Raw genomic sequence first — 72,089 nt, 5'->3', positions numbered from 1 at the left:
GGGTTAAACCGGTAAGAATTCGTTCCAGAAGGTTCTCATTCCGTCCATGGTATTTGTCGGCAAACGACGCCAAACGGGCGATTTCTCGCCAAATGTGCGTTTCTTGCCCTTTTTATAGCAACCCTAAAACTGCTTTGCTGGGAAGCCATCTTACCGCGCCTGTATATTTCATAACAATATTTGAAAATAATTTTAAAGAATTTATTATTTTTACGGTCACATAAGATAAAAAAAAATCCTTATTTCACTACTTTATCTCGTGGCAAGGTACTCCCGCCATTTATATTCTTTTATGTAGAATGTTCTCAGTATATCAATTCATGTTTTTAAGGAAACCTACATGAAAGTAGCAGCGTAAATGTGAAAAAATGCTCACCAGGTGCCGAGTGGTAAAAGCCGCTGAACACTGATAGTTAGGTCCAAGGTTCGAGTGTCGCGAAGGGGCTGACTGCATGGCTGCATGCTGCTGTACTTTTCGTGGCTGCTCCCATGTGTATAGTGGATACGAGCCACTTTCCCCTAAAACGACCTCCCCGGGGCATCCCTCCCTTTCCGTGTAGTGCCTGATGGCGGATCACGTAATAAGTTAAAAATTGTGATAAAACATTTTAAAAAAGAATATGACAGTGCTCAATTATATATATCAAGCTAATATATAGATAGTTTGAAATTTCTGTTTATGTGAACAACACATCTGGTTTTCTTCGGCGGACTCACATAGGATTCAATACGTTACCGATTTTATTATTAAATGAGTGATTTTTATAATAAGCTTTAAGTATTTTGAAATAAAATCACTTATGCAAATTATAATGCCACTATACAAAACCATTTCTGAATAAATAAATATATATTCCTTCTTTTAAATATCCAAATTTTTACAAAGTGAAATACAATGATTAATTACTGACAAATTATTATGTCAAAACTTATAAATATTTATTCATGACATATTTTTGACAGTAATGACTTTTTACAGTAGCTTCACAATATAAACTGAAGTTATGCAGATAGAAATATTTTTCAGTAACATAAAAATACTAGAAATATGTCATATTAGAAAATATATTTCACAAACTTTCGATTAAAAATACAAGAAATTCTAAGAGATTTGTTATTAATGCATATTTTCTATTTAAAATATTTATTAAGAAAGTTGCATTAATGCATACTTTCAGATTTAACATATTTAAAATAAGTATGTGATGATTATTTTCAAGAAATTAATTTTTCGTACTTGAGATTCTCCTATGAAATTCTGTTCAGAAAAGAACTCATTATTAAACAATTTCTTATAAGCAAAGGAATTAAATATTTTTCTGTGCAGTTTTCTGCTCGTAAAGTTGTGTCAAAGATTTTCCAAATAAACGAGCACTTAATTTCTAGATGAAAGCAATTTGTATTATTATGATAAAAATATTTATTACTTTTAGTAATTTAAATAAACAAGTATCATTTTAAGATAGCGAAACTGTAATTTATTTTCTTTTTAGGTGAATTTTTAAGTTTCGTTGAAATAAATCACTTGTGAAAAAATAACAGTTGAACAACCGAAGTTATCCAATTGGTATTCTAATATAGAAAATTATTTTAAACTTTTTTCTAAAAGTTGTACTATTATTTTCTAACGCACGTATAATTTTAAATGTTAATTTGAATTTGTTTTATTTCAGAATAATGAATCATAAACAACAAAAATTAAAGATTATGAAAACGGAAAAATATTATTTTCTTCATGCCATTTCTGTTTTTATATTATCATTTCCGTACGAAGATATGAAATAGTTTTTCACAAATACTAATTAACTTGAGAGTATTAAACCCTACAATAATAGGAAAAAGATTTATTCCTCAACCGTATCGAAGTAAATCTTTTTCTATTACTACTACTACTTTTAATAGAAAATATCATGACTAAACATCCGTAGTATACTAACTTCGCAGTTAATGAAATCGCGTTTTTGGGGGGTGGGTATTAAATAAAGCATTATGAAACAAAATTATTTAAATACAAAATAATCGGAGAGTATGAAAAATGCAACAGGGCTCAAAACATAAGGAGTACTTGGATTATTGCAAAGCACACGAGGGCTATTTGCCTAAGGGAAGGGACATTTTAACGAAAATACCTCGTATTTGTGCTTCACTTGGAGAAAAATCAAGAAAACTCCCATACAGCTATTTCGACAGCTATTGATTTAAGTCGAACCATCAGGCTTTATAGGTCTTACAGCTCGACCACTTGTGGTTGGACATAAATTAAAGCCAGATCAGATTTTAACACATGATGTTCCATATGTTGCTTCCACTTCGTACAAATAATGCCATAACATCGTTACGATCCAAAGCTACAGGAAATATGAGCAGCAAAAATATACTCAAAGGTTGCAAAGGTTTTTTATTCAAAACTGGGTTTTAAGCACAGGGCAAACGATAGAATTTGTTATGCGACAGGTGCAAGAGGAAGAACATATTCATTAGCAAGTTGGATCACCTCTGACTGCAATACATGATGTGCACTCTCTCCTCATATTAGGTATAAAGTCATCCATGCATCATTTCTCATTTCTGAACATCCTTTATGACTTGCAACAAGCACATAGAGGTCTGTTGATAACTTTCAGTACTTTCGATTGGATTTAGGTGCGAAGACCACTGGGTCAATTCATGTAGCGAATATCTTCAACAGCACAGCTACTATATAACGAATGAATTTCAGCATTAAACTCAAAATCTATGATACTCAAACTCTGCTGTGCCTTAGAAAACGATACACGTGAGGAAAGAGAATATCGGTACTCTAACGATAACTGATGACTCAAATTCCTTGGGAAATGGAAAGGTCAGCATGGCTATCAAAATTATGCCTCTCCAAACAAGAACTTTGCCATTTCCAAAACGAGGCTTTTGACATTAGAAGAAAAATTGCGTTTTATCTAACCTCGGCAGATGTATAGAATACTGGTCGGATCGCTGAATAATCCAACTAGCTGTGCATCCCTTTGCTCTTCGAGCGATCAAATTAATCTCCTTGTTGAGGCAAAAGTGAATATCGGGAGTCCAGTAAAGCGTTAAGTCTCTCTTGTAGTTTCATCTATCTTGCATCTCTTCACCTTGCAGTTGTTCTTCCCACCAGTCAATCTCTTCTTCCGCAAACGGCAAAGTACGCTTCTCCGTTGCATGGTTGCTCGTTGAACATCCCAGATAAATCTTCGTACAGTTGTTCCTGTCTTTCAAAATGGCGTACAAATTCGTACAACACTCAGCTCTGTCCTGAGCTTCTCGGCCACGTTAGCGATACTTTATCTTCTTCCAGTTTCTCAGTGATTCTCTCCGAGGTAACGTCACTTAGCGAGAGACTCTTCATAAACTCTTTTAGGCGACTGTTAAAATCCGAACCCTTCCAGATGTTTTTTTTTAAATTATCATTGTTTTCCTTAGATTTTTTGTATGAATGGAACGACTATTAAGTTTTTTCGCATTTATTTTACAAGATGCGTTATAATCCACAATTCAGGCAACCAATCACTATAACAAGCATTTCATCCTCATAAGTACAAGAACCTCACATGTACCACAAATCCTTTCTCACAATTTCTTCAAGCAGAAGAAATAGAATTAAAGCACTAAAATTTGAAAAAAAAAAAAAAAAAAAAAAAAAAAAACTCACAGAAAGTTGCATTTGGAAGGCAGCAATTTTTGTCCCCCATGGTAAAGCAAGAGTGACCTCGGCTGCTTTCAATTGCCAACATTATCCCCAACGTATTTTTTTGGAATCTGTTAAGGATCTTGCCAGAGGCCGTTGGAAAGAGTTTCTTCACTGGTCGTCTTTCTTGTATACCTTAGATCCTAAAGATCCAGCCGAAAATGTTCGCATCTCAATAAACAATTTGTATCAGTTTTCCCTTCACCGAAACACCTATGAAAAACTGAGAATTTACTAATATGTTGACGAATAGTAAATAGATATGACGGAACATCGCACCCTGTACGAGGAAAAATCTATTCCAGTCAGAGAGAATCAGCCCTTACCTCATCATTCGGTCTTTTTTATAGCCTCTCTTTGTTCATGTAATTCTCTTGTTTGGCGTGCGTGCTTATCCACTACTGTCGTACGGGTGGGTGGTCACAGCAGGCAGAAATTTAAGAATATTCACAAAAGTACAGAGATTCTTAACTTGACAGAATAACTAAGGTACAGCAAGTTGAAAAACAAATGGCATCTTCAAGTACGTGTTCGTTGGAAATAAAATCTCTGAAAATAAACTATATATATATAATATCGATAAACGTCAACCAACAAAAAGCTTCTTTGTAAAGACGGGCCTTAGAAATAATATGTTTAAAATGTAAACACTCTTGTATTTTCATTTCTTGTTGCACATTACAATTACGTTTACCATTACCAACAAACGTGCATGCAAACACGTAACAGAAGAGGTTACTATTATTTTGTGACAAAGATACGCCTTATCATAAACTGATTGTAGGCGATTAATAAAATTCCTTCGAAGGAAACTGAGGTCGTATATTAGAAAGCAAAAAGTGCAATACTGAGTATTTTATTCTTTATTGTAAATATAATTTAGTTATTGATAACCAAAATATTTTCATTTGTTGATGATCATTACCAGTGTCATTACTTAAGGCATTTGTTAGTTAGTTAAAGCTATTCCATTTCATTAGTTAAGGTATTAGAAATTAATCTTTAGAACATTTTACAATTAAATTTTGTGATTTTTTACTTATTGTAAAGATCAGGACAGAAAATTTAGTCTATATTGCTCACCGAGTTTTAAAACAAAATCACATCGTATTGTTTATGCTATTTTTGAATTATTGTTTATTTTGAATTAATAAGAATATGACTTTCTTCTGTCAGTCTATAACTATTACATCTGTCTCAGATGAGTGGAAAAATGAAGTTCTTTTAGTTCCGCTCATAGCTATAATTAAAAGTTTAAGTATGAAAAATATCTTTATTGTTCTTTTGAATCGCACGTTTTTTGAGTATAGCAAATTTTTGAGTATCCAAATAGGCTTAGTACAGCTTTATTTACATTTTCTATTAAGAAATTAAATTCTTAATAAGTGAACTCTGTAAATTAAAGACAAATTATCCTGAGAATGAGGTAAAAGCATTAGTATGTGCTATAATATAAAATTAATATATATATGTATATAACATTATAATTAGTTGAAAATATAGTTGTACGTATAATTTTATACATAGTTGAAAACTGTGCTAATAAGTGAGTCCTAATTATAGCAGTCTTAAAAATTCGAATATCTAAGATCAGAATTTAATAACTGCTATTTGGTCTAAACGACCTTTTACAACGTAGTTCAAACTATAGATTATAGATGGCAGCACCACTTAAATCCAAATCGCGCGGCAACTATCGATAGTAACAGCTAAATTCTGCAGAATAAATCATTATTATTTTTTTTCTTCCTCTTTAAAAGCCAGCTCTTTGAGCTCGAAATAGCACCACTTAAATCCAAATCGCGCGGCAACTATCGATAGTAACAGCTAAATTCTGCAGAATAAATCATTATTATTTTTTTTCTTCCTCTTTAAAAGCCAGCTCTTTGAGCTCGAAATCAAAACTTATACTTAGATAATGCAGTCTTCTGCTGCAAGAGTAAGAAATTAACGAATATATGGAATTTATTTTCGTTAATAATATGATCGGCTTTTAAAGCATAAAAAAATGATTGGCCTTTAAAGCAGTCTTATCTATATGTAATTAAAGTATTGAAGCATATGTAGTGAGTTTTATCATTTATGAAACAGCTCAGGCCAATATGCGGCTACATTTTTGTCAGTCTATGCACTAATATACGGCTCTTGACGAAAAACGTTGTCGATAACGCAAACAATAAATTCAGAGATATTTTTCATTCCGTATTTCTGCAATCAAGGAGAGTAAATTTTTGTTTACATGTAGAAAGATTTATGTGTTTAGTGTTTATTGAAAATGTGTTGGCTTCTTTAAAAAAATAAATAAATAAATAAAAGAAAAGAAAAGGAAGGAAAACTTTTATGTTTCATCGAAGCAATTCAATTGTGTCAGGAAGAACTTTGGAATCGCTAAGATGATTTCGTACGTTAATTGAGGCTTGCAGTACAGTGGCGAAAACTAACTGCCGAATCACGTTTTTCTTCTTGAAATATAAGGAGCATCAATAATTGGTCAAATTAATTGAAATTTCAGATGATTCAATTTTGATTCAATTAAATGATCTGAGAGGTCAATTTATTTTTTCAAAACTTTACTAATTGTATTAATCAAAGAATCACTTTTAAAATTAAGATACTCCTAGTAATAAAGACCACAGATTCTTCTTCTGTTGGAGACTATTTTTGTCCCTGTTTTAGAACCACTGTTCTTTTTCATTACATTCATGACCTCTATTAAGTAGCTTCACATGAGAAATTTCTTTTACATGTCAAACTTTTAACTTTTAGTCTCTTATTTTTTGATTCAAATAATTCTCTTGAAGGAATATATTGACTCTCCGTAAAGGCCTATAGTCTTCAAAACGTTACGTATGGAATAGCATTTGCTCCGTTCTTAGCCTAGAAGACATTTCATCAAACAGCTTTTGATGAAATAAAAGATTTTCTTTTAGGTAATTTTGACCGACTTCTACATGGACTGTATCCTGTCGAGTGATTCAGACTTGATTCAAGCCAAGATCCTTCGGATGGAGTTGAGACACTTCCTTGAACACCGTAGGATGGCACTACCGATATGGCACAACAGTAACACCCAGCTGAATGAAAGGGAATTCGGAAATTTCCCTTTCCACCAATCAGACGAAGAAAATTTTATGAAAGCTTTAGTTAGTTGTACAATGGAACACACATAGCGAGTATTTATCCTTCATAGTGCTCACTGAATCTTGCAGCACATACACTAAACGAACAGTGTTGTCAGATATAGCTCGCATTTACAACCCCCTGAAGTTGGATGAACCAGTTATTACCAGAATTGATTAACAGAAATTGATTAACAAGAACCACTTTCTGGACAGATATCTCTTGAATAGCACAACTTTGTGTCCAAGTTTCCCGTAATTCAAAGATCTACGTATTCTGAGATGTACGATAAGCAACGACAAGGAAAAATTTGCATTCACGGATTTGCTGATGGATCAAAGATTGCCTATGAATCAACGGTTTATTTTCAAGTTACTTAAAAATAAAAGCCTGTATCCGGCCACTTTGTGTACGAGTGGTCATGAAGTTTTTCTGTGACGTGACTCCACTAACGTTTTCGCGTGTACTAATAAGTCTCCTCATATATATAAGATATTTATAAGCAAAGCCGTTTCAAGCATCCGGGATTTCGTCTAAAACTTCAAATGCTGTCATCAGAGTCGTAGCTGGGGTTTTCAGCGCTCAGGGACAATTGAAGATTTCGCGCCCCCTACTGCTTGCCAAGGATGGAAAACATTTAATTCTAAAATGGCGTACCATCAGTTTGGCGCCCCCTGGATTCTTCGCATGGAGGTAGGAAAGGGAGGAGGGGCCATTCCACGCTAGAAGTGAAGCACTGCTTTGAAGCTTGGGGTGTTCTTTGTTTACATTCAGAAGCTCGCTTGACAAGATTCTGATAGTATTTCGACACACGACAGTTCCATAGAAATCGAAAAAGGGACACTCTCGCATGAAAGAAACATTCATAGTGTAATGGATAATAGCAATTTGTGTAGTTTACTGACATTTACGCAAAAATCACATCTTGGTTATTTTTCGATAACTCACAATAGCGATTTTGATTATGAATTTGTTTTATAAAATTCTAAGCTGTTGCACTACAAAAATATAGATTTTAAGAAAATTGCTAAAAGAGATCTGCCAAAATTTATTTTCTAGAAGATTTGAAAAGTTTGAAACTTGATGGCTAAATGTAAATATAAAATTATGTATGTTAAAATATTTGTAATTAGGCACATAGGTCAGATTAAGTTTTTATTAAATATAGTAACGCATGCAAGGGCTATCTGCCTAAAGAGAGAGATGCCATCGTGGAGGAATTTTGAAGAAAAACTGACCTTTGAGTGGGTATTGAAAATAATACTTATAATTTTCATTCAAATTATATTCATATATATTTTTTATGTAAAACTTTCGGGTGTATGCTAAATTAGTGTAAATTACTTTACACGAAAAATATAGTGAATGCTCAGAAATTAAAGATTTGCACATGCCGGAAATGATAAATAGGAAATATGTATGGGTATTTATGCATGTGCTTGCAAAAAGCATGTATATGCCTTTGACAAAATACTTAAATATTCATTAAATTATTTATAAATGTATTTGGAATGAAGAATTTATTCACTTATAAACAACTGTGAAAGTACTGTGAAGAAATCTAATGATTAAATGTATCTAATTTATAATGATTATAAATGTTATCTAAATATATAATAACCTTAATATTGAATTGTAAACATAAATTGAAATCCTGTTGACAAATACGTTATAAAACTATTTAAGTAAGAATTGTTCGTATTGGAAAGCAATCTGTTAAAAGGTATTGTAAAGCAAATGCTATGAGATGCGCACTTAAGAACGTAATAAAGAGTTTTGGAATATGTATTGTTGAAATGAAGGGTAAAAAAAAAATCTGATAAGTATATTAAAAGAATTATTCCCTTTACATTTTATAATAACTCAGTTACAAGTTTTAAATAATACTTAAAAAAAAAAAAAAAAAAAAAAAAAACTTATTTTATTCCTTTTCAGAAATGTTCAGAGAAAGTCAAATACTATTTACTACCTATTTAATTATTAGGAATTAGCGAAATATTTATTTAAAGTATTTCGCTAATTCCTAATAATTCTCTAATTTAAAATGAACCGAATAGAGCATTAATTATAAATTGACTTACATTTTTCGATTTAAAAGAAGCCAAAAAATCATGTCATATTTAAGAAAGTATTTTAGGAAGAAGCTCTATAAATAGAAAAGAAATAATGCATAATTTTAATATTAATAATACAATAAACTTTGATCTTAATTTTTGTAACCGAATAAAATCGAATTACCTTAATTTTTTTTTCTAATGTAATTAACGAAAACTTGTGAAAATATTTCATTCAAATTAAACCATTCTGAGAAAACTGTCCTGTGAAAAGTATAGCATTTAATTCCGTTCAGAATGAAATGTTGTTTAAAAATATGTTGTTTTCACATACTTAGGACTCTGAAGTGTTGTAGAAAAAGAAAATATATACATTTATATGTATATTTACGACGTAATTACAAAATATTTACATCCGAACGCGTCAAATCCCATAGAACTCAATGGTAAATGACCCAATGTTTTGGTCACCACGTAGGGATCGCCGGTGCTTCAGAGCAGGGTACGGAGAAACTTGTTTAGGGCGACTCCATCTTACTTCCTACCTCCATGATTCTTCGCCCGGGGACAGATGCCCCCCTCTAGCTACGCCCCTGGCTGTCATGTGTCCTCAAAGAGTAATCCAGCAAACTTAATCTCACATGGACTAGTCTAAGGATACATCATCGAATTCGATGTGGTGGCATGGTCTACAGATTTCACAACAGGAGACATATGAGCCCATGTTAGACATAACAAGTTCTACTGACGATCTTCATCTCAAGGAACTGCCTCCTCCTGTGAACACTGTAATGACTTCGATTGCAGATAATCAGGACTTAGAAGAGAAAGGCTAGCTCATAGAGCTTTTCCCCCTGAAGCAGAAAGTAAGAAGTGATGACGTAGCCATGATGACACTGAGCGCGCCAATATAATTCACAGCTTGGAAATTAGCGTTTTTGAACCAGCGTTTAAAATGAGCTGTGTGTGAAAGATATCTATAATTTGGAAGAGGCAATGTTACTGCTTTATGCATTTTAGACTGAACCATTAAAAAATTTAATAATGCTTACTCAATTTTAAAATAATAGATAAAATGTGCTACTCTTTTTAACATAAAGTTCAGTGGTTTTTTTTTAATTTTTATTTGCAGGTTTTTTTATTTAATGCACGTTTATTTCTAATCATTTCTTTATTTGCATGCTAACTGAGAGAATTTTTATACTGCTTCTAAGATAACTATAATAGCAGCTATTAAAATTTACTCAAAAAACAACTTTACATTGACATAGGTTTAAACATACATGACATATATGGCAACATTTCTGCTAACCTACGTTTGATTTTTTTGCCTAATTGTAAATTTTACATTGTTATAATTCTCTTCCGATTTAATATAATAGATATTTTTTAAATAATTTTGTAATTTATACTTATATCTATATTACAATTAAATAAATGCATATAAGATTGTTACCTTAATTTTGACAAAATAGCTTTATTCAGAGTACCTAAAACAGTTATTTAATTTTTCAAAAGTGTGAGTAAAGGAAGCAGGTCTTTTTATGCCAATTACTTTGATGTTTTATACTATTATATTTTATCTAGAATGCTAATCTAGCACAAAATCTAATCAATAATTAGTTACAAAGGATGCAATAAGAATAACTTTAACAAGTACTTAATTAGTTTGTTAAATACTTGTTATTCTTGTTGGTACTATTTTGGTACTATTCATAATACCGAAGATATTATCGATTAACTCATAGAAGTCAGATGCTTTCTGATTTCCTGTGGGGTAGAGTATACCTTCTGCGGTACTTTTTGAAAATAATGTTTTCTCTGGAGCGAATTTTTGTCTCTCGTTTCCCTTGACCATTAAATAATTTGTTTTTAGTTTGTGACACAATTTGATTTCTTCTCAATCTCTATTTAAAAACCTCTTTAATAATATCAAAATTTAAAACAGTTACATCTTCTAAAACAAATCCTCTATCTAAAACGCGGTTTCTCAGTAATTTGAGGCAGAGCGCGAAATGAGACCTCTGATTGAAACAAACTGCACATTTTGAAAAGAACCAACTTAGTCCAGTTTAGAGTCATAGCAGAGTTTTCAATCTATATGCACTTCATCTAAACTGAGAACGCATATTTTTTCTACAGAATACAAATATTCACCTCTTTCCTTCTTTAGAGTAAGAACATTACTTTGAATTCTTGGACTACACTAAAATTTAGAAAACACTAAAAAATAAAATAAACACCATTTCTTTAATTTGATAATACTAGGTAAAGATATTCCAAATTTTTCTTAACTTTTTTTTCTTTCCAATAATCATAGCTTTAAGATGACAGAGCTCTTATGACGATGCTACGTGAAATATTTTCACTAGTCCACCTGATTTTTTTCTTCTTTCTCAGTAATGCATTAATCTGTATCTTTATAAAAATAGGCTTTAGACATTTTTCCAAAATCACCGATTTGTGCTCCCCCCCCCCAAATTTCGCTATTTGAGATTTTAATTTCTGATACCAATTTCTGTCTAGATGTCGTCCACCTTCTTTGTCGCTGAACAAACATTCTAAAATTTTTCTTTTCTCTATTTTTCAATACTTTAATACAATTTAATACAATTTTCTAGGGATATTATTTGGTTCTTCAAATTATCAATAGATTCTTGTTCATCCTTAAACATTCAGGATGATCTACATTTTCATTTGTGAGTTTTATTTCAAAATCATTAAAATTTGATTTATTATTGTTATCATCAATTTCGATTTATTATTGTCATCATAATTTACTTTCGGCACAGCATTCCATTTCAACAGTTTCTTTTTGTGGCTATCCAAACAAGCGATTTTTCATATCATCTTCGTAAAACTGCATAGAAAATGTTCGCTGCAGATTTTTTCGCTCTTCACATTAATAGAATCTTCTCTTTGACATTTGTGTATCCATACTTTCTTCAAAAGCAAACTCTCATTTGGATTCTTTGGTCCCATGAAATAAAATATCTCATCCTGTCATACTTCTGTAAGTGCTACGGCACGTTACTGCAGCGCAAAAAGCCATATTACGTAAACGATACTTTACAATATAGAACTTAAAATAAAAACTGACTAAAATTACATATATATAAATTATTTTAAATATATACATTATTAGAAAACAGATATATATATTATTAAAATTAGTTTGGGATATGTAACCTCTAGAAAATCGTCTCGCAGCTCAATGAAAATACTGTTTTAAATGCGGGAAATCAGGACAGGTGGCATCACAGTGACGTCAGATTATTGCCTGTTACGTCCCCCATAAGGCTCGCGTCGGCGAGTAGTCGAACAAAGAAATGAGCTAGCCCTTCTATTTATCCCTGGCAGATAATGATGTTTATACAATGTTATGAACCTAACTAATAATAAACTGAAATCAATAAGAGTTTGAAATTTTGTTTCCACTTTCATACGTAATACAAAAATATACCTAACCAGTAGAGAGAAGAACTAAACAATGTTCCAGATGTTCTAATTAACAGAGTTCAGATAAACGTTTTCTTTTCGGAATAAGTTTTCTTTGAAACAGGAATATCTGTCGCGTCAAAAATCAGATTAAGATTTCGTCATAATATTTCAGATGAAAACGCAGCCGGGAGAATGTTTGAATAAGTAAAACCTGTGTTACAAACAGAATTTGTCAGCTGGCGCTAAACTAGTGAAATTTTTCAGGGAATATTATCATAAAAAGTACTTACATATAGAACTTAAAATTCCTTTTAGCAGTATTCATCAAAATTGAAGTAAGCAGGAAAAGTAAAATATATCCTCTAAAATATATTTGCACAAATTGCACTGTTGGATTATTACGTTATTTATTCATTCCTCAGGAATGGCAATCAATCTTTGGCACAACATCTAAAATTATCTCTTACAACCCTTGGGAACTATTGATTAGGAACCGATGCATCGTATACTTGATACATCCCCTAAAAGGCATTGCTTCCATCCTGAATTCCATTTATTAAAAAATCACTTACAAAAATAAATTATATATATATAGCTACTAGAATAGCTTAATGAAAAATAGAAAATTAATGAATTAATGCAATTGTAGAAGTTCAAATAGATTAATGCCCTCCCCTCCCAAAAGAAACCCTGAAAAGCAACAAATCAAATGATATGAAAACATAAGCAGTTTTTTAAAATATACCGAAAAAGCAGAATTCGTAGATTACTGAAAAATATAGAGAATAAATAAATGGATAAATATAAATGAATACAAATACACACACTGCCATAAGCATGAATGCTTAGTATATAATTAGTTTAATTTTAACTGATATAAATTATAGTAAATTAAATAAACGAGGAAAATTTCTTTTAGGTGCATAATGCTGCTATTACACATCCATTTGTTTCGGAAGAACACCTGTTTGCAACCATGTTTCTGCTTTGTCACAACAGATAATCTCCACAGATCGCTTTGGGGTTAACACAGGGAAAACTAGTAGTTCTCCATTACAAACAAGCTAATAGTATTCGAAGCTCATAGTTGATTGGTTGAAAACGAACAACTTGTAATTTTTTCGAAAGAAAGTAAAAAACCACGCGTCTTTCTTTCAGTAGTAAACCAGGCAAAAAAATTGTTGTTCGTGTGCAACAAATGCGTGTGTGGCTTAAAGGCAATCTAAAAAAAAGTGTTAAACTTCTGCCTGGAAAAAATATATTTATAATATTTTTTTACAAGAGCAATTTTATACTAGAAAAAATGCACGAAGTCAATCCTTAAAAAGTGAGTTTCATTAATATTTTTCCTATCTGCTATCTTTTAAGTTCATAAGCTGATGATCGAAACTCGTACAGTGACTGAGAAGGAATAGCTAGGAGTTTTTGTTCCACAAAATACTTTTTTCTTTTAATTTTTTGCTAAGAAAAATAGTGAATTACCTTATAATGCTGCTTTTAATTTCAGCAGAATGTGGTAAATGGCGAAAGCCAATGCTATTTTTTGGCTTGCGAGTGGTTGATTGAAAAGTACATCCATATATCCCAGAGATTTGATTGATTAGATTCAATTAAGCAAAACATGGCGTCTCTTAGACGGGAAGAGGACATTTTAGTTTTGTCACGGCTGCTTCTCTTACAAAATAAAGGTTCCTTAAAGTTAGATCATTTTCAAGGCAGAATGCTTATCGGAGCACTGAGTACTGGAATTATACACAAAGACTTAACTTTTCAGCTTCTAGACTGGCAATGCTTGTCGCTGAGAAAATAACCACCTTTAATCACTTAACAATGTATATCAAAATCTCCTTTAGTCGAACCGAGAAATTATAGCAATTTTAGTTTTCCGAATTATAAGAATAAGTGCTTTGAAATACGTTAATCTCTTAGCTTCCGAAGAAGAAAGAAGGAAGGGCCTACGTGCTATCCTTGAAACGCTGAACATCACTGTGCGCCAAAGCATGTTTTTTAATACATTTTTAATATGTAAAACTAATTCCTATAAATTCTGTTTCTTATTGAAATTTCGGGGTTCTTACATATTGTTGCGGGCGTAGAGGATAGTAAGAGATTGAATGCACAAGTCCGATAATAGATCAGTAAAAATGTATTTTTATGAAACGAAATATTTCATAACTCTGGAACTTTCCACAGAAATAGTTGTACAAGTGTTACAGTATCAAATAGTATAATTCAGTAGTTACACTTCAAATTACTAAGCAAGTTAAGGGGACTCATACACCTTAAAACCCATAAGATGTTTGAATAGGTGACTGTTGCAAGAATTGAGATAACTTATTTATTTTTAAAGCAATTACTGCCAACTTTTTACAGCTGACTACATAATATAGCTGCTTTCTGAAATAGTCATCAGAAAGTTTGTGTTGCCACAAATATTTTTATAATTTAATCCGCTTTGAGACAGCATTTTTCGTCATGTTTCCGCCTTGCGCGCACAGTTTAAAACATTCTGTTTCATAATTTAATTCCATATTTAATATATAGCTTTTATAACTTTTGGAAACTACTGTGAACCTAAAATTCTAAAAAATTCATGTTAAATTTTTATTTTAGTTGGAGTTTATAAAATGTATTTTATTAAAAAAATTTGTAATATTTTCGTCCATAAAATTTTTCAATATTAAAATATTCATCTGATTGTTGGTTCGGTTAGAAAATAGTGCCCATATAAAGAATTCCATCAAATTTCATATATGTACCATTAGCCATTTTTAAAATATCATGCGCGCAAGGTGGAAACATGGCGAAATATTTTGTCACAAAGAGGATTAAATTACAAAAATATTTGTGGCAACACAAACTTTCTGGTTACTAGTTTTCAAAGCAGCAATATTATGTAGTCAGATGTGAAATGTTGGTAGTAATTGCTTTTAAAATAAATAAAATATCGCAATTCTTGCAACAGTCACATATTCGAAGATCATGAGTGGTTTAAGGTGTATGAGTCCCATTAAACACAGAGCAATGCAAATCGCATCTGAAGACAAAGCTAACTCGGATTTATCTCGGTTCATGCGGAATTACAGCTCGCAGCAACAATAACTAAGCTGCTCTCTTTCCTGGCTTTTAAAGTTTTCAATCGACGGCCGAGATATTTCTAGTACTTTCTGCTTCTTGGAATTACTGGAAAGCAATACGGTGGGATTACATTACAGGTTACATAGCGGTCAATAACATTTATTCAATTTCGATAAGTATTACGGTGATACAGGAACCAGGCCAAAATGTCGCCAAGCTTGTCAAAATCGCCAACTTTGGAGAACAAATAGATCACCAAAACCGTTGTCACCTTGTCGATATCTCACCAAATCACCATTTACTCAATGTTAAACGCATTTCGCTGTGCATTCTTACTTTTCTAGAATAACTTTCTCTTAAAATTTGTTTCCCATTACATTACATTACATTACAAAGAAAAAATACGACAGTTTTACTTATAATTCTACTAAAATCATCTACCTAAATACAAAATTCGTAACACTATATTATTAGCTCAAAGGGCGTTAGCTCGTAAGCGCTATTAATTTTGTTTTGGCATTTTGTGTTGTTTCACTATAAATGTCGGTTCACTTTTTGAATTGTTATCACCAAATATTAGAGCTTGCAATATATTTAAAGAAATGAAATAATGATGAATCTGCAAAAATGTATGTATGTTTCTCGCACTGTAATAAAATAACGGTACCTAGAGCCATACAATTTTGAATAACGTACGTTTCCACTCGAATATGGGCACCTGGAAGCCCAAATTTAAAATTTGGAATTTGTTTTATTACCTATTTCATATTTTGTAAAACTTTTACGAATTTTTTTATTAACAAACTCAACGATTTGAAAGCGAGCAATGACAACACTGTACGGGGAAAAAAAAAAAAGCAATTTTTATCTCTAGCGTGCAAGACTGCATATCGGAAATTCTAAAGATACGCTCATTTAAAAATTATTTTGCGATATTGCTGTTGAATTTAATTTTATGGTTTAAATGCGAAGAACATGAAATTTAAGAAATAAAGGTAACACACAGAACGTTAAACAAACGCCCCTTTGGGCATAATGTAAAATGTGAACGCTTTCAGATCTTTTTTAAATGTTATTTTTTATAATATAAATATAAAATCCTAATACTTACAATTAAAACAAATGAGCAAATTAAGTTAATGCAAATTAGTAATAATAATCCTCCTTGCATTATTTCCGTTCAATAATGAAGTCAAACACTTCCGGGTTTAAGTAACAATACGTATTGTTATATGCTATTGCAGCAATTACATTCAAAATTTTAAATCGCTTGCATTGCAGGGAACATTTTAAAATTTTTCTATCTTCGTTTCAAGCAATGCCAAGAAGTTTAAAAGTGTAGGTTTGCTCCTTTTAATGTCTGAAATCGTTGATTTTCCAACGCTACGTTTCCGTCTTAATTTTTTTCTTGAACTCTGACAGCGATTCGGATAGTCAAAGTTCGGATAATGAGATACATTCCGCAAGAGAAGAAGAGGAAGAATGACCTTGCTTGTTTGCATTAGCTGTACATAAGTCACGTGATCTCTGAGGTCATCTGCATTGTTTGTTTTTAAAAGGTATACATAAGTCACGCGATCAATGAGGTCATCGGAATGTATCTCATTGGAGTTGTACTGTATTTTTTAATGAGTGTTATTAAAAATATCACGATCAGTCAATATAATTTTCAAACAATATCTATCCTTGTTTGAAACCAAAATCTCTGCATTCTTATTTTTTTTCGTACTTTTATGAACAGCTGTGGAAAAATCTTTTATTTTAACGAGATCTCCCACCGATGAACAGCAAATTAATTTGTTCAAGTGAAATTTCCAATGGATTTTCTTACATGTAACGATCAAGGCGCAAGATCTGACGGAACGTTTGCATTTGGCTTTTGATATACATCGAGCACTAATGGCCTGTGTTTTAATTCATAATCGCGATCACCCATCATTACTTTGTGATTTGAACCACTGACGTGTTTCAGCATGTCCCAAATGTTCCAATCAGATATTCTTAATCTGTAACGAAATATTGAACTCACGCTATTTTGTTGAATGCTTGCCGTGAGTACTTTAGTTGCTATTGTTTCTGCCATTAAAGCTTTTTGCAGAGTCGTTGTAACACTTCGAAATTTCCTTGTATTCGAAAAGAAAGCATTATTTTACACGTGCCTAGTAATTTATTTGCGAATGATGCAATTTAATTCTGAGTTAGGAAATTAAGAAAATTAGGAAACCCATTATATATCCACACATTTCAGAAATCTTTTAATTCTTTCTGGGAATTTTAATATATTTGGAGCTTAATTACTCTAATTACACAGTTTATTTTAACAGTTAATTTTGATAGTACACAATTCTTTTAAAATACTAAGTTATACAGCAGAGTTAAATAGCATACTTAACTTTCTGACTAATTATTTAGAACTTGTTTAATTACAATAAAAGGATTACACAATTTAGTACTTCCCTACTAGATTTTCAATCAGTAAAACAATAATCAGGCAAAAGAAAATTAGGTGTGTTACAAACATTGAAAGAAATGATAATACGATAAAAAGAAATTATCTGAAATCTGTCAAAGTTCATTTTATATCGCACGTGTGTTTTAAAATAGCATCATCATTACCAACTTTTCCTTTATAAGCTCAACAAACTTGAAATGAATTTGCAAAATTTAGTCTCTCTGCAGTTTTGAAAACTCCATTTAGGCAAACTGAAGACAATCACCATTAAGTATCACAAGATTGTGCTTCATGCCCTCCCCTTGACAATCAACATTGGTAGAGAGCTCTACAGGATTCTTGAATCTACGTCACGGTTACTAAGCAACAGAATAATACTCAGTTCATAGAAAAATAGAGAGAGAAGTGTTGAAATCCTAGTTTACAGCTGTAGTTGATGGGTGATTATGAAAGTAACAGAAAATTATTTGATTTAGCGTCAGCTCACTAATTTAAGAAGTCCTTTGTCGGTTATTTCAAAGTGCTGTGCAGCTCATTTATTTGTTCTAGCACTGAAGAATTGAAGATAGAGTAGAACAGAAGGAAAATAGTGTCTCAGTTTCAATGCCTTTTAATGATTATCCTAGCCTGTAAAACTTTTAAAATGGATGGTTTCAGGAGTAATAAGAAATGTAGAGAAATATTTTCTAAAAATAGGCACTATGAAATCAAAGCAATTTAAAGGAGTTGATTGGTTGGTTTATTGAGATTAAGGCAAAGCACATATTAGGACTACCTGCCTAAGGGGAGGGTTGCCTTCGTGGACGACTTTATAAGGGAAAACTGGCAGCTGGTTCGTATACACAGGGGAAAACTACAAACTCGGATCAAACTATCAGTGTTCAGTGGTTTTACCGCTCGGCCGCTGATGGGCACAATGTTAAAGGGGACTGATTTGTTATCGGAAGAAACTATCAAAACTACTCTGAAAAGAAGGTGTTTCACAGAGTCATTGTAAAGTAATTGTAAAATAGTTACACCTGATGGAGGCATACCCAATGCGAAGTAAGCATGATCAAAATTAGAATAGCAGTTGAAAATCGCAAGCGTTGAGCTCTACCTTTATAACTAATAGATGCTTGAAGCAAATGCAGTAGTTATTGCCAGTCCTAGAGAAAGGATGTTAGTATGGATCTAGAAATTCATTCATAGTTTCCATTTGAAAACGATTAAAAATTTTGGTTAGTTTTTTTGTACTTATTAATCGGTCAGTTTTGTAGAATATCTGAAGAAATAGAAGAATTTCTGCTAAGAAATAGTAAACCGTTGTTAGTGGTATTTCATATATTATCTCACGCTTCAGTTTCCTAAGAAATGTAATGTTCTCTGCCGACCAAATTCGGCCCACCAGCGGCAGAGTGGTATAGTCACTGAACACTGGTAGTTCGGTCCGAGGTTTGAATTCCGCAAACGGGCTGGCTGCATTAGCGTTTTCATGGGTTTTCCCATGTGTAACGTGAATATGAGTCATTTTCTTACAAAGTCCTCCACGAAAGCATCCCTCTCCTTAAGTAGATAGTCCTCGATGCTTTACTGTATGCTGTAATCACATAAAGCAAATCACAGACAAAATCAGATACTGACAATTGTCAAAACAGTATTACTGATACCTCGTAGCTTTACTGTTCTATAAATAGCATTCATATATGCTGTATCTTTCAGAGCATATATACTGAGCATAATTCAAAAAAATTATCATACACTAAGGATAGCGTTTAAATGAAACCCAAATTATTTTCCGATAGATTTCAAAACGGCTAGGAAAGAAAATGATAAAGTACTTCTTGAAATGCTCGTACAAAGTTAAGTATCACTTAAAGTATTTGTGCAGTTCTCAGAGCTTCTGCTTGGTGGTAATTACATTCCGTTGAAATTGGCTGATAACGATAGTTAAGCATCGATAATATTCTGCTTGAAAATATAGAAAAATACGGGTTTGAGGAAGAAGCTTGGTTTGGTTTACTTGATTGTGTATCCCAAGGCTATCCTCTTAAGGGCTGAGATGCCTTCATGGAGGACTTTCTAAGGAAAACTGTCTTTTATACACGTTACACATGGCGAAAACTGCAAAAACGCCTCTGGAGCCGGTTTGCCTGGATTCGAATCTCGAACCGGACTACCAATTGTTTAACGACTTTATCGCTGCGTTGCTGGTGGGCGTTTGAAAAAGAGAATTCAATTTTCCGACCTTTAAACTGAACAAATATTATTTAGGATGACGGTGAAGAGTAGAATTAAATATAATATCAAAATCTTCAGGGAGAAGGGAGTTCCTTACATATAATGCCCTAAAATCTTAAGAATTTGACTGAAATTTCGAATAAAAACTATTCCAAATTCATTAAGATAAAGTTAATTGAATTAACAATGAGTTCCTTGGATATAACTCGAAATTGCCTAAAATTATGCTAGGAAAATTTCGGAAGAAAAAAATCAGCATCTCCGTTTATTTTAGTTTGTGCAACAATGCATTTTTGTGATATCTATAAATTTATTAGTCCAAAGGGATTTGAATCCCGAAGGACTATTAGTTTCGTTTTGGCATTTAGCGTCGGACTCATAAATGTCGGTTCACTTTTCAAACTGTTGCCACAAAATGTTAGAGTCCTGCATTATATTTGAAGAAATTAAATAATGAAAAACCTGCATAAATGTATGTATATTTCTCGTATTGTGATAAAACAACGGTACATAGAGTCATCGAATTTTGAATAACGTAATCCTCCAACGAATATGAGCATGTGGAAGACCAAATTTGAAATTTGAAATTTGTTTTATGATCGATTTCCTATTTTTTAAAACTTTGACGAATTTTTGATTAACAAACTCAAGGATTTCAAAGCGAGCAATGGCAACGTTGTGCAGAAAAAACATTTTTATCTCCAGCGCGTGAGTCTCTGTATCGGAAATTCTAAAGATATGCTCGTTTTAAAACTATTTTGCGATATTGCTGTTGCACTGGATCTTATGGTTTAAGTGCGAGGAACATGATATTTAATAAGGAAAGGTAGCACACAAAATGTTAAAAAAAACGCCCCTTTGGACGTAATTTAAAATCTGAAACATTTCAGATTTTTTTTTTATTTCTGTTTTTATAAAATGTTAACTACCAGTCTTTATTCAACGAATAATTATATTTATTAAAATATTTGGTACTTTTCCTTTATGCATCTGTCATGCTTTTGGCGCCTCTAAAGGAGAAGCCAAGCACACAACGAAACCCAATTATTGCGCCATCTGGAGCCTGGGAAACCATCAGAACAATTTCGTTGAATAATAAAAGTTTCTGGTTTTGAGCCGGAAACTTTAGGTTAAGTATAGCTTCCACTAGTCACCATATCAATGGAATGTTGGAAGTAATGTTTAAAAATAAATAATTCGTCACGATTGCATTTAAAAGAAATTTTAAAATCATTAATCAAATGTAAAACTCCTTATTCTCAAAATTTCAACTAAACCTTTATCACATTAGAAACAAATATTTAACAAACTCGGTGTCTTCTGCATACTTTTAACGATGAAATAAATGACTTAGACAAAAAGCATTTGCAATAAATATGTTTGTCATCAAATATATATATTTTTAATCCTTTTGGTATTTTAGAGCTTACAGGAAAATGTATCATAACTTTCACTCATAAAATATCGCAAGAAAAAATCAGTGCCTAGAAATACATCTCAAACATTTATTTTATACTTAATATTTATTTTCCAAAACCCTTGAGATACTTACTAGAAAAATGTATTTTAACACTCGATTAATATAAATGCTTTTAGAAAATATATATACTGGAGAAAGCATTTTAAAAAATCCTACAATCTTCTACTTAAATATCTTCTTTACTTTCACTCAATTTTGCTTATTGAACGCAGTGTAGAAAATACTTCTGGCCATGCTGATTCTACGGTAATGTAATCTGTCTATCTGCTGAGTGGGAGAATTTTTTTTCCTTTAGGAGTAACTACAGATGTAATCTAAGATTCAAACTCATTTTGCCTAAAGCTTTGAAATTCTAATCCTGTAGTTTCGTTGTAGGGAGATATTTGATCAGCTTCAATGCATGCATATCCTTTTCTGAAAATAAAAGAAAAAAATGTTACACTATATCTGTTTGAAAACATACATTTATTCCATCGATAAAATGGATGTTTCCTTTTTATTTACATTTATTTTAGTATTTGTTAAATAAAATATTACCATATTTGTTGCAAAATAAGACGATATTTTTTAAATACTTTTCTGAAAACGAAACATTTATTTTGTACACGCGGATTTATCATTTAAAACTGTGTTTAGGTAATTTATTGTTCTTCCCTTCACATTTATGTTGAGAAAAGTTATATTTCAATTTACCACAAACGTGGATATTTAAACTAGTTGACGTGTTTCTTGGTGTTTGAAAATTTATCACATAAAATTGGCTAATCTTTAGAATATGGTAACAGGTAGTTTGGCGACATTTTGGTAAGGCGATAAAGGTTACTAACTAGGACTACTTTTTAAGCGGAAATAGCTCGATGTGTACATAAATAAAGTCAAGAGTGTGCGCAATCGCATTTTTGTGCAGTTCTGGGATGCTTTTTAAGTGAAAATAGGTCGACGTGTACATGGATACCGTGTATGTGCAATTCCTAAAAACGCGGCAAGCAGTTTGCGATTGTGCACTTTCTCCCAATTTCGCACCTAATCTTCGTCGTGATTAAGCATTTCCATAAAAGTTCTAGTATAAGCGTAATTCGGCTAGCAGATTGTTGGAAATAATGTTGAGTAAAAAAAAAATAAAATGCCTTTACTACATAAAAACAAAATGGCGTCCAAAACAAAACTAGGAGGTTGCTGTAGCAGGGTTCGTCGCCAAAAATCGCCAAGTTACCATATTGTAAAGATTCCCCGGTGACATTTATTTGCGTGCGTTAATTGCACTTTGGAATAGGATTTAACCAGAATTTCTATTTACTAATGATATTTTGTATAATTTTCCTCTCCGAAACGAGATTTAAAGTCCGAAACGAGGCTGTTTATTCGATAGCTGATCAGAGATTGATTTCTTTCATGACATTATAATTAAATGATAAAATTTGAGCCCTTTCGTAGTTTGCGTTTCAAGCATACATTCTATGAATTTAACATTCATGAAATATTGATAAATGTAAATCTAATCTGTTTTCATTAAACTTTATAAAATACAATAACTGATGTAAACGCATTAAGAAACGAATTTTATAAATAAATTTGCAGCTCTTGATTGAAGTTCTAAATACTCTCTACAGACATTTTAGTGCAATCTTGAAATTCTCAGTATTAATAAAATCGTACGAGAAACTAGTTTTATTGAAAATACGAAACACACATATCCCACAAGTAAATACAGGTTCGGGGCTGTTAAAAGTCTTGTCAGCACAAAACTGCCCTTAACAATTTGATAATTTTGCTAAAATATTGTTTACAAATACATGAACTGACTTAACAGCATATCCAAACACGTTACCCCTTATTTACAAACAAGACTCTACTTTACGCACTTTACGTATATCCTCCATTTTGCTCGTTGAGGTACGTAAAACGTTGCACTTGGGATGTCCCTGTCAGGTTGAGTTAATTTAAAGCTTTCTAGGAAATGTTCGAAAGTGCTTCAAATATTTCTTAATGCGATCGGAGCCTTAGCGACCTGAAATGTTGTGTTACAGTTGAAATGTATTCAGGTAATTTGGAGGTCTGAGATAGAGACAAAATCGAGATTAAAAGATATAAATAAATAATAATAAAAGAAAAATCTGAAAGATTTCAAATTTTATATTCCCCCTCCCCCGAAGGTCCGTTTTTTAATGTTTTGTGCGTTACCTTTACTTATTAAATATCACGTTCTTCGCACTTAAAACATAAAATTCAATTCAATAGCAATATCTCAAAATATTTAAAAAGAGCATATCCTTAGAATTTCCGATACACAGTCTCGCGCCCTGGACATAATCTTTTTCCCCTGTACAGTGTTGCCATTGCTCGCTTTGGAAAGGCTGAATTTTTTAATCAAAATTTCTTTAATGTTTGACAAAATATGAAATAGATAGTAAATTGAATTCCAAATTTGGGCTTCCAGGTGCACATATTCGAATGGATGACTACGTTATTCAAAATTGGGTGTCTCTAGGTACCGTTGGTTGGTAAAAGTATAGTTTAGGGTACCCCTTGGCGAAACTTGGCGATTTTTGGCGGTACATGGATACCGATTTTGCGCAATTCTTTGACTCGTTATTTTGGCTTGCGAAGCGGCGATTTTACGCCAAAAATCGCCGCTATACAAAGACAAAATAACAAGACAAACAATTGCACAAACTCGGTATCCATGTACACATCGACCTATTTTCACATAAAAAATATCCCCGAGTTGCACAAAAATGGCATCGCGCACTCTTTTAACTTTATCCATGTACACGTTGACCTATTTTCACTTAAAAAAAATATCCCCGAATTGCACAAAAATGGCATTGCGCGCTCTTTTAACTTTATCTATGTACACGTCGACCTATTTTAAATTAAAAAAATCCTAAATAGCACAAACTTGAATTGCGCACTCCCTTTACTTTGTCCATGTACACATCGATATATTTTCACTTAAAAAGTCAAAGGAGCACCAAAGTCTACAGTATAGGCAAACAAAAAATACATAATCTCAATAAAATACATTTTAAACCAAACAATAAAATAATATAAAAAAGGAAAAACATGTTATACCTTTAAGCACTACCGAAAGCAAATATTCACTTACACCATGATTTTTGAGTACGCTTCGTACACCCATAGCCGAGTAAAAATCAAAATATCAATCATACTCAAATGACGTTTTTCAAACCAGGTACTCTTTCTGATGGAACGCTTCACATAGTGACCATCTGAACATTTCTTCCTACAAACCCATTCAAATCCATCTAAACGGTTTTAACACACACCACAAAAACGCTTACAAAACATCCCAGGATTCAAAATTTCCCAGAATTATGCACCCGATTACGTCACAATAGGGTTTCCATAACATTCAACTACTCAGGCTACCATAAATGAAACAACAACTTGGCGATAAATCAAACAACAACTTCGCCATAATACAAGGGGTACCTTAAAGTCTACTCTACCTAATTTTATGAAACTGGAAATTATCAGGCACATATTCATTATCAAAATATGTAAAAGTCGCGCCAGAACTTTAATGTGTTATATCATTAACCCATCTTCCACCAAACTGTCGCATTTTTTCTGTATAAATATTTTATCTTATGCTGGGTAATTTCAGATGGATTGCAAGAACAATTACCGTATAAACGCTTGCTTTTATGAATGGTTCAAATCCGATAAATGAAAGAAATTCGGCATTCTGTCCGATTATTACAATTGAAATCACGAACCTTTTAGCACAAAATATTCATGGTTAATTTTATGCGCTCTATTATTGTCAATAAGAAATATATTTTCTCTGACTACGCTAACAAAAAGAAAGGAACTTAAATTTCATCTGATACAAGTTAGCTGTGATATCCATAAGCAAGTTTTGTATGGACCGACTTTCTTCTTAAAAACATTGCAGAAAATTATGCATTTAGAAATTAGTTAACTTAGCATTTAGCAATTGAACAATTTTTAAAAGCTAACTTTTATGCTAGGAAATCATGGTTATAATAATGATCTAAAATTTTCTTTTATTGATACGTTAAAATTCAAAATTGTTTAATGCACTGCAAGTTACTTTTATACCCCCTAATAATGGTGATTTTCTGTGTGAGCTAGAGTAATTTTAATTACATCTTGTGTTTATTTAAATATAAAACCCTCCTTGCATTTTAGGATTAATTTTTTTAAGAAATAAAACTGTTGGCGAATATTTGATGACAGCAGCAATAATTCTGAATGGAATGAAAGGTAAGAAGTTCTTACGTATTTAATGGATTCACCTTGGCTTAATTTGGCGAATTTCTACAGACGAAAAGATAAAAGTTACTTATCAGGTGCAAGCTGGTGGTTTTCTCAGCTTACTTTTAGAAAGATTCCCAAACCATCCATATTTTACGTTAAGTCTGTAAACATTATCAACATATGAAAAGAAAACATACTTTAGTAATTTAAAATACGAACCTGAATTATTAAATCAGGATTACATGACGAATTAAAAAATAAAACACTTACTTTCATCTTGAAATCTTTCTGTGATTTTTATTATGCTGTTCTTCTTCCGAAGTACACAGCGATCTATTTTCTTATAGAATAACATTAGTGAATTGCTGTTACTCGGCTTCGTGCAAACCTCGGCTACATAGGCTATATAGGAAACGTATCTTCTCGTTGTTCTCTTTTGAAAGTTTCCAATAACGTTCTGTATTTTTGCATAAATTATACCGCAGTTTCTTTCATTGCTGAAAAATTATAGAACCTCATATTTTAACACAAAGCTATTTGTTTATAAAATCCGTTGGAACTTGGAATGCAACAAGAAAAAGCGGCTATTCTTTGGAATATGGTAACAGGTAGTTTGGCGACATTTTGGTAAGGCGATAAAAGTTACTAGCTAGGACTTTAGAAGTGTACATGGATAAAGTCAAGAGTGTGCACAATGCCATTTTTGTGCAATTCTGGGATTTTTTTTTAAGTGAAAATAAATCGACGTGTACATGGTTACCGTGTATGTGCAATTCTTAAAAACGCGGCAAGCAGTTTGCGATTCTGCACTTTCTCCCAATTTCGCACCTAATCTTCGTCATGATTAAGCACTTTTGTTCCATAAAAGTTCTAGCATAAGCGTAATTCGTATAGCAAATTGTTGGAATAAAATGTTGAGTAAAAAAAAAAAAAGCCTTTACTTCGTGAAAACAAAATGACGATCAAACAAAAACTAGCAGGTTGCTGTAGCAGGGTTGGTCGCCAAATTTTCGCAAAAAAATCGCCAAGTTACCATAATCCAAAAATTGACCGAAACAGCACATTCGTAAGTGGTGGCCTGGTTTGACTGAAGGATTGTTATCAGCGTCCTTGCTAGAAGAATGTTTATGCGCCAGATTTTGAGACATTCTGAAAATTTGGCGAATTCTACTTAGGTATTTTCGTTAATACGTAAGTACTTAATTAAATACATTATTTTACTGTGGGAAAGACAGGAAAATTAGGTTATTGATAGGACTTGTTTTCAGTCACAACAATGGCCAACAAAAATTACTCAGACCTAAACTGAAATGGCTTAGTTAAATATGGCTATTTGGAAGATTCGAAGTTTACATATGTGGTGAAATATGTGAAGATAAAAATTAATGTAAAGGTGTTTGGTGTATTTAATTATGGCAAAGCACACGAGGGCTATCTGCCTAAAGGGAGGGATGCCTTTCGTGGAGGACTTTCTAAGGGAAACTGGCTCGTATACACGTTACACATGGGGAAAACCACGAAAACGCCCATGCAGCCAGCCCGTTCGCGGGATTCGAACCTCAGACCGAACTACCAGTGTTCAGCGTCTTTACCGCTCGGCCGCTGGTGGGCTAATGTAAAGGAGAAGAAACATTCGAGGAAAATGAAGAATCTCTTCTTCAAAAATTTGAAATATTTCATAGCGGGTTTAAAATGAAGAAAAACACAACAAAACAAGCTTCAGTTTTGTTACGAAAACATTCTGATTTAAATATAAAAAATACTGGCACACAATAAATGATTAATATACACAACTGAAAGAAATCTAGCATCACAGAACGCTTTACAGCATCACAGAATGATGCAGTGTTATCAAAGAATAAAGACGTTTGGGAAAGATGGTACGATATAGACGTATATTATTTTATTGGGAATCTGTTGGCATAAAATGATATGTGAGGAGAAATATGGAAACTAGAAATGTTATATGTTCCTTAGTTCGTTATATTTTTTGCACATTAATACTGCATGTGTTTTACAATACGTTATATTTAGCTGTAATCATCTCTTGCATTATGCACAAGGAAGTTAAGGGAAGAACAGTTCCTGTGGGAAATGTTTCATTGCAGTTTTCCTAAGAACTTCAACAGCAAAATAATGCTACGAAAATGAATTTACATTCCGTTCTAACAGCTTCTAGTAAAGAATCAAAATTAAATTTTCGTATTCAGAAAAACTGGAAAATACAATGAAAATATGTCTATGTATACATGCTGCAAATGCAAGACACTTTTGCTTTAAGTATTTTTTGCTATGTTGATCATAATATTATTACGTCTCAAGATATTGTGATTTGAGGTTTGTTAGTGGAAAATAATTCTAAATTTAAAATATTACGCTACTTTTATAGAAAAAATTCATCAAGTATATTACAATTATTGATTCTATTGATCCTAATTAACTAACGAAATTCGGTAGATAGCCAGTTGAGACAGTATCAATGATTCTGTGTCAAAAGCATACCAACATCAAATTCATTCCTAGTTTATTAGCCACCAGTGCATAATTCACCAACAAATATTAGCCAACAGAAGTTTAGATACAAAATAATAAGATCCATTATATTCAAAATCGAATTCCATTTGCAGAAGTTTTCTCAAAAAACGTCTTTTCAAATTGTAACCTGTTGAGAGTTAGAAATATTATGATATATATAAGTTAGCTAAGTAGAAGTAAATTTCTGTAACAATTTCGTGATTTATTTATTAACGATTAGTTTTTCAAGAAGATCAAGTTAATTTAAATGGTTATTTAAATGATTAAATTAGGTTCAGCTATTTAGCGTTTCTTACATATTTTAAATCGAAATTAAGTGATTTAAATTTAGAATTCCTCTGAAAAAACATGCAGTAACTAACATGCAGAAATTAAAAATGTGAATGAAGACCTTAGGTCAGATTTCATAAATTTGAAAACTCTAAAGATATTGTGCAGTTTCGGTCTGTTTCTTTTCAAAAATGTAAAATATATAAAAGAAAAATTTTATAACACATTTAATATTTAAAAACAAGTGTTAGAAATGAAATTATAATTCTGCAAACTGATCTAACTTGAAAGCTAGAGAAATTTGGGAAGAGCTTTGAAAGTATATAAATCAAGAAACATTCCAATACCACTAAATATAGCAAATATATCTACTTCTGTTTAGGATCTTCATGCTTATGTGAATAGACCTTTTTCGGATTTTAAGTCCAAAAAACGATGATTAAGCAATATTCCCTATTTAATGTTTCCTGTACTGGAGATTCATTATCATTATTTTTGTCTGGATACAGATCAGATCAGATCATGTAAAGCCTGGCTGTAAACATGTTTGTTGAACATTCCCTTCCACCTTGTTACTTACTGATACACAAGTGTGAATGTGTTAACTGCCGAGATTTTGATAGGTGGATTACAACCTGAAATTCTAAGAAAAATCTTTAGCATAAATATTCACAAATTGACCATACTTGCTATTCACAATGGTTTTAAATTTTTGAATGACCATGCAAGAACCACAGTGACAAATATATAAAAGAATATTGTCTCTTTTCATATGGAAGAGGAGCAATCAAAAAAAAAAAAAATTAATTATTCTGATCTCAAAGATAAAGCTTCTTTAAAGTAGCGCTAAGTCGTTAATAAACCACATTGACTTACGTGGGGATATCATCAGATGCTCTCCTTTTTACTGTTCCTGAAAAAGCGAAATCGAAATCTTAGGATCCGATTTCATTTTTACATTAATACCAAATACCAAAAAGATCTATATTATTAAAATTCAAATACCTTTAATACCAATCGTTTAATACCAAATATATCTATATTATTAAAATCTGTGCACATCTGTGTGTTTGTTTGCTTGTGACATCATCTCCTCCGGAACGATGAGGAGTTGAGTTTCGAGAGTGGTAGGTACCCAAGGAATTAATAAAATTCGTGAGAAGGCATTTCGACCATTCTTATCTTCATACGACTTTAATCAGCCAAGATAATAATTACAAACTATGAAAACGCTAGTTTTCACTCTCGTTCTTCCTAGTGGCAACAGTCTGGTGCGCTTGAGATAAAAATCTGCTTTATTTCGAAAAGTGTTGCCACTACTCCCTTTCAAATCGTAGACAAAAATTTGTAAGTTTTACAAAATATGAAATAAAAATGGCATTGAGAATCGTTAAATATATTATCTTTATATATATAAGCGGCTGAAGTGTGTGTCGCTGATAGTTTATTTTTGCCATTCGGAAAAATGAGCGCGGAAATTAACGTTTCCACTGTTTTTAATTAATATCTCAACCGAATAAAGTCGTACGAAGATAAGAACGGTATCGATGGATTCGGAGAATTTTTTGGAATCCGAGGATACGCGTCTCGAATTTCAACTCGGCGCCGTTCCCTAGATATTCGAGAAAAAATAATTTGGCAGGTAGCCAAATCATTTTAATAGGAAAAACCCAAGAAAGAAAGTGAAAAATGTTGGGAAAACATAGGGAAAAATTAGTTTTTAATTAATATCTCGGCTAATTAAAGTCCCAAGAAGACGCGAATGGTCAAAATGGAGTGCCACGGACCTTCGGAATCCAACGGTGTGCTTCACTAAGCCCGGGGGCCAGCTGTTTCGAAGGAGATGATGTTACTTCACCCCATGTATATATGCGGCTTAAGTGTCTGTTTGTCGCCAATAGTTTATTGGTTGCTTACGTAACTGTACTAGCCAATGGGTTGAAGTTGTTACTCACAGGGTTGCCGTTTCAGTTGAGACGTAGACAATTTCATGTAAAACTTGCCTTTGCCATGACCATCAATAAGTCTCAGGGCCAAACGCTTAAGCGTGTCGGCATTTTTGTACCTGAGCCTGCATTTGGACACGGTCAAGTTTATGTTGGCTGCTCAAGAGTTCGTGAAAGAACGGACGTAAAATTAAAAATATTGGATGGTCCTCTGCAAGGCGAGCTTAAAAATGATGGAAAGATCTACACAAGAAATGTTGTGTACAAAGAGATCTTTGACGTGTTAATTAACACTTCATTATTTAAATCACCTTTTATTGATTGAGCTAGCGGTGGGCTCTTAAGAAATGTACCGCCAGTAGTTTCCTTCATTGTACTCTACTTTAAGCAATTAAGCAAGTAGAAGGGGGAAATCCGTGGGGCAGTAAACAAAGGGGCATCCTCTCCGCCTCCCCTGGGTAATTTAAATTAGCAGACACCTTTGCACAAATCATTTTAATTACAATTTATAATGTCTAGAACAGCGGTCATTTCGTATGACCGCCGGGTGTTCAAGTTATTATATAAGGTCATTTTGTGAAATTGCAGAAAGCACGCGACTGCATGTGACGTCATTGTAAGTCAAACATGAACCTTATAAGAGATAGACTAACCCAGTGGGCGGAGCGTGCGTCACCCACATGTCCGCAAGAAAGAGTCGGGACGATCTGGCTTACTTTAACACGGAAACCTATGGCGTTTGTTATCACATAACTGTTTTTAATTATTAAATGCGATACTTTGTATAAGTGATGACATTATAAAAGTCACAGTTGCAAATAAGATTTAACATATCTCATAAAAGCACTTTTTACTGCATTTTGCGCATTGTTTTCAAGCGTAATTTTTGTATACATTTCTTTACTTTAGTAAAACGGTAAAAATTCTAAACGCAAAACTTACGAACCTATTTTTGTGAACAAATAAATTAAAATTAAATAATATCGATAGCACATGATGCTTTGAAACAAATAAGGTAAAATTAAACAAGATCTGATAATTTTCTTTGAATTTATGAGCATTTTCAGTCAGTAGTTTTTAAAATTATTATAACAAAACAAGACGATCATTTATTTGATTGTATGATCATTAATTATTAACTTTACAAGATGATTAATTATTTTAGTACTTCATCAAATTCGGAGCGTAAACTTTTCTGAATGTAATGAGGAAAAAAAAAAGATAAACTCTGGAAGCACTCAGATTTGATTTTATATTACTTCCAAAGGAGCGTTTTTTTGTAACGTTCCTTTGTGTTACCTTTATCATGTTCTTTGCAAGTGCTTTATCATGTTATTATCATGTTATTATCATGTTTATCATGTTATTATCATGTTTATCATGTTATTATCATGTTCTTCGCATGTAAACCACATAAAACTCGATTCAAGAGCAATATCACAAAAAATTTGTAAATGACATATCTTTAGAATTTCCGTGCTGGAGATAAAAATGTTATTTTCTGCACAGGGTTGCCATTGCTTGCTTTGAACTCCTTGAGTTTGTTAATCAAAACTTCGTTAAAGTTACAAAATATGAAATGGATTAAAACAAATTCGAAATTAGGCCGTCCAGGCGCCCATATTCGGATGGAGGATTACGTTATTCAAAATTTGATGGCTCTAAATTCCGTTGTTTTTTTTCAAAGAGCGACGGAAACATACATGCATTCATGCAGATTTTTCATTATTTAATTTCTTTAAATATAATACAGGACGATAATATTCTGTGGCAACAGTTTGCAAAGTGAAACTGACATTTATAGTTACACAAAGCAAAATGCCGCTTCGAAACAAATAGCTTTTCTGAGCTGCCGCTCCTTTGGGTTAATAAAATAAATTCGCAATAAATAAGAAAACTTATCCAGAACTAGATATAAATTTAAAAAAATAATCACTATGAAATAATAACACAATTAATTATTACTGTTAAATACAATTTTTAAGATTAGAATAAATGCATAAAAATTATTAAAGTGTTAAAAGTGTTTATCACCATGATGTATTATGAAATACTATTGAAATAAAACTCCTTTGTAAAATATTATGCTATAATATTCAGATATAATTTTAAAAATGCAGTACAATTAAGAATTTTAAACAAAAACGTTAAAAAATCCATTTTTTGGATTTTAGTACGTTATTTACACCAATAAAGAGCATAAAAATTGTAAGATAAAACTGTTTGTTTGAATTTTTCTATTAGTTCAGATTTAAAATATTATATTTTAAAAGTAGTAGTTAAAAGTTTCCTTATAGCATAGGAAAAGCTAAAGAAATATCCAGACCTGAAAACATGCAACAGCTTTATAATTATATAAAACATTAGTTACGCTTGATAAACATGCTAAAATTTAAAAAATAAATCTCAGATTCAAAAATAAAAATATCTAAAAATTCTAATTTGTGAAATGAAGCGCTATCACCAACTTTTCTTGAAAATTATACGCGCTGCAATAGCCAATTATTGTTATGTTTCTGCAAGTCGTCCCTACTCCTCCAGATATGGTCAAGGTGACAGCCGGGAATGAGCCAGGGCAAGGGACGATCTTGGTTGATCTATTTCTTATAAGGTCCATGAAGTCAAAAAGCTTTCGTTAATAACGGCATTTTAAAGGAATAGCTGTTATTGGCAAATTTTAAGGTTAGGATAATTGACACGATATGTTACTGCCACGTGAATACTTTTATTGATATTGAGAAAAAGTTGTTAAATTACATTAAATTTAAAGCATGTCATACGCATAAGTATTAACCTGCAGTGTCAAAAGTTTTTGTTTCCTAGTTTGGCAACAAAAATTTATTTACGTACTGATTGTTCCTTAGAAAGAATGAGTTAATATCATTCACACTAAAATATTTTTATGCATTTGATTTTTAGGTTTACATAGAACTTATAAATTTTGCTTTCGCTGCAGCCCACTCACTTTGCAGGCTTACCCTCTAGTGTTATTTAAAATCTTGGTAAAAGTATAGTTTACGGTACCCCTTGGCGAAACTTGGCGATTTTTGGCGGTACATGGATGCGGATTTTGTGCAATTCTTTCACTCGTCATTTTGGGTTGCGAAGCGGCGCTTTTTGCGCCCAAAATCACCGCTACACAAAGCCAAAATAACAAGACAAACAATTGGACAAACTCGGTATCCATGCACACATTGACTTATTTTCACTTTAAAAAAAATCTCCGAATTTCACAAAAATGGTATTGCGCACTCCTTTGACTTTATCCATGTACACATCGACCTATTTTCACTTAAAAAAAATATCCTCGAATTGCACCAAAATGGCATTGTGCACTCTTTTAACTTTATCCATGTACACGTCGACCTATTTTCACTTAAACATATCCCAGAATTGCACAAACTTGCATTGCGCACTCCCTTTACTTTGTCCATGTATACATCGATATATTTTCACTTGAAAAGTCAAAGGAGCACCAAATTCTACAGTATAGGCAAACAAAAAATACATAATCTCAATAAAGTGCATTTTAAACCAAACAATAAAATAACATAAAAAAGGAAAAACATGTTATACATTTAAGCACTACCAAAAGCAAATATTCACTTACCATGATTTTCGAGTTCGCTTCGTACACCCAGAGCCACGTAAAAATCAAAATATCAATCATACTCAAATGATTTTTTTCAAACCAGGTACTCTTTCTGATCGAACGCTTCACATATCGACCATCTGAACCTTTCTTCCTACAAACCCATTCAAATCCATCTAAACGGTTTTTACTTTCGAATAGACGCATATCCTTCCTACATACAGGGAACTTATAATGGCTAATAAGTACACCTTCATTTACAAACCAGTCAATTAAAGCTCTTTTCACAGAAACTTCAAATTAATCTTACAACATTCGTCCATTCTACCGTCTAAAGAATCAAACCAAAACACACCCCAAAAACGCTTACAAAACATCCCATGATTCAAAATTTCCCAGAATTATGCACCCGATTACGTCACAATAGGGTTTCCATAACATTCAACTACTCAGGCTACCATAAATGAAACAACAACTTGGCGATAAATCAAACAACAACTTCCCCATAATACAAGGGGTACCTCAAAGTCTACTCTACCCAAAATCTTCGCTAGTATAAAGCTTCATTTTTATCTACGCCATTGGAAAATTTCTTTCACATTTTGCGCTGTAGTCTTTTTCACTGGAAATGAAGATCAGTTCACTCAAATCATCCATTTTGTTTTCCTAAGACTCATGTTCTTAAGACTCAAGTAAAATTTGTGTTGAGTTTTATGTCGAGTATTTATAGGAATCTTTATCACTAGCTTGTTTACTGAAGAGCTTTACTTAACTTTCACGTCTTCATATCTGTGGGATTTTCTAATAAAAATGCACACTAAGTTAAAAACAAAAGTTATTCATCATTAGCGGCATGTCTTACAGGAAAATGCTGCAGAATTATCCATATAACTTTAGCAGAAACTTTAGACTTCCGCAGCAGGTAATAACCACATGCAATTTTAATGTCATGTGACAGAATCCATAAATGCTTACATCGATCAAATTTAGTATCCTCAGCTGCATATCATATAAATGCAATAAAATCAGTACAGAAACACGCGCATCTTTGGCGAAACAAATCTCTTGTTCCCAACAGATAATAATTTCTTTATATCTGACTTCAATTAGATAGCATCCGATAAGACAGAAATGACTTGTGTTTCGCTTCTGCTCAGATAACGAATGGTGAAGTCAAAGGGATTATGATTAATGCATTAGATTGTGAAGCATCCTAGAAATATCCATCGTGAGAGAAGAAAGTATGCTGCTATAATAAGAGAAATGTATCGTAAAAAATGAAAATGCAATAATATCTATGTATTATTGCTACAAAATCTTTTGTGATATATTTTTCCAAACACCTAGCTAAATTATGACATTTCATATGTGGCAGAAATTTGGCATGTTAATTCTGTCAGGTTTAAAAATATATTTTCTATTGCATTTAAAGCGGTCTTTGATAGAATGAAATAAAATATTTAAAAATTTATTTTTCAAATTTTCCTTGAAAAGATTGCCATGAAAATATACATCACGAGCAAGCAATTTGGTTTACACATTAGCCCAATGGTAGCCCATAGCTTGAGTATACACTGCAACTGCACGTTAGACTACCAAATGTTTCCTATTAAAATAAAGGCTTAAAAAAATTAGATAAACTCGTTTTAAACAGACACTCTTGTCTCTTTACCTTATTTGACCCAAAACCATTTGAAAAAAACAAAAATCTGAAAGCTTTTAGATTTTATATAACGCCCAAAATGACGCTTTTTAACGTTTCGTATGTTACATTTATTTATTAAATTTCACATTCTTCGCACTTAAACCATAAAATTCAACAGCAATATCACAAAATAATTTAAAAAGAGCATATATGTGGGATTTACGATACGCAGTCTCGCGCGTTGGATATAAAAATGTTTCTTTTCTCGTGGAGTGTTGTCATTGTTCGCTTTGAAATCGTTGAGTTTGTTAATCGAAAATGTGTTAACATTTTACAAAATATGAAATAGATAATAAACAAAATTCCAAATTTGGGCTTCCAGATGTCCATATTCGAGTGGAGGACTACATTATTCAAAATTTTGTGTTTCTAGGTACCGTTGTTTTTACACAATGCGAGAAGTATGCATACATCCCTGCAGATTCTTCATTATTCAATTTTTTTAAGTACAATCCAGGGCTCTAATATTTGGTGGCAACAATTTGAAAATTGAAACCCTTTTATAGTGAACCAATGCAAAATGCCCAAAACGAAATTAATAATCTTTCTAGGCAAATTACTCCTTCTGGCTAATAATTAATTAGACTAATAGATTACTTGTTGGGTTGAGGGTTAGAGTTATTTGAATATGACAAAACACACGATGACTTTGAGACTAAGGGAAGGGATGCTGTCGTGGAGGACTGATAAAGGGGAAATAGCTCTTTTTCGCATTGCACGGAAACCAACCACGCAGCTAGCCATTCGCATGGGTTCGAAACTAAGTCGAACAAGCAGTATTTATGAGCACTGAAGTTGTCTTAACTACTCAGCGACGGTGGATCTACTTGTTATTAGTACATCAGGTTTCAAATAATTTCTAGTTCTTGAAAACAGACACAATAGTTTTTCTCCTTTCTTTCATAAATTCTTTTAACAATGTTTCTTTTCCTTGCGACATTTTCGCTATTACGTAACATGAATTTTATCATGAGCTTGCATGAGAAGTATTTCGCTCTAAGAGTATCTTGTGCAAAGATTATTTTTGCAAGTAAATATTACCTTTATCTACTTCCGACCAATCAACTAGATAATCCAAATAAATTTTCATTATTACCCGTCCAACACATAAATACTTCCAGATTTTTTATAGAGTAATATTAGCTAGTTTAATAAGTGATAAACTTAGCTATTTATTATGCAGTCGAAATGAAGTTTGTAGAATGATAAGCTCAGCATTTGACTGAGACAAAATATCGCCCACAAGCCATCGAGCGGTAAAGTCGCAAAATACAGGTAGTTCAGTTTGAAGTTTGATTCCCCGTGAACGGGCTGGCTGCAAGGGCGTTTTAATGGTTTTCCCCAAGTGTAACGTGTATAACGAGCCAATTTCCTTTAGAAAGTTCTCCATGAAGGTACAATATTCCAACAAATATTTTCTTCTAGGTTTTTTAAGAATATTACTGATTATATTAGTTTAATAAGTGATAGACCTCATAACCCCCGCAGCTTATAGCCTCAAGATAGGCCTAATGGTTCACATGTAATGGTCCCTCCATCTTCCTTTAGGCAAATAGCCCTCGAGTGTTTCGCCATAATTAAATAAACGAGACCGAACCCTTAGACAAAATATTTCTGTAAATATTAACTCTTTCGACGCAGTCACCTTTTCCTATATTGTCGTATTATAGTGCATTATTGTATCTAGTTATAAGATCATTAGTTGCATTTAAGGTTAAAGTTTTAGAACTTACTTTGTTTGTAACCGAATTTGTAGCCACATGTTTATAATAAGTATTTATTTTTGTGTGTAATTGTTGACTTATTAGATCTGAATCCAGCAATGTTAAAGATGTCAGAGAGACTCAACTGCAACAAAAAATCTGAGTAAAAACGCTCTTGAAGACAACTTTTGTTGCCAGATCACTGACATCGGTTAATTCTTTGTAAAATCTGTGATTCTCCGAGAGATTTAGGTAAATGCATTTGCGAACTCTTAAAGCGATTTTTCCGGAAGCTGCCAGAAGCGAGTGCAACTTTATACATCCGAAGACATGGCTGCCAGAGAGAAGATGAGTGAGTAGGTAATCAACTCTGAGACTTTGTGGTTTGAAGAGAATTAATTAAATTGTGCTTTAGAGTTTATTCTGTGAGTGCTTTTGGAAATTTACTGTACATTCATCCAGCCTTGAGGAAGAATTAATCAATATCCGCGTTCTCTGTGAGCTATTTGCAACTGTTTAGTTTCCTTTTTGTTTTTACTATTCATAGTTAATTCGCAGTTTCTTCCGGCTCATTCAGCTTATTTAAAGACACAGTCATGAATTCACAGATCGCTACAATATTATTACAATGTAGTACACTACTCAAAAAGAAAACAAAAAGACACTTCTATATCTCCCGTTCTGCAGGGCCAATTAACGAAAATCAAACTGCGTTTTTTATGTCTCGAAAGCGCAATTCAGGGTATGTATTAGATTTATATATAGCTTTGTTTTAATCTAGGTATTTTGACTCAAAATCGGACTTTTTCTGAAATGATATTTCAGTGTTTTCCATATTTCGATCCTACGACTCAAGTTATTTCTAAATATTAAATTTTTGGAAATTTGATGAGAACTTTACGAAGAAATTCAAAAATTTATCTTGGCATATTTTCTGCAGCTTGCGCCAAGAATAATTCACCTGGCAAACTTCTTAATTTATAGCAACCTGTTTTCGTTTCCTTTTTTTATTGTTCACGAGCGGAAAAAAGTTAAGAGTTATGCATTTATAATTATATCAGTATATATCTATTGACTGTATTTGAATATGCATTGCATAGATATTTTAAGAATAACATTTTGCTTTTGTATTGGTCATATGTTCGGATTTTTATTTGAGTTTATTATTATAATTATATTTTAATACTGTTGGTATTTAAATTGCAATACCATTCTGTTGTAAGAATATGACTTTCTTTCGTATAGTATATCTATATCTAACATTGTATACTACTACTCTTTAACTTTATGTTTTGCATTGATATGCATAGTCCTTTAACTTGGTATTGTTTTGCACTGATGGTTCATGAAATATTAACATTTGTAATTACATACTCGTGTTTGCATTATATTGTACTGTTGGACTTGTATTATACAGTCTATTTATATTTACAATCTCATTATGTACCAATTGATCATTGTATTATAATTGTCAGAGAATTTCAGTATTGTTATCATATGTACTAATATTTGAAGCAGTAGTCCTTTAACTTACTATTATTTTGCACTTACGGTTCACGAAATATTTGCATTTGTAATTATATCTTACTTTTTACATTGATATTGTACTATTGGACTTGTATTATGCAGTATATTTATAATTGCAATTTCATTATGTACCAATTGCACATTGTATTATAATCGTCAGAGAATCTCAGTATTTGCTATCATATGTACTAATGCCTGGACGGTTGGGTGAGCGTTGTGTGGAAGGCGCTTTTGGTCAGTTTGACTGCCCTCTGGATGGTCCGAGTGTTGGGCCTCGGCTTTTGGTGCTGGGCGCAAATGTGGCTCCTACACATTGGCTCTAGACAGTGGTGGGCACGGTGCAATACCGATTAACCATTATGGTAAAGGGACAGTGCCCGTGCTCCCCGTTACCTATACCTATACCTATCATTCTTACTTTCAAAAAATTTTAGTAAAGTGTGTAGACCACATTTGGCGTTATTATCGCTTATAAAAATTATGCCAAATTTCAAAACGCGCCAATATGTAAATTCACGTATATTTTGGGTAAGATTGAATAAAAAAAACTGTAATTTTTTTGCAGGTGTGTCTAGGAAAACATCTGCTTTAAGATGGCGTTAAAAATTTTATAGATCATAATACAAAAATGTTTCCGAAAAATTTGCAAAAAAAATTTAAAAATACAAATTTTAAAAATAAATCATATAACATGTGCGAAATATATTCAGATTAAACCTAAAGTTTAAATTCTGGAAGAAGGCATCAAGTAAATTTAATAAAAACAGAGAGATTAATAAATATATATCAAATTAAATAAACACTGAGGATCTAAAATTTTGAGAGCTAATTTTTTGAAAACTACTCGTGCGAATTTTACAGAACTAGGCAGTTTGGCATCATTTGAGTCGTATTAGACAAATATGGAAAAAATTGGCATGCCACTTCAGAGGAAGTTCGATTTAGTGTCAAAATAGCATTGTTCTAAAAACAATGCTATTTTGACACTAATATATTATCTAATACATATATTAATCTAATACATATCCTAAGTCGCGCTTCGAGACATGAAAAAAGAAAGTTGAATTTTGTCAATCGACCCAGTAGAATGGGAGATATATAACAGCCCCCCCCTTTTTCGCAGTGTACAAAGAAAACACCCCAGTAGAAAGAGTTAATGAGATTTGAAAGAATGGCCTAGGTTCGGATACATAAAGCATTGTACAGCATTGTACTACCTCAATCAGAAGGTATAATTGGGATTGGGATTATTCAATTATTGCAAAGCACACGAGGGCTATCTGCCTAAAGGGAGGGGTGCCTTCGTGGAGGACTTTCTAAGGGAAACTGACTCGTATACACGTTACACATGGGGAAAACCACGAAAATCAGAAGGTATAAAGCCATTTATATTAAAAATGTCACAGCATAAAAATTACCTTTTCTAGTTGTTAAGTTTTAAAATAACATGCACCGTTTGTAGCTTAAATAAAATATTTTGTCATCAAAATGATGAAGCTAATTCATATGTAGATGTGATGAAAAATGTGATTCGAAGTGCGGGCTAATATTTATGTGGGGGGATCTCTTTAATGTAAGAGTCAGTCAGGATAATGTCTTTTTGAGACAGTCTCTCTCTCTACGGGTCTTTTATTTTATCTCATATTAAAGATCATTAAAGAACGAATATTTAAATAATCCGTTGCTAATTATTGTTGGTAGGCCCTAACTGCTAGTTTAACTCCCAAAAAGTTTATTCAGAAGGCTATTTCAGTTATTGAATTAATATAGCTGCCTTATTTGAACGTTGTGGAAAATTTACCAACTTTAGTTATCTAAATTAATTTCAGTCACAATATTCTGAAAGTGCTTTAAAATAAATCTTCTTGAAGTGTTGAAATCGTACTTTATTTTCATTAGTTAGGACTTAGGTTTTGCTCAAGATATGACTCAACAATTATTGCCTCTTACATATTTTATTATATACGCATTTTTACGGAGTCTATTATTCACATAAAACGACTCAGAATACATGCGGCATATAAATATAAAAATAACTGTAACGCTTTCGAAGCTAATTAGGTTCACAAGTAGTTGAGTCTTGTGAGTAGAGTCGAAAACGCAAGTCAGCGCGTTTTTGATAAAAATATCCACCATACGTGGTGTGCGCAATTTTGATTATACACAATTAATTCTTGTGATACATATCAGTACCTTTGGTTGTAAAAAGCCTCCACGCTCACAAAAATCTTGTTCTGCAAATCAGATGTATTTGTTGGTAGTTTTAGCACAATGTTTCGTCCTTCAATTAAACCTTCTCCTGAAACTTTTACATGATGATTGTAGAGATTTCAAAACACAGTTATCGAAACGCGAGAGGAATTTGACCACTATTTAATTCCTGCCACGATCAAGAGCTTACAGAATAGGCTTTTTAGGTTCATAGCATAGACTTATTTTCACTTATACTCATATTGGTTTTAATTATATACAGAGGATGTTTGCACATTTTTAGATTGATTTCTGGGCCCTTTAATTAATGTTTTGTTTAAATGTTTGTTATTTACATTTACGTTATTTACATTTTATAGTTTGTTACACCCTTTAATATTTGTTTAAATGTTCGATCTGATAACTTTTGTTTCTGGACGATAAGTCTATATCGTGATTTCCAAGCTAGGAAAGCGTTTTTTAAAATTGCCTAGGGTGCTGATTTTCATTCTGTGAATGTTTTCCAGAGTCACGAAACGTGGTGGGTTTGCACTTAGAAAGAACTCTTTTTTAAGAGATTAAGTGCATAGTAGTGTGCAGGTGAAATGTCACGGGACTTCGCAGTAATATGTTGAAAATATACATGCAATACCTGTATCAGTCTTCATTTTTCAAGAAATGCAATGCTGAGTTTAGAAGTATAGCTTGGTGCTTTGTCTTGATTAAATATGACTGTTTTAAAATCACTGGGATAAACGAGTGGAAATTTTTCTGTAACTATTGGACGTAAAACTTTCTCTTGATAGCATATAGTGTTGATTTTAACATTTTGTTTCCAGACCTTTTATTTTTTTTTATTTTCCACTATAAGATAATCCTTCGACAATCATCAAATATTTTTGTTCTTCGTTTTTGATAATAAATAAATCTTTGTTTTTGCAACCATTTAGGTAAACCCATGCTTCATCAAGTGTCACTATTTATCTCCTGCTAAATAGTTTTCATACAGAGTTCTATAAATTTTCATTTTGGAGACACATGCTTCGGCAAAAGCTGGTGAATATTATGTTTTTTAGCTTTTTTAAGTTGTAAGTCTCGGTTTCTTATTTTATTTATTGTTGCTAAAGATCTATTTAAATAACTTGCAATTGATTCTACGTCAGTGAATTTTCTCTTGTTAGTAATGATTTAACTCTAGGAACATTTGAAATAACTCATACGATTTTTGGGTTATCGTTTGGAGTCTTCTATACAAGTAGAAGTAATGTTTGATGGTTCCTCCCTCCTTTCCGATTAATAATGTTGCTTATTTTGCAATTAGGAATTTTAATGCCATGTTTGCCATGTTTTCACCATGTTTTAAGATTGCAGAATAGAAATATTAGGAATATTTCTCTTTGGAGAGTGTAAAAACATATCCTTTGATTTATAACTTGTTTACTGGTGAGATTTTGAAGGAAAGTTAAATTTGAAAGTAGTCGAAGATATTGCTGATTTCAGATAATAAGCTGTTGCCATAAATGTTTATTTCAAAATATTTTTTTTAAATTTCTTATCGTTCTTAAAATGAGTAAACACTCTCTGTACTTCTAAACAACATACTAATAATCATCATTAAACTCAAAGCTACGTAAACTATAAAATACTGCTACATTTTTTTATGTGACACAAAACAAATGAATGCCAGATTCTTTTAAAACATGACCCTCAAAATGCATATATTATAAACAAAAAATAATTTTTATGGAACTAGTTGTAATCTAGTTTTGAATGTTGCTCAAGTTTAAAATTTAAATTATATTTTGTCTATTGTGAAACCGTTTAAATAGCTTTACTGCATAAGTTACCTTTTTCTATTATATTTAAGCAACAATTCTAACAAACTTAAACTTTTATTTACTATCTATTTAAGAAAGGTCCTTTAACACCAGAACTATCACCCAATCAAAATGACTTAATTTCCCCCTTGACAAAAAAAAAAAAAAAAAAAAAAAAAAAAAAAAAAAAAATGGCGCAGATGAATCTACATGGAAGTGTTAAAATATTGAAATTTAAGCACTGTTGTTTTCTTCTAAAAACTTTAGTATTTCTAAAATTGTTATGCGCATAACATTTTAGAAATATATGCGTTATACACGCTTCGTTTAACGAAATGCAAAAGGAAGTAAAACTGCGCTCAAAGATCAGAAAAAAAAAAAAAAATGGTTACTTAAACCTATACAAATTGCAACATTGTGTTGAGGTGGAACAGAAAATCTGAGAACAAAATCTATGAGGTAAGCCATAGATATCGAGAAAGACAGACTGCAGCTTATTATGCGATAGTTTGATCGATAGTCGATCCAGGGTTATGGCTTATGCAGATTTTATGCCGAGGTGATTTGGAATTTTCCAATACTCCCGGAGGAATATATTTCTAAAAGAAATTAGAAATGACTGGAAATGAGAATATTTTTAGAAAAAATACCTTCCGAAGTTATAAAAAAGGGACATTAGCATTCCTAGGTAATCATAGAATTTCAAAAGAATGTCAATGAAGGTATTCTTCCAAACTGCTATCTATTTCTTTAATAAATAACCATCTGACATTTTATATATTTTCCGGGAAAAGTCAATCCATGAAATTTCGCAAAAGTATTGTTGCCTATTGACATAAATCCCACTGTTAGACATTTTCAGCCATTTTGATATATTTTAGTATGCGTATTTGGAGAGAAGAAATAAATTTTATGCTCTAAATAAATTAGAAAGCAGCTACAAAAATCTGATATATATCAGGGTATAATATATCACAAATCTTCATTCTTTTGCTTAACAGGGGCTAATAAAACACTGTTAAGATTGTTTAAGAATGCTTTTGTGGTCATTATAAGTATCGTAAATTAACTAAGAAATTCTTCGTTCCAGGCTTATCTTGTTACGTAACACATGGGTGACTGGTTCCTAAATAAAATGTACACTATGCCTTCTCAGAATAATATATATTTATAAGCTGAACACTTAACTGCGATAAATTAACAATTTGCCTAAAAGTTTAAATTATATTAGGAAGCTAAGTCTTGACTAATGACCTCCTAGATCTTAAATATTTCCTATGTTTTATTTAAACAAATTACACTAAGTATAGATCTGTGAGAAGTCTCTCCTGTGAGAAATAATTGCAATAATTTTAAACAAATAATCGCATCAATGGAGACACTGATTTAATATTTCCCTGGGACTGAGGGCCACTTCTATAATCTGAGCGGATACTACACTGACTACCAATAAATATTTGGAAACCTATGCAAATGATGATATCTGCGGTCCTAAGGTATTTCACGGATTCCGCCGATATATATAGTGTAGGAAACAGCATCGGCTTTAGTCAATGCTGTTTAGAACTGAGAGGCATGCAAGATGCCTCGCAGTTCGGAGCTCTCTCATTTCGAGAAAGGTTTAATTATCGGGTATCACAAATGTGGCCGATCCTTAAGGCACATATCTAGCGATCTGAAGTACCCAAAATCGACAGTGGCTTATGTGATTAAGAAGTGGAAGGTGAACGATGGTTGTCGGAATGTGCCCCGAGTCGGCAGACAAACGAAACTGGGAGATAGAGACCGACGAGTGCTGTCCAGAGAAATTCGGAAGAACCGCACCTAACCAATTGCCCTCATCCGCGAGGAGTTTCAACAGACATCCGGGAGTATTGTTTCAATGAATACTATCCGTAAGGAAGCACATCTGCTTGGTTTTAACGGTCGTGCTGCTGCCCATAAGCCTTTGATCACAAAGTCCAACCGTGCTGCTCGGTTAATGTGGTGCAAAGTACATCGAAATTGAACCGTAGATCAGTGGAAACGGGTTCTTTGGAGTGACGAATCAAGGTTCACCCTTTACCGTTCGGATGGCAGGTCTGGCGTCTACCTGGAGAACGTCTCCTGCCAGAATGCATTGTGCCAACAGTCAAGTTCCCCATTCATGGTAAGCTCAACTCCGATTCCTACTGCACTATTTTGGATGGCAATGTGCTTCCTACGTTGTGGCAGTTATACGGGTTGGACCTCTGTTACTTTCAGGATGACCATGCCAGTTGTCATGTTTCGACGTTAACCAAGGCTTGGTATGGTGCCAGTGAAGTTCATCGAATGGACTGGCCTGCCCAGAGTCCAGACCTGAACCCTATCGAGAACCTCTTGGACTAGTTGCATCGCCGAATTTAGGGGTGCACTACCCGTGCAAAATCGGTGAAATAACTTCTATGTCTTCTCGAAGCCGAGTGGAAGGAAATACCACTAGCTGTCATACAAAGACTTGTGGAAAGTATGCCCCGGAGGGTCCACGCTGTAATTACCTCTCGTGGAGGCTCTACCAACTATTGATTTTGAATAAAGTTAGTTTTTCTTTTCTATCACAGGTGTCCAAATACACTCACGTTTGTGAAAATTGCAACACCAAGAAGGAATCGTCATAATTGAATGCAATTTAATACACAGTTGAGTGGTAGTGGTACAAATAAATGATTAAATGTTCAAAGCAAACAAACAAGAACAAGAGATCAGAATCAGTATTTTGTGTGGCCACCACGCGCCGCAATAAGTGCTGCTACACGACGTGGCATGGAGTCAAACAAAGTTTGAATGTCTGACTGAGGAAGAGCATTCCATATCGTTTGTACGCGTACCCAAAGTTCGTCTGCAGACGCAACAGGACGAGGATCACGAGCAAGACGCCGACCAATGACATCCCACACAGGTTCAATTGGCGACATATCCGGGGAACACGCAGGCCAAGGAAGAAGCTGTACCTGTTGCGCTGCAAAGAAGGATTTAACAATCCGAGCAGTATGAGGGCGGGCATTGTCCTGTTGAAATACAGCGCCTGGCAAGCTTTGAAGGAAGGGAACAGCTTCGGGCTGTAGAACTTCACGGATATACCGATTGCTGTTCAGATTGCCCACAATTCGTAGCAATTGAGATCGTCTATGATATACTATGGCGCCCCAGACCATAACTCCGGGTGTTCGTCCATTGTGGCGTTCGATAATGCACTCCGGAAGGTGGCGTTCACCGGCATAGCGTCTGACACGAATGCGGCCATCATGGTACCACAAATTAAAGCGGGATTCGTCAGAAAACACGACATGCTGCCAATCAGCACGCCAGTCTCTATGCTGATTGGCCCATTGTAGCCGCAGGCGGCGATGGTCGTGCGTTAGGGGGATCCTGTATAAAGGAGTCCGTGCGCGCAGTCCACACTGTAGCAGACGTCTACGAATTGATGAAGCACACAATGAAACACCTGTAGCTATTGACCACAGTGCTGCCAATTGTCTAGAGGAAGCTGTACGGTCCGTCCGCGCCATGCGGACCAGGTGTCTATCATCGCGAGCTGACGTCACATTTCGGGGTCCACTCCCGGATTTCCGAGTTGTCCGACACTCGTCCGTCCACTGCTTCCAAACGCGCATCACTGTGCTGCTGTTACGCTGCAAAAGAGAGGCTACTGCACGATACGACAATCCAGCTTCACGAAGGCCGATGATTCTGCCTCGTTCAAACTCTGTAAGTTGTTCGAATCTCGCTCTCTTTCGTCGACGAGGCATAAGTACAGATGGAGTTAACATTTACCACTAGCAGATAACCACCGATAACCATACACGCCTCGCTACAGCCGTCTATTTATTCGGATCCATCAGCCGTTCAGAGGGCGCTGCTCAGCATACGCATGCGCTACGGATTTGCAATTCTAATCATTTGCATATCATGCGCTACTTTGCATTTCCTGAAAATTTCAGCTCACACGCGTAAGTCCTTCATGGTCTTGCAATTTTCACAAACGTGAGTGTACTTATTGGTAGTCAGTGTATTGACTATTTAGTACAAATTAGGGATTTGAAGAATTTCGAAAACTTTCTTATTATGCATTAATAATTTGAAATAACTTAGACGTTTTGACGATAGAAATCTATCGTAGACTTTCCTAATTTTTTTAACATTCCGTTCAGTTACGGTACTAACCACTTAATTCTCTCTGCTTTGGTAGGTGTCCCACTAAAATAATACTTTCCTACATAATGACTGAAAACTCATGGATCAATGGCGCTGAGAGTCACTGGTGACTGAATGAATCCGATAGTGAACAGTGTCTTTCGATATCATTTAATTTTAACAATTTATCTAACTTTATTGCTCTGTCCTACACTGGTGATCAAAAACTAACAATTCAATATTGATCAGTAGTCTTGGTTGATAGTCACCAGTTTTCCCTCAGTGACATTCAACAATGTACTTTCTCTTCATTTAATTAATATATATATATAAATTTACTTTACGGCTCCATTCCAGTAGACTTTTGGATAGGCAGCCTTTAACCAAATTTTACCTCATTATAACAAAAATAATTTAAGGGTAAAAAAAAAGTTAAAACTGCAATTTAGGATGAATTATCATTTTCAAATAATAAAACGCTATTTTCTGCTCTTTCGAAAAGCAAGGTGAGTGGAAAAGTTTATTTACACGTCATTGATTACTCTCTTAATATCAGGTATGAACATCCTAGTTGCCTTAAATTATGAACTGGATGAAGAATTGTCAAAAGTTTTGTTTAATATCTGGAGAACAAAAATTCTGGAAAGAAGGCTTGATGGGATTATCCGATCCAATACGCAGACGCAACTTTCATATGCGAGATGCAGTGATCATTCTGTCATTTGTTTTCAGTGTTGGCGGCGGGATGGAGCATGTAGTTCTCCGAGTCACCATTGTGGTAGTCACGTGATGGTATGCTCGCTTAGTGCTGCTTAGTAGTTCGTGTCGTCTTCTATTAGCACCAGTAAGGAAGGAATGCTAAAAATAAATGAACTGATAAATGTGATGAATGCCTCTTCATGGATTTAGTCAAGAAAAGTTTACAGGGATTTCCTTTCACTTTATAGCACATTTCATGAGTTGTCCTTCAACATGGCTAATTCGGTGTTTGCGAGAAAATGATTTTGTAGAAAATCAAAGTAATTTTAAATAAATTTTGCTATGTTTTAATTGAAAATACAGTCGCTGGGTGTGATTTTAATTTTGAATTTTGTTTCTTCAGATTTTTTTTTCTAATTTAAATTATTACATTTGATAATGGATAGTTAGCACTAAAGACTGTTCTTTGATTTCGGAAATTGAATCTTGTGCAAGATTTAAGTTGGAAGGTCTCCTTAATCAAGCACACCGACAGGTAGACCATTAGGACAGTGAGAAAGTTCCTTTATATAAAAAATAAACAATCAAGAACTGATACTTGGAAGCTATTTAGCTTGAAGGTAATAAAAGAAAACTGAAGCATTTTCTTCTTACCAAACTTGACAAGAGCATTAAATAATAGCATAGAAATTCGTTAGATTTACAAACAGACGTAAAATTTTACAAGGATAATTTCTTCAAGGCCAAGATTTTTTTAGTTATTACATATTGGTGCTGACTAGCACATTCTGTGATGAACATCTTATTTTTCTACTTAGATACCTCGAATACTGAAGCAGACTAAAGCGTATCAAAATACCAGGACGACTCAGCTGTTTCTATACAAGGTTATATAATCGTCTCGTAAAATACAATAACCTGTGAATCAAATCGTAACGCTCAATTAAGCCATAATATCACCATTGTTCGGACATCTTTGACACTGAATTTTATTTAAAATATAGTCGTCAGTCCTCATTTTAATTTTTCAATTTTTCTTCATCATATGAGAGAGATTATGATGATGCTTTACATGACAGTAAGTAGAAAATTTAATGTTACACTACAAGCAATTTCATTTTTCGGTCCTTTCATTTTTAGGAAACAGACCACATATGTACTTATCTCTAGTGTGCGTATACGCAATACCATAATACGTAATATTTCTTCTCCAGTAGACACCTCCATATTGGGCTCATGATAAAAGAAAGTGACACACTTTATTATATGTGTCTCTCATTCCTGATCACTCTGATTAGAGAAGTTTTGAAATACTTTCATTTTCAGTTTTAGATCTTTACAGTATAACACCCAGCAGGGCAATATTTGATTTCCGTATTTCCTCAGCTTTATAGAGGCACACACTTACAACCCCTCAGGGCAGTCTCCAGCCATGTCAACCATATTCTGCCAGATTACTGAAAAGCGTAGTACACCATGAGAAAGTCTACTTCTGTTGATACTCCAGAGCGTCAACTCTAAAGCACAGATAAACGTTTTTAAAATGTAATGGATATGATGTAATATCAATGGATCTAAAGTAATAGTAATGGATACATTACAGTGGTTTTATTGTTTTGGATGGAGATTATAGTTACACAGACTCACATCAAGTAAGTATCCCAGGAATTCTAGTATTTTTTATTGCCTACCTCGCTGAAGTGCCGTCACAAACACTCACAGTATGATGCCACAGATTGTTACTGAAGCTAATGGGACACACATTTAACACATCTTCTGTTACTCAGAAGAAAGTGACGATGCTTCTTGGCAAAGTAGAGTAGCAAACATGACAGTGAACGCTGTAACGGGTCTCCTGTGACAACGGTAATAGAAGGTACTGAAAGACCCGTTATACTGACAGAATATGAGTTTATATGATTACGATACATTCGCCAAAATTAAAGAACCACTGCGAAGGACCCAAGTCTATAGTATAAAGGAGATCATGCGTTCTTGAGTGCGCCCACAGTTGAGCATCAATAGAATTGGATGTGGTGTTGACGTAAACAGATAAGGATTGCTTTGCTTTGTAGTATATTGGCAGATAGGAGGTAAGCTTGGCAGGAATTATGTAGGCACATCAGGGATTAAAATGTAAGATTTAATGATTTCGATTCAATGAGGACTTGCCCTTAGTTTTTATTCAACCTTCTGTAAAAATACCTGCGTTGTATGAAGAGTAATGTGTGTTATGCCTATGGCGCTTGAAGTAATAACTCTTGTAAATTTATATTTGGGAAGTCCCATGTATTAGAATTTGAAAAAAAAAATGTTATACTGGAAAAAACTGATAATTTTACAGAATTTTTTTTATTATCCAATGAGGAGATTCCTGCTGTAGTATAAGTTTAATACATAAGGGTCATTCAAATGAAAGTGACATTGCTGTAATAACTCCGACATTTGAAGAGAAAGATGGCTGTGCATGTCCGTATAGAAGGGATAGAGTGCTGGGAGTGCATGCGATATTGTCAGATGCGCATGTGGTACCGTAGACGGAAGTTAAATGACATTGTTTGCATCATGGATGCCTCCAAACGATGTCAACGCGCGGTCGTACAAATTTTAACAGCAGAAAATTTGAGTGCTTTAAAAACTGTCGAATGACATGGAGTTTATGAAACGCAGATCGGTATTTGGAAGAAGCAGTACTGACTGTAGACCACGACCTAGACAAGCGAATGTGGTGGTCAACCAAGGAAGCAATTGCAGATATGGAATGTTTCGTGAAAATGAATCGGTGAATCACCAATCGAGAAATAGCGGAGGAAATGTCTATGAGCATAGGAATGTGCACACAATACTGCGTGAAAAGTTGCGGTACTGCAAGGTTTGTGCGCAATTGATGTCAAAACATTTGACAGAGCAGCAGAAGATTCATCGCATGTCTGTTTCCATGCAACAGCTTATGCGGTACCACGAAATGGGGAACCAATTCCTTTCAAGGATCATTGCCGTTGATGAAACATGGTGCTATCACTTTAATTAAGCCAACAAAAGCATGAACAAGGTATGGCGATACTCTACATCGCCACGCCCAAAGAAGGGTCGCACGTCCACTAGAGCAGGTAAAGTCATGTTAGCGTGCTTCTTTGACGTCGATGGCTCAATACTGTTGGAATGGCTACCTACGGGCACGACTGTCACTGCTGCTACGAACTGTGCCACATTGCAGAAACTGAGACAGAAAATCAGGAACCGCCAAAGTGGCATGCTGTCACTCTGGGTTATCCTCTTGCATGATAATGCTCGTCTTCATGTGGCCGTGGCGTGCCAAACGTTGTTACGGCAATTCCGCTGGGATGTTCTCGAACATCCTCTTTACAATCCGGACATCTCGCCGTGTGACAACCACATATTTGGTCTACTCAAGAAATCTTTGAAGGGACGGCAGTTTGCCGACGATAATCAGGTCCAAGCTGCCGTTGAAAATTACTTCCACAACCAACCCCGGAGCTTCTTCACCCTGGGTGTCCATCGTCTCTTTGACCGCTGGAGCACTTGTTTCAGCCTACAAGGCGACTTTGTCTAGCCTATCTGTTACGTTTGTATAACTTCTTTCTTTTGTATACTAATTTATATTAATATCACTAAACGATTTCTCAAACCGACTGTAGTGCCGCTTTCATCTGAACGACCCTTATAAATAAAGTGTAAAAAATTTAAATAATGTGCTATTTCATATTATATGTCAATATTTATTTTGCTACCGGAAGATAATTCTATAAAAGAAAATAAAAATAAATCTTTCAGTAACTGCTGTTGTTTAATCATTTATCGTTAAAAGTTCAAGAGCTGCATGTCTTAAGGATGTCTTCGTGAAAGATTTTCTAATGTTTCGTATTCACATTTCACACGATAAAATCAACAAAAAGAAGCACTCAGTAACTGTTCGTTTGCCAGGAGTTAAACAAAAGTAGAATTAAAAGTGATTGGCTTATGGAATTCATCCTTAGTAGGCGTAATAATTAGTGTTAAATTAAACAACAACACAATAAAAATAAATAAATCTGAAGGCTTTTAGATTTGATATTAGGCCCAAAGTGGCGTTTTTTAACATTTTGTGTTTTACCATTCCTTATTAAATATCATGTTCCTCGCAGTTCAACCATAAAATTCAATTCAACAGCAATATCACAACATATTTAAAAGAGCACATCTTTGGAATTTCAGATACACAGTCTCGCGTGTTGAAGATAAATGTTTTTTTTTTCGTACAGTGTTGCCAATGCATGCTTTGAAATCCTTGAGTTTGATAATCAAAAATTCGTTAAAGTTTTACAAAATATGAAATCGATAATAAAACATATTCCAAATGCCCAAATTTTGGATCTAGACGTACGTTATTCAAAATTTGATGACTCTAGGTACCTTTGTTTTATCGCAATGCGAGAAACTTATATACATTTATGTAAATTCTTCATTATTTAATATCCTTAAATATAATATAGGGCCCTCCTATTTGATGGCAACAATTTAAAAAGTGTTTCGCCGCTTAGAGCGAATCAACGTAAAAATGCCAAAATGGAATTAATCCTTCTGGACAAATTTCCCTTTGGACTAACAATAAATATGCAGATATTTAGAACTCTTCACGAAATAAATATTGAATATATAAGGAACAGTTATTGTCGATAACTGGTTGTCTAACCATATATTTGGTGTTCATTTTTTGTTACTTAAAATCATTGAATACTATTTTAGCTTAAGCACAACTCCATCTCTTATAAACTTATACATTCTTGTTTCTTAATAGAAACAATAAACCCTTGAAATGCGTGGTATGCAATTCATTAGAAATTTCTACTGTCACCCTTGAAACTGATAACGCGTTTTCTGCCATACAGGGGATTACGCCCACCTGGCATTCCTAAGCTCTTCCTGTCACTAAGCATGCTCATGTTGTGACAATATAATACCCATTTGGAAGTTTAAGGGTATTGCTATGGCCGAAACATATGTGTTGATGTTACTACTTAACGCCAGTCTAAGATTTCTAATTATTCTGCTACATATAAACTTTTAATGCTTAAACACAGAAATTGGAAACTTCAAACATCAAACAGAATAATACTGCTTCTAAAAGAATTTCTAAATTTTAATAGTGTAAATTTTAAAAGCTTTAAAAATTTTTAATCTTATGCAGATTATTTTTAATGCAATACGGTGCTTTCTTTCCTTTACGAGTTTTATATATATATTTACTAAAGAAATATTGATTATATTATCTCCTAATATAAATTTAGTAGAAGTATCAAAAAAGAGGGAACACATATGTAGGAAGTTTAATTCCGAAAATTGTACTCTAAAGTAATTTGAATGTAAATTATGAAAGAAACGTTTTACGGGGACTTGAATTTAAATCATGAATAACAAAATTTCAAATTTTGAAAAAGAAATTAAAAATTAAAACAAGTAATTATCGTTATTGATCGGAAATTAGTTGACTTTTCAAGCGGAACATATCAACTCCCGTTCAAGAACAATAATTAATAAATGCGAAGGTGTTTCGTCTTTTACACAAGTAAGAATGATGATGCCAAAATGGCAAATTAAGTTAGGCCAAAATTGTAGTTCCGTGAAGTGATGGGATTTATAACAAAGGTGGCGTACCAAAGAACTCATTTTGAAAGAAGCATTTTCGCTAATACATCTAATACCTAATCTCAAAAATAATCTAATACCTAATCGATATATTAACAATTGTATTAAAAGGGCAGGCGTTAAATACTCGCTCTAAATCACTTAACTGATAGGGAAATGATAATTTGTACCTAAACTTGAGAAGGGGGTATAAGTTGGATGACTATCAGTTGGAGGATTTGTACATAGCGTAATTATAAAATTGTATATATTGTAAAAAGCTAATTGTTTTCAGACATTTCTTATGCTGTTACTAAAAAAAATGAGCCTATATCATAATCTTTAGTCTGTCAAATAGCTCGTTGACAGTGAAAATTATTTTCATTTTCTAATTTCTTCCTCGTCACGACAAGACAACGAGCCAGAAATTAATTAATTTCCATTCATTATTTAGTATATTCAAAAAATGTTAACAGACGTTTCACTCACATAAGAACTCCGCAATAAAAGTCCCTCAAACATTCCTAGTCCCTCCCACGTCCCATAAATTACTTCTCACAAGTTTCACCGCCTGAAATATTTCAAAGTATCCCCGCTGCCGATGACGGAATTACGGACACACATCCCTTCTGAGTAAGACACAAAGAAAACGTTTTACTGATATCCCACTAGAAAAAAAGTAAGCTAATTAATGCATTTTCTGGCCTTTTATAACTTCATGTACATTTCACATTTTACTTTCTTATTATATATATTTCAATTTTTCATTTTTTATTTGATTTGTTTTTCAATTTTGATATGATTTGTATTTGCAAAGATAGCATTGTTATGTTTCTTACTTTTCTCATGTTTATTTCAATTTTTTGAGTTATATTTTATAATTCCAATTAAGATTACTACTGTTTATTTTTATAAAAATAGTCTTGAATTAACATGCATAAAAGCGAAGGTGTAGAGGGACATGTATAAAAGCGAAAGTGTAGCAATTTATGTAGTAAAATTTATAATATACTCACATATATTATAAATTTTACTGCATAAATTGCTTTTCACTCAGAATTTATGAAGAATCTTGTATTAGCAAAAACGCTTCTTTCAAAATGAGTTCTTTGGTACTGTAACTTGGTTATAAATCCCATCACTTCACGGAACTACAATTTTGGCCTAACTTTATTTGCCAGTTTGGCATCAGCATTCTTACTTGAGTAAAAGACGAAACACCTTCGCATTTATTAATTATTCTTCATTGAACGGGAGTTGGTTTGTTCCCCTTGAAAAGTCAACTATTTTCTGATCAATAGCGATAATTACTTGTTTTTAATTTTTAACTTCTTTTTCAAAGTTTGAAATTTTGTTATTCATGATTTAAATTCAAGTCCCCGTAAAACGTTTTTCTTCATAATTTACATTAAAGTTAGTTTAAAACACAATATTTGGAATTAAACTTCCTACATATGGGTTCTCTCTTTTTTGATACTTCTACTAAATTTATATTAGGAGAAAATATAATCAATATTTCTTTAGTAAATACATATATATATAAAACTCGTAAAGGAAAGGAAAGCACCGTATTACATTAAAATTAATCTGCATAAAATTGAATGTTTTTAAAGCTTTTAAAATTTACACTATTAAATTTTAGAAATTCTTTTACAAGCAGTATTATTCTGTCTAAAGTTTGAAATTTCTAATTTCTGTGTTTAACCATTAAAAGTTAATATGTAGCAGAATAAACTTCGAACTAAGTGAATTTCAGATCATTCAACATTACAACAAACATTCTCTATTCTTAAAAAGCAAATTTAAATTAAATTTTAAATAAAATTGAATTAAAAATAAATGATTAATTATTGCTGCGAACTAATCTACAATATCATTTAAATTTTGAGAGCATATGTAAATCAAGTGTAAGTATCAAAATCTATGAATATATAATAAATGTATAATATATAATTCCAATAATTGTTTTTTGGGCCCACCAGCGGCCGATCGTTAAAGACGCTGAACACTGGTAGTTCGGCCCGAGGTTCGAATCCCGCGAACGGGCTGGCTGCCAGTTCGTTTTCGTGGTTTTCACCATGTGTAACGTGTATACGAGCCAGTTTCCCTTAGAAAGTCCTCCGCGAAAGCATCCCTCCCTTTAAGCAGATAGCCCTCTTGTGTTTTGCCATAATTGAATAATCCAATCCAATCTCATGCAATAAAAGTGCATAAGTGAATAATTGCTGAGCTGGCAGGAGACAGACTTATTAAGGGGAAGTTGCCTCTAAACTCCAAAGATTATTTCGCAGCAATACTTAATCATTTATTTGTAAGATTAGTTCGCAGCAAGAATTAATCATTTATTTGTAATTCAATTTCATTTAAAATTTAACTAACTTAAAATTTACTTTTTATGAACAGAGAATGTTTGTTAAATTCATATTTCATTCCTTGCAGCAATGGGGGAAGATAATTATTTAAATTTAATTTAACTTTACTGTATTCTTTTGAAACAGTATTTATATATATATATATATATATATATAAAGGTGTATAATGTATGTTTCCTTTTCATTCCTTTAATGCTTTCATTTTTATGATGTACATTTATACTGCTTAACGAAATCTACATTGTTTTAATATTTGTTATTATCAGTTGTGATTGAAAAATTTCATTATTATGAAAAAAAAAGTTTTTAAAAAGCCATTTTAAGATAACATTTTTGCTAAAGGAAATTTAAATTAAGAAAGCATTCACACCACTTTCAACTCATTTTTGTAAAAAAAATAACTTTATGCGCATGCTTCGGTTTAAAAATACATATAGGTAAGAAAATGTTTAAAAAATTATGTAAAAGAGAAATTATAATTTAAATTAGCAGTAGCCCCTAGTTCTTTAATATTAATTTGGTGTATCGCCTCTTTAGTTTAAAAATAGTAATCTCTTTCCGCACCGCATCATTTTGAAACTAATCCATGTCCATATGAATCTTAAGTACCGCTGGTGATGTAAATGGAAATCAAACAGCCAATAATAATTTTTATTAGCATTAATTATCCAATCAAATGCACTGGAAACCAAAGCTAAGACATTGTACATTAAGTTTTCAATCTGATCACAACTTACTTGCTTTTTTACACGTCAGCCTAGCTGAACTGCTGCCTGCTGTTCTCTTTTTAATGCAAAGCTATCAGAAATATTAACATTTTGAAATTGGAACAAGTAATATGCCAAGTTGTTCATGGCCGCAACATATTTACTCAAATATTTTTTTAATCTGCCTTGGATAATTGATTGCTGTTTATTATAGATTTATAGTCTACGTTTCTATGCCATCAGTATTTCTACGTATAGTTCGACCGCCTCATCCGCGAACACAAACACGCATGCGCCACTCGAACCGAATTATTCTCAAAATAGGGTGGAAGGATGGGGACTTTCTTTTCCTCCAGCATAGATCTTTCCGGAGAAGAGAAGACCTCTCACGTCGCAGCAAGTAATACCACCACTTTTGGACACTATGTGTTTTGGCAGAACGCCAACCAGGGTTGCGCTTGAGACGGTCGAACTATATCTGTGCAATCAAATTTTCTACAACATCATTATATCTAAGCCTGCTTCAGTATATATATATATATATATACCAACAATATATTTTCGTTGCTGTTGGATCGATTGTAACCTTCATGAATTATTCTTAGTCCAAATTCGGCTTTGAAAGATTATTTAAGAAACTGCGAGTTATGAAAGTCTAGCTTTTAATTTGGATTATGCAAATCACGCGAAAGCTATTAGCCAAAAGGAAGGCATGCCTTCGGAGAGGAAGTTCTAAGAGAAAAGAGTTTGTATCAGCGTTACACCTAGAAAAGACCGCGAAAGCGCAGCAGATCCTTTGCTGGTTTGCAAGGCCCACTAGGGGAAGGTATGTCTTTGTGGAGAACTTTCTAAGGAAAACTGGCTCGTATGCCCATTGCGCATTGGGAAAACCACGAAAACGCCCATGCAGCCAGCGCGTTGGCTTGAAATTCAACCCAGGTCGGAACTACAAGTGTTCAGCGATTCTGCTGCTTGGTCGCTCTTCGGGGAGCGCAAGTTCTGAAAGAAATGAATAAATAAATTGCCTTGTGTCTCAAAGATCAGTCAAAATCATTTCAGTATGAAAGATCTCAAAGCAGTCATTTTGAAAGAAATAGTACTAGATTAATACTATATTTTAAAATAACACTATATAGTATATACCGTATCTGACGGCATATAAGACGCACTGGCATGTAAGACGCACCCTTATTTAGACGGCTACACACAAGGAAAAAAAGTTTCAATAGCGTAGTTTCTTTTAGTTCTCACTTTTCGTAAAAGCTAAACAAACAATTAGTGAATGCAATTACCTTCACGTGTAAGACTGTGTCCTTCACGTATAAGACGCAGGTAACATTTTTTAGACCAAATTTAGAAAAAAAAGTGGGCTGATCTTTGGATAATGGTAACAGGTAGTTTGGCGACATTTTGGAGGCCATAAAGGTTACTACCTAGGATTTTGGGAATAATGTGAGAAGTACTCAGTTCCGATTACGCATTATTTTGTGTGAGGGAAATGAGAGATCATGAGATATGTCATGGAACATTAATGGACGAATCACTGTTCTTTAATCGGAAAAGGGGGTAAATTTGTTAAAATATCTGCTGTACAGCATTAGTTTCATTCTATGTTCTGTGAAATAGTGTTGTTTAATATTTAGATCCCATGGCCGTATATAAAGTAAATCCGAAATTTTTTTGCGTTTATGTGTAATTGAAAAGAATTGCTTAATTGCGGATAAGTATGAATGTCCAACATGTAGGTATGAAATGAGATTGTGTGAACGGAAGGACAGATAAGTTTGAATGGCGGTGCAAGAAATCTGGTGAAAATGGACATTTTGTGATCCGCCATGTACTCAAGATTCTGTAGAAGATTAGGTAAGTTAGTATTTTTAATTATTTGAGGATATTATTTTTATGCATTGTTCTAAATGTAAGGAGTATATGGTATTATTGGAAAATTGTTATTAGCAATGATTTAGTTTAAAGTAATTAGGATTGTAAGCTAATTTTTATTAATTTAATGTATGTACTTATTTATATTTTAAGTAGTGTTTTTTAATTTAATTATATTTTAATTTAATGATCGTGATTTTGAGAGTTATATGTTTGCAGTATTTTGGAATACGTTTGAGTAGAAGTAAATGTGCATGGAAAGAATTTAAGTATTTGTCACTAAGTATTTGGAACCATTTTTAATGTTTGCGTTAGAAATTGTTAGGTGAGGTTTATAATAGATAATTTAGAGGGAAAAGTTTTTGGATATTTTATTTATTTTATACGTGCAAATGTTCATCCTTGGAAAGGGTATATACTTTTTCGCGATCAGGTAATTTCATATATGTCCTTTTTACCGAATTTAAAGATTCACAAAATTTTCATGCATTTTCGTGAAATTTTTGTAATTTATGAGAAAAAAGCAGTGTACATGGGTATAGTGAAGAGTGTGCGCAGTGCCATTTTTGTGCAATTCTGGGATGTTCTTTTAAGTAAAAATAAGTCGACGTGAACATGGTTTAATTATATTTTAATTAAATAATAGTAATTTTGTGAATTATATGTTTGTAGCAATTTGGTATACGTTTTAGTGGATGTAAACGTGCATGGAAATAATTTAAATATTTTAGAATAAGTATTTGTAACCATTTTTAATGTTTTGTTATAGATTCGTTGGTGACGTTTATAATAGATAATTTAGAGGTAAAAGTTTTTTTATATTTTATTTATTTTATACGTGAAAATGTTCATCTTTGGAAAGGGTATACACTTTTTCGCGATCAGGTAATTTCATATATGTCCTTTTTACCGAATTTAAAGATTCACAAAATTTTCATGCATTTTCGTGAAATTTTTCTAATTTATGAGAAAAAAGCAGTGTACATGGATATAGTGAAGACTGTGCGCAATGCCATTTTTGTGCAATTCTGGGATGTTTATTTAAGTAAAAATAAGTAGACGTGTACATGGTTTAATTATATTTTAATTAAATGATAGTTATTTTGTGAATTATATGTTTGTAGCAATTTGGTATACGTTTGAGTGGATGTAAACGTGCATGGAAATAATTTAAATATTTGACAGTAAGTATTTGTAACCATTTTTAATGTTTTGTTATGAATTTGTTGGTGACGTTTATAATAAATAATTGAGAGGTAAAAGTTTTTTGGATATTTTATTTATATTATACGTGGAAATGTTCATCCTTGGATAGGGTACATACTTTTTCGCAATCAGGTAATTTCATATATGTGCTTTTTACCGATTTTAAAGATTCACAAAATTTTTCTGCATTTTCGTGCAAATTTTTGTAATTTATGAGAAAAAAGCAGTTTAGATGGATAAAGTCAAGAGTGTGCGCAATGCCATTTTTGTGCAATTCTGGGATGTTTTTTTAAGTAAAAATAAGTCGACGTGTACATGGTTACTGTGTATGTGCGATTTTGAAAAACGCGGCAAGGAGTTTGCGATTCTGCACTTTTTCCCAATTTTGCAGTTAATATTTGTCATGATTAAGCAGTTTTGTTCCATAAAATTTCTAGCATAAGTGTAATTCGGCTAGTACATTGTTGGAAAAAGTGTTGAGTAAATAAAAAGGAAAGAAACATGTCTTTACTTCGTGAAGACAAAATGGCGGCGGAAAAAAAAATAGAGGGTTGCTGTAGCAGAGTTGGTCGCCAAATTTTCGCCAAAAAATCGCCAAGTTACCATAATCCGAAGATCAACCAAAAAGTGCGTCTTATATGCCGTCAAATACGGTATATCTAAAATAATACTATATTTTAAATCTAATATATTTCAAAATCCACACCAAAAGAACCAGTATTCCAGTTGATTCATTTCAATGATTTTCACAACATAATTTGCCGTTAATGTAGCCTCAAAGATTCCAATGTAGAAAAATAAATGCATTCGCAAAAATTAAGATACCTCTGGTCTGAAGATAACCTTGAATGAAGCTTTACAAATATTATCATTGAAATGTCTAGGCAACATAACCCTCCAAAAGAAACGAAATCAGCGCTTTCAGGCAAGACTTGCATTGTCATCTTGTTTTTGTAATTTCATTCTGAAGATGTCAGAATCAATATTTATCCTGAGAAAATACCCTCAGATATAGATATTTTTAAACATAAAAGAGTATAAAGAAATCAGGAAAAGAAAACAGGCTTGGCATTTCACAATGCATGTAATAAGCCCTTAGCCTTTCCAAAACACAACTGAAGCATGAATCTGATATTTCTCAAGGGGAATAATTAAGATAAAAATTAAATATTTAATTTTCATTTGCTTCTTGAGACTCCTTGAGATTCCACTGTCGCTCTAACAGATAAAGAGTTGGCGGCTTTTAATATCTCTGTTCGTTAAGAAGTCTTAGGACAATTCACATTTATCGGGAACACTTGTGTTTGTTGGTGCAAAGGTTCATTTCTGGTAGGATTAGATTAGAAATGGAGCATCATTTCTTATGCATGTGCTAAAATGCCTCTGACCATAATTGAAAGTGACAGCTCTAAAATTTCTGTATATAAAATTAGGAGTGGAAGCAGCTTTAATGCGCTTTTTCAAGGGAATATTCGTATATTCTTGACGAAACCTCTTTATGCAACGAAATTCTAGCGAATTTTCTGCAAATGGATTTCTAATTGCAAGGAAACATACCAAAGCAAAGTACAAATTGAAGCAAAGAGATAACATTGGATTGGCTTAGAGTTTGAATAAAATTATATCGAATTTCATGGCATTCAGTCATCAGTCCTTATTCTTCAGGAGCAAAACGAAGTTGCTCATGAAGACGTATCTAGCTTTAACCTCTCTCGCATGTTGCCATAGCTAATTATTTACTCATGCAAATATATCAGACGTATCGCCCTATGTAGAAATTCTGTTTTTTTTTTCCTAATGAGTATAGAGGTCTAGTATAAAAATTATATATGCGAGTATTAGAAATAAAAATACATCGTTTCTTCTATTTTATTCGAAAGCATTACGAACGATGAAGTACCACCTCCTCTGCCCAGCTCTAGGGTTCGAAAAACATGCTGCCTGTGTATTTAAGAATCAAATATTAGTTGAAATTTAAATATGTCGTTTCTGGCGATAAAAATGAAAATTAACATATTTAGACAACATAACCCTCCAAAAGTATATTATAAATATTTAGAAGAATATTAGCTCATTAAAGGCTATTTCAAAAATAAATCTCAAACCATAAATACTATGTTTTGCTGTTTACTCTGCTTCTCCGTTTCTTATTTACTGGAAAGTCTTGTCCTTATTTATCACGTTTCCTTTTAATTATGATCGAAAAAGAAAGAGCAACATCTTAAAATTTCGATCTCAGTTACCATATTTTACCCTGAACATTTTATTTTAAGCATTATTATAATGCTTCTACAATATATAATACACATAGTTTATTCTTAAAACTATAATAAAAATATATTAATATGAGTGTATGCTATGTGACTTTGAATTTTGCAGATTTCAAGCTCTTTTGTCAAGCGGTTTGCAATAATTATTCAGTAACTTGTCGGGTAATAAGGTGTAACGTTCTAAAATGCAGAAAATAGATAAACTGAGCGGATGTTGAGTAAAATGAATGAAAGAAATTTAATGCACATAAAACAATGTAACGTAGTCATATAAATTAAGATTTTTGTTTTTTTCAAATTGGAATTCAATTACTCCTTCTTTTTTTTCTGTTTCAATTCCCTTCTAATGAAAATCAAAAGATTCTGCAGCAGGTGCATAGATTTACAAACACTTTTCGTATGACATGGAGGCATTCAAAATATGCGGCGAACCAAAAGTCTTCTTGAGAAACTGGTAGTAGTTGAAGAGGAATGAGAATTTACGCCCCCCTCCATTTCTGTTCTTCAAAACTGAGCATAAAGTCAGAATAAGACCTGTATAGTATTTTAGGCTCTAACCAATGACAGACACAATCTTATACTTCTTGCCACGATAATAATTAGTGGTTTTCTTCTGATTTTCATCAGATAAGTGTGATTAGTAACAAAAATAAAGATAAAAGCAGAAATACGAATATTAATAGGTATATGTAGCTTGTAGTCATAAAAGTGTAGCTTTATTTGTATCTATATTGAATTTGTCATTTGTACTAAAGCGAGTCATTAAGTTGTTTTATTGACCATGATGGCAATTCACTTTGCTTTACTTAAAATTGACTTACTTTGCTTAGATTTAAAATATACACTGTTTGATAACAACAGCAAGCTTACCGAATCACAATTTGACCTGCAATAAAATTTTTACAACATTCTCGCATCTGGCTACATTTATTAGTGTGCAAAACTCAGACAATTTATTTTTCGACACAGGACGATGAAGGTTTTGAAAAGGGCTTTTTGTGATGAATGCAAAGAAATGCCATTTCAGAAGAAAGGTAATGCATACGTATCGTCAGAGCACGCATAACGCGAGACAACAGCTAAAGCAGTGCATGGCAATTTAAAAAACGAAAGAAAGGAGCATTTATAGGCTTTCTTCTGATAATGAGATTGCATGTGCAGTATGGCTACAAGAAATTATCAGGCCGACAATACACGTTATAGAATGATTCGCAAGTTTGAAGAGGGGCACAGTTTGCTGGAAGTTTAGAATTGACAAAATCGTTGTTTTATAGGTTTGGAAAGCCTTCTGAATGGCAGGTACAGCTCTAAGAAATTTTGTTGATGGTCCGCCAAAACAAACAATGATGATTGAGGTCCGAAATATTGCCTTGCATGCACATAGAGGTCGAAACCTGACAAGCTGCCAACATTGCTCAGGATTTGCGTACGGCACCGGATGACAGGTGTCTCGGTTTACTGTTAGCAAACAACTTCATAAATGTGACCTATTCGTCCGCCATTCTAAACGTTGCTTACTATTGACTGCAGCCTCACCGTTTTCAGCGGTATAGAGAACAGAAAGTCTCGACACCTCATCAATGAAATCTTGTCCTTTTTATCGACGGAAGTCATTTCAATCTCATAAGTGGATTATGAGACTTTGTTTATTGGCGCCATTTGATATGGAGAGAGATACAAACACGTTTTTATCTTATTATCAAGGAAAGAGACAGCTGAGTTCTCCTGTGTGCTTGCATGGGGAAGCATTAGGATGATCAGAGGGCTGGAGCTCTACATTTTTGCAGGAGGCTCACTTGCTGGAGATCATTACTGTGATGAAGTTATTCTACCCTAAATGCATCTTTTCTGGGTTGGCATTTATCCCTATTTTGTTTTTATGTATGGCAATGCAAGGTCACATAGGACTTATACTGTGCTGGAACTCCTGGAAAGTGAAGATATCCACATAGTGGATTTATTTGCATGCTCCCCTGGCTTAAATTCTATTTAGCATGTGAGCGTTTCTTTAGGGAGACTCACGGCGTCATGGTCTTACCGTCCGAAGATCACCAGACAGCTGAAACGTACGCTTGTTGAAGAATGGGAAAACTTAGCCCAACAAATGCTGGATAATCTGATGAGTTGGTACAACCCAACCAGTTGGGGTGACCAGTAGAGAAATTCATGTTCCTTGCTGAATATCTTTGGTTTTTGTTTGGCCAGACAATATTTTGTACGAGCGCCCATTCTGTCGGTAAAAACTTTTTCCTAGACATTCTGTAATGTATGCGTCCTATTCTTTTTTTTAGACTTTATCTTCATACAATACTGTATGAATTTCAACTGCGTCTCCCAGTTGATTACGCCCAAAGGTTAGAGAAAATGTTAAGTTTTCTTAAAAATTCTTAAGTTTTCCACACTAATGTGTTTATCAAGTAAGTTAAAACTGGACAATATTGAGGAAACGATGCAAGTCGAGACGCACAAGGCTGTAATGTGAGGGGACTCTGTCATGCTGAAATCATAATAAACATGTTTTTCAACCAGTTAGTGTCAATACCCTGACAGGAAAGCGTAAGATGACTTTCCCACGTCAATGTGTACTCTATTTTTCCTGAAAGTTTGCACAAAATCTCTGTTGGTCAACTGATGCGAAAACAGTTAACCACATTAAACAAATATCAGCCAAATTTCTGTAAGAAGTAAGATAATAATAGTGTTGCCAGAAATTCGAATTCAGAAATGACTTTACTGAGACTTTAATTAATTTAATTTTAATTGTTCTTTAAATTGCCAAGAAGTATTTAGACAAATATAAGAAATAAAGCAAGACATAAGCTACTATCCATTTCAATACATATGAAATATTAAAAGATAATCAAAATTCAAAAATTAATTCAACATTTTAAGCCGATATACATATTATAAAAATGCATAAAATGATACAAGCGAAATTTATATAAATTTGATGAAGAACTAGACGGCAAATATCGATTTGAAACCGAAAATAATAAAAGTTAATAAGTAATGAAAATTAATAAAATGGTTCATTTGCATTTGGTAGCCAATATCTGTTCTTCTGAATTGCAAAAATATAAACGCTAATAATTATTGGCAAAAGAATAGTTTAAAAACGTAGTATTTCGAATTCTCGAAGAAAGTATATTAAATGTTTTAATATAACGATTGAATAAATATATAGAATGTCAAATTACTCAATTTTGATTTATCTAGATAAGGAACATGATTCCGTTTCTAAACCTAATATCTATTTCAATTAAAGTGAATTTTTAAATAGACCCAGAAACATATGAGGGGAGAATGAATGATCCAGAAAACCATATAAGAGCAATTTAATTAACAATTAAGAATTATACAAAAAATAAGTAAATAAATAAATAAAAAAGAAGAAATGACTTGAGCATGACTTCGATAATTGGTAATTATATTTGACACTGGCAGATAAAGAAAGAATGCTGAAAAAAATAATATCAGCTTCACCGGAAAATTTCATGAATGTTTATCCAGAAAGGTTAATTTTAGTTTAATAAATTTCTTCTACGGAAGCATTTCATTTTTCTTCATGAAATGCTCAATTATTAACGCTCGAGTATTCTATTTTATCTAGAAATAAAAAATACTGAGCGATAAATACTATATATCTTAACAGTGCAGATAAATCAAAAAGTATTTATGTAGGGTTTTACAAAATTCCAAATACGTTACTTTAATGAACAGGAAAAATAAACATATATTAATTCATTTATTAAACACTTACAATTATCTAGGCCCTGATATGAGCATGAGCAAAGAGAACCTGCATTCCAGGCCTCAGAATCTTCTTATGTTGATTAAAATATATTTAATTTCACATATTTTCAAATTCTGGATTTCAAAATTAGAAACAAGTGCAAAAATTTAAATTTCGCATTGAGGCTTTTTTCCAAACCATACTTTTGTTCTACAGTCTTTCTGACAAGCGATTTTCTTCAATTGCTGTATATATACTTTTATAATTTTTAAAGCAGATATAACACGATTCTCGTCAGAAAGTGGAAAATCTTTTCAACATATTTAGTTAATGTTTGAGATATGTAAAAGTTTCTTAGGTTCTTTTTCATTTATCAATTTTATCTAGAAAAATAAGGGTCTGGTTTAAAATGCATGAACGTATGAACACTAAGTTTGATTAACGTGCATGAACGCTAAGTTTGATTATTGAACAAAAACAATTTAATAATCGCAGTATTAATCTGATCCTAACTTTTCAATTTAATTTATTTATTATTTGAGATAAATAAGAATTTCTTAGAGTCCTTTTCATTTACCAGTTTTATCCAGTAAAGTAATGACCTGGTTTAAAAAGTACGAACTTGCACAACACATAATTAGCTGAGACTGTGAAAGTAAAATGTGTAAATAAACAGAAAATGAATTTTGTTTTAAAACCATCGTATGAAAAATATTTAATTGCTAGTTTATTTTATGAAGAATGTGCATTAGTAGTACTTGCTAAGTTAAAAAAGTAATAAATAAGTAAATAAAAACTAAAGAGAAGGTTCGTTGAGAAGTATTGCTCCGTCGTTTAAAGCAGTTATAGCTTTTAAGAAAAGGACTTCTGAGGTTAAGGTAGGTCAATAGCGTTAATACATTACTAAAGAATGTGATAAGATGATAATCAAACTGTATGTAGAAAAGAAGTAATAAAGGAAAATACACTGTTCAGGACATTTACGTAGGAAAAGCTGAAATCTTTTGTCTTTCCATCTCGAAATGCATACTCCACCAAAATCAAGTGCAGTTCAAAGTTTTTATTTGCTTAATTTGCGCAGATATCCAACTACTCATAAAAACTTGTAAACGCATAAATGCATCAGAGGAAGTTTTTCTGAAACCAATATCGCGTTAATTAATTAAAATCAACAAATTTTCTTGCAAATTGTTTTGAAATCACTTTTATGAGCAATTTGTTTCGCAAATGCGCTTTTCCTTCTATCCATAACCTACCTCCTAAACTATAAGATACATTAAGAAAGGAAACCAACCACACTGATAAATTAGTCGAAATGCGATGAATCTTAAAAAATAGCACAAAGTGTTGGAAGAGGGAAGAAGAAAGGAGGAAGGTAACGTAAAACACTCCAAATCAAACCACGGAAAACGAATGGGGGAAAGTAAATTTTCAATTTCACAGTCGTTGCACAGAGCAAATGAGTTTTGCCTGAAGGAATATGCATAAATCCAGGAAATCGGGAATGAAAGAAAAACCTGGGAATGGAAGTCTCAAGTTTCGTACCGCAATGAATAAAAAGTGACATAAACAAGATATATGGCACCCCAGTTCAAAGATCCCATCCGTACTTCGTCATTGTTAATGTTACTTGGATAAAGTTATCGGGGGAAAAGCGAAAATTAACTTCTCTGCGTGAAATCAACAGAAAGATATTTTTTATCCACTTACGGAAAGAAACTCAATCAGTGTCAAGTTAAAGTCAATCTGTCCATTACAGGTACTCAATCAAAAGATTTGGTTGAAATGGAATAAAATATTTGAATGATGTAAAATTTTCCAATTACGTTTCATTCACATTATTTTACCCAATCGAATAATTCTGTTCACATTGGCTGGCTAATTAAGGAACAATACCACTTTTGTGATGGAGTATCTATAAGAACTTTGTTGCATATTGTTATAAATTTTGTATATATATATAAACTAACCACATAATTGTGTATATATATATATATATATATATATATATATATATATGTATGTATGTAATAATAAAATTCCATAGTCAAGAATACACTTAAAATTCTAACTGTATGTTCTTTTAATTTTTAATGGCGACGGTCTCTTATTTGAAAATACTTGGAATTAAAAACACAGCCCCGTAGTCAAGTTGTTCTTCCCGCCTTTTCTACACGTACAGTTATAGAATGTTCTCGAGATATTTAAAGCGAACTGGATTGGCTGACGAGGCTGACGTCATTTCTTGGAAGCTCCGCCTTTCCAGAGGCTATAAAAAGACTCGCAAAAGGAATATCGGGGCTTTTTCTTGAATGTCACGATGCAGTAAACTTCATACAAAAAGTTATTAGTAATTCTTTTTATTTACTCCGGATATCTGATTTTTGTAACTGCTATTTCTCCTGAATAATAATAAATGGATCCTGTTTTTTAAACTTATCGTCTGATTATTTAAGCTACGACTACATCTTCACAAATCTATTTATTCCGGACAAAAGTTGATACATCACATATATATATACAAAATTTTAGTGAAATTATGTGTGCAATTACAGTATTTTTTGTATAAAGTAATATGAAAAGTGTTAAGAGACTAAACTCTGCCGTAAAAACAAGATTACAGGTGCAAGTCTACTTAACATTGAATTAAAAGGTGAATTTGGTGAGATAAGGTCAAGCTGACGAATGCTTTGGAGATTAATTTTTCTCACAATTTGGCTTGAAATCGCCAAAGTCGCCAAGCATAGACAAAATCTAAACGACATCTTTATATCTGCACTCAGACGGTATAGTAGAGAGGTTTAATCGAAACATTCTTAATCTTTAACTCCTGTGACAATTTTTGTGGCGTGATTACTGTAAGCGGTCTGACAGACCGCTTTAAAGAAAAGCGTACAAATACATACTTTTATGCCTTTTTAAAGAATATTATAGATATTTTATGCATATTTATGGAATTCTAATTCATTTAAATCAATATATTTTAAACATTCACTTTTAATCACCAAATGTATATTTTGCTAGCGTTATTTTCATTATTTCATTAAACTGTTCAAAAACGTAAATATTTTCATATTGAAGGAAATCAAGCACTTCCAGACGATAAAGTTAGAAAGTCTCTAAAGTATCATCATTGGTCTTCATGTTATGTTAACCATGTTTTGCAAGCTTTCATTAGTAATAACAATGATCAATGAAATTTTCTCTCCTCATTGGAAGTTACATCGAAGAACATATTTACTTTAAATAATTGTTTTGTGTATACAAAACAATTATTTAAAGTAAATATTCGACTAAGAAACTTAATTATATCTTAATTAAATGTACTATATTTGGGATTTCACACTGAACCGTGTGAAAAGGAAAAAAGTCATTATTTTCTATTTGTCAAAAAAAATAGGCCTTTCGATTATTATACAAGGATTTAATGCTTTACCAGCACATGAGTTTCCTAAACTGTAAATGGATTAACGGGTGTAATGGAACTCTAAACAAACATTTTGTGTTGCAGTTTAAATCTCTGTCTGTTTCTGCATACGGGATCTCTAGTGTAGGATATTAATGAATTCTCTCATCGGTTATAAGCATTAAAGAAAATGTTTTGAGCGGTCAATGAACAATAAGAAATGATTTCAGCGGTTAAAATAAGTTGCGTACTTACAGGGAATAGGTAACACTCATTATCGGGTTTTATAAATGTCAATTATTTTCTTCATCCGGATTAATTGACATAAGTAGCTAATGTACAGGCACTTATAGGTGACCATAATTAGAGCTTACCTGTTTAAAAATTCCTCACGCATTGTTCGAAGAATGCAGAATAGGATTCTGCAGGAAGGAGCTGAATTAAAATTTATCCGCTAGGGTACGCTTAACGATAAAAAACTGCAATAAGAGTATATTTGGTAAATAAAGCGACCTCCACAAAGAAATATTTTAATCATTTACTAGAAGGTACACAAGCATTCCAAAACTGTTAATGAAATCGAAGGAATGAATACAACTTGAAGACATGCAAGCGATGAGAACACAATATCGATTGCATAAGCATAAAGATTAGCGTGGATCATACATATTTTACACTGTCGAATACTAGCATTTCATTAGGAACGATGTGTCCTCTATTTTTTATTTCCACAAACTCAAGATTAAGAGCAGTGCCATCAATAGGTGTTCCTTCATATGTTCTGTGATGCTTCCTGCAATAAAATAACATCTTTCAGTTTTAAGAAATCTGTGTCATGTTCACAGCAAATAACATATTTCAAGTAACCCGACATACAGCAACCAGATAGAACTGAAATACGGCGAACATGATAGCCATGCAATGACTTGACGAAACATTAACTGTTTTTATAGAATACACAGATGTAACGTCAAACGTATGAAAGGGCTTAATCTTGCATAAAAAATAGCCTTTAAGCAGTGTCGTTGCTGCAACTGTTGTTACACAATTGACTGCAGCATGTTGTGATATCTATTGGCAGTTAAGGAGTTAGCTTAACCGTTAGCAGTAATTTTCCAGAGAGAAAACGCCTACATGTATAAGTAAATGCACATCAGACTGTGACTGTGACATAGGCATTTTCAGAGGAATAAGTGAATTTTTCTTTACTCAGACTTTACTGTATATATATGGGGAAGCTACCATGCAGCATCGGGATTCACACCTGGCTCGAATTACCAATTCTCGCTAATTTCTTAATCTACGCTCGTGTGAAAAATTTAAGACAAGTACAGATTATGTCTATTTTTAAGAATAGTATTAAAACAAAGGTACTAATTATGACACCAAAGAATTATACAAATATTCAGAATCGAATTCATAAGCGTGCGGTTGCGTATCTGAGAAAATATGATAGAGCACACGAACGGTTTCTGGCAATTCGTGTGATCGTACACCTTCATGGCATTTGCTGTGTTTTTCTTTAGAGTTGGTTTAGTTTTAAGAGGTATCAAAGCGCGGATGGTTACAGTGCACAATGTAATATCCAGTGTCTTCTGCAATTTGTCAAAACAGTTTAAAGACATTGGATCCATATGGAGAAGACCTGTACAATGTACATCAAGATCTACAACCACGAACGAAGATAATTATTTGCCAGTTTCAGCGCGGCGACACAAGGCTACTACACCTTTACAGTTCTCACGTGAACTATATGCTGCCGCTTATGGAACCCGAGGTTAACGGTCTGCTGTTGCCCGAAGTTTTCTTGAAATAGGGCTGATTTCCAGAAGACCTGCGTAGTCTCTACCCCAAAGAACACGAACTGAGCGCTTTTAGCATGATGCAAACAACGTGGGCCAGACTTTAGTTTGATCACCGTGCTTTTTACAGATGAGTCGACATTCAGTTTGAAAACATTCTCAGCGGACCTCAATCTCCAAAAAGTCTGGAATACGATATCATTCCTTATTTCACGGAAAAAGTGCCATTACGGTGCTGGAGGTGTATTAGTTTAGGCAGGCATTAGGTAGAAAGGCCGCACCCAATGCATGTGTTTGACAAAGGTTTCCTGACTGCTATGAGGCACGGAAAGTTATTACACATTTAAAATTGTACACTTAAAACGTAATTATTGCACACTTCAAAAATAAGTGTATAAATAAAAACGCTTTTCTGAGTTTATATAAATGAAGTAGAAATCAGATGCTGTCTTTAAGTATTCTTTTCCAATTTCGTGAAAAATGATAACTACATGTATTTTTCAATTCAATGCAGGAATATTGCAAAACAATTAAAAAACTCTTTATGCAGTTCTGAAGCTAAGTTCCGTAAGCGTATTACAACCTCCAGTTATACTTAATCAAAATTCTGACCTCTAGCGGAAAACTAACTAGCAGTGAATAATTAGAAATATAATTAATCTTTTCATTTCTTTAACTAAATCTCATTAGTAACCGTAAACCTTATTTTTAATTTCTACAAGACATGAGATTCAGCCCTAGACGCTATCCTCTTGCAAGAAAAGTACAGCTTCATTCCAAAACTAGTAATTATGCAACATGTAGGTATTACATAGGCAGAAAAGACTATAGAACGTTACCTCTTCTGAAATAATTATTACAGCATATGTAAAGAACTTTTGTTTGCCACTAAAATGTACTTGTTCTAAAACCTCTCTACAGTTAATAAACGGTAACGATGAAACAGCTTAGAAACTAGAATAATTATAAGATGTTCGAATTGTCAGGGCCTTAATTGGTCCTGAATTCCAGTCAATGAATGACAACACTTGTCCATATAAGGCTTAGTTTGTCTACGATTACTTGGAAAGTCTGGGATGTTCTTGGGGGGGGGGCAATGTCTTCTGGAAATTTCGCTCCAAGATCAATCTCGGTGTTGAAAATCGCATTGCT

Source organism: Stegodyphus dumicola, chromosome 1 (assembly GCF_044657685.1).
Source record: "Stegodyphus dumicola isolate Sdum_Otavi_A_Nest chromosome 1, ASM4465768v1".
NCBI classification, from domain to species: Eukaryota; Metazoa; Arthropoda; class Arachnida; order Araneae; family Eresidae; genus Stegodyphus; species Stegodyphus dumicola.
Note: the sequence above shows the minus strand (reverse complement) of the source record.